Here is a 72089-nt window from a genome sequence, read left to right on the forward strand (position 1 = left end):
GCGTCTATTGGGGCGCTGGGGCGTTGCCCCACTGAAGCTGCCCACGTTCGCAGCTCCCTCGGCGTCTCTGAACTTAAGTAAACTGACTCAGTTTACTTAAGTTCAGAGACGTCGGGGGAAAACTGACAATCATGTCAGTCAGCATGACGTCAGACCGCCCACCACCTTCAGAGTCTGAAGGGGGTGGGCGGTCCGGCGTCAGATTGACTGACATGCATTGTCAGAGTAAAGACCAGGGGCAGGCAGCAGCACAAGTGTGCATGACTGGTGAAGGCTGGAGAATTTTTCTGACCATCCCAGTCATGTGCACTAGTGTCTGCTCTGGCTGGCGGCTGTGCATTAGGAGAGCGAGGGTTGATCAAAGGCGCAACCCTCGGTCTCCTAATGGACAGGCAGGCGGTGAGTAACCCTGCTAAGCCAATCCTGGCGCTGCTGGAGCAGTGCCAGTATTGGCTGAGAGGGGTTGCCACTCCAGTGCTGTTAGTGAAGGCGCCAAGGGCTCAGGAGCAAAGGCGATGCGGACCGGCGGTCAGGTAAGTTTTATTTTATTTTAATTCCCCACTCCCGCGAGTATTACGATGTGAGCCGCGACTGGCAAGGTGGGATAACAGTAATGACTGGAATAAGGACAATTCATGTATAGGTAAAGCAGCTTGTCATATTAACTACAGTAAGACTTCCACTGGTACTTGTTGGTGCAGGAATGGTATTCCTGTGGGTGGCAGAAGTAGGAGTCGCATTTACTTCCAACACTGGATGAGTTAGTTGCATTACTTCATTGAACCGGGATCTCAGGACTTGGATTGTGAGGGTAATAAAACGCTCTTCTGTTTGGGGGCCAAGAAAGTACTAAAATACGCATGTGCAAATAGTGAATTATGCACGTTAAAAGTTCAATGTTTAATCCTAAACAGAATATTTTGTACATTGCATGACGTATGACAAGCTCAAATTGTCAAAGGCTCAAAGAGAAGCAAAGATAGAGATCGCTATGGACAACTACCATTGATAAACTTTAAAATATGCAATAGATTGAGGCTTAACCTCCCAACTGAAACTTCCAGGCGGTGCCGGGCCTGTCGCTTTTATGTTGACAAATGTGCTTGTAAAGCGGGGCCTCGCCTCGCTGTGCTCTATAGGTATGCGGGAGGTGACTGGTAGACACAGAGAGAGAAGGTACCGGAAAGAGAGACAATGGGGGGGGGGGGCTTGAGGATTGGGGGGCAAAGAGAGTACCTTGAATGAGGAGATCAAGGTAAATGGGCACCGAGAGGGGACAAACAGGGCGACATGGAAGGAGGGAGGGGCGAGAGCAAGGTGGAGGGGTGGGAGAAGAGAGGCAAGTGTCATCATGTCAGCAGCGAGGAGTTAAGGAGAGGAGCCGGCTTCAAGAGGGAATGGATGCAACAAGCTCTGAAGACTGGAGGGAAGAAGGGCGGAGGAGAAGAGACGGCAGCAGAGACAGCATGAGCCGAGAGTGGAGATATGAACGTCTGATGTCAGCAGCTAAGAGTTAAGGAGAGAAGCCGGCTTCAAGAGGGAATGGATGCAACAATCTCTGAAGACTGGAGGGAAGAGAGGTAAGAAGGGCGGATAAGAAGAGACTTCAGGGGAGACCGCATGAGCCGAGAGTGGAGGTATGAACGGCTGATGTCAGCAGCGAGGAGTTAAGGAGAGGAGCTGGCTTCAAGAGGGAAGGGATGCAACAATCTCTGAAGACTGGAGGGGAGAGAGGGAAGAAGGGCGGAGGAGAAGAGATTGCAGGAGAGACAGCATGAGCTGAGAGTGCAGGTATGAGCGGCTGATGTCAGCAGCGAGGAGTTAAGGAGAGAAGCCGGCTTCAAGAGAGAATGGATGCAACAATCTCTGAAGACTGGAGGGAAGAGAGGTAAGAAGGGCGGATAAGAAGAGACTTCAGGGGAGACCGCATGAGCCGAGAGTGGAGGTATGAACGGCTGATGTCAGCAGCGAGGAGTTAAGGAGAGGAGCCGGCTTCAAGAGGGAATGGATGCAACAAGCTCTGAAGACTGGATGGAAGAAGGGCGGAGGAGAAGAGACGGCAGCAGAGACAGCATGAGCCGAGAGTGGAGATATGAACGGCTGATGTCAGCAGCGAGGAGTTAAGGAGAGAAGCCAGCTTCAAGAGGGAATGGATGCAACAATCTCTGAAGACTGGAGGGGAGAGAGGGAAGAAGGGCGGAGGAGAAGAGATTGCAGGAGAGACAGCATGAGCCGAGAGTGCAGGTATGAGCGGCTGATGTCAGCAGCGAGGAGTTAAGGAGAGAAGCCAGCTTCAAGAGGGAATGGATGCAACAAGCTCTGAAGACTGGATGGAAGAAGGGCGGAGGAGAAGAGACGGCAGCAGAGACAGCATGAGCCGAGAGTGCAGGTATGAGCGGCTGATGTCAGCAGCGAGGAGTTAAGGAGAGAAGCCAGCTTCAAGAGGGAATGGATGCAACACTCTCTGAAGACTGGAGGGGAGAGAGGGAAGAAGGGCGGAGGAGAAGAGACTTCAGTGGAGACCGCATGAGCCGAGAGTGCAGGTATGAGCGGCTGATGTCAGCAGCGAGGAGTTAAGGAGAGAAGCCAGCTTCAAGAGGGAATGGATGCAACAAGCTCTGAAGACTGGATGGAAGAAGGGCGGAGGAGAAGAGACGGCAGCAGAGACAGCATGAGCCGAGAGTGCAGGTATGAGCGGCTGATGTCAGCAGCGAGGAGTTAAGGAGAGAAGCCAGCTTCAAGAGGGAATGGATGCAACACTCTCTGAAGACTGGAGGGGAGAGAGGGAAGAAGGGCGGATAAGAAGAGACTTCAGGGGAGACCGCATGAGCCGAGAGTGGAGGTATGAACGGCTGATGTCAGCAGCGAGGAGTTAAGGAGAGGAGCCGGCTTCAAGAGGGAATGGATGCAACACTCTCTGAAGACTGGAGGGGAGAGAGGGAAGAAGGGCGGAGGAGAAGAGATTGCAGGAGAGACAGCATGAGCCGAGAGTGCAGGTATGAGCGGCTGATGTCAGCAGCGAGGAGTTAAGGAGAGAAGCCAGCTTCAAGAGGGAATGGATGCAACACTCTCTGAAGACTGGAGGGGAGAGAGGGAAGAAGGGCGGAGGAGAAGAGACTTCAGTGGAGACCGCATGAGCCGAGAGTGCAGGTATGAGCGGCTGATGTCAGCAGCGAGGAGTTAAGGAGAGAAGCCAGCTTCAAGAGGGAATGGATGCAACACTCTCTGAAGACTGGAGGGGAGAGAGGGAAGAAGGGCGGAGGAGAAGAGACTTCAGTGGAGACCGCATGAGCCGAGAGTGCAGGTATGAGCGGCTGATGTCAGCAGCGAGGAGTTAAGGAGAGAAGCCAGCTTCGAGAGGGAATGGATGCAACAATGGTTAAATGTCTCCAGTAAGGGTTTTACTTTGAAGCAAAGTCCTTGCTATAAAGACATGTGTGCTGCTTGTCCTGCTTTCTGCGAGCGCTGTTCTCTGCCTGCTTCTCGATGGGCTGCTGCGCTTGGCTGCGACGATCAATGAATTAGTTGTGCTTTAAACCTGTCTGGGCTTATGTTACCTTTTCTGTTAGTGTCTTCAGCTGTATGTTCAGTTTCCCAAAGTGCACGACCTCCGAGGAACAATGCTGCTGTTGCTGCTTCCTTAGTCTCTGTGCTTCCAGATTAACTGCAAAAAACGTGTCGTTTAATGCGACATGATTCAGACACGTTTTTTCGAGTTTTGTGTAAACTGCAGGCACACTTCAACCAGTTGTGAAGGAGGGATAGATATTAATACTGGCATCAACGTGACTGTAATTTAACTATACTCCGGGCTACTGGAATGATGCAAAACTGGCCCTTTTCTGGATGATTATGGATTCATCACGTAATGCAGCATCTTCTGCACAACTAGAAGACTTCTCCAATAAAAACGGATTAAAGGTTATTAAAGAGCGCAATGGCAGACTCTTTACAAGTGTTAACTGATGTCCTTTCAGCTGGTGGTTGATTGCAGTGTTCAGGTGTTAAACTGGTACTAGTGAGGTGCAATTTTGTCCTGCCCGTATTTCTAGGTGCAGAAATGACAATCTTAACACAAACTGCTGGTCTCCCCCTTTATATTTTTCAAAGTTAATGCTGCATGCAGTGCAAGACACTGGGCAAGCATACATTTTAAAGGGCTAAAGTTGTCATGCAGAACAATTTACATATTACAGTAACTGTTGAACAAATTAATGCAAGAAGATACAGGGCAGTTTTTAATGTGTTTAATATTTCAAGACTATACGTTCCCACTGCGTGATAAGCCTTGCTTTATCGCTGCTTTCATTTGCTTTAAAATACACCATTTGCCAATCTTTTTTAGGTCTCGCCTGAGACAGCGCTTTAGCGCTGCTCTGGCGAGACTTATAGTAAGCGAGTTTTGGAAGTGAAAACGAGTGCTTTCAGGCCTCCAAATACAGTGCATGTGCGTCGGCCGGGCGCGCGCACCATTTGGAGGCCTCAAAGCACTCGTTTGCTTTCACTTTCGCGGGCCGCACGGCCGCTTTGACACAGTGCATGCTGATGGTGCAAGCCACCTTTCATGACGTCAGCGTCCCCCCCACTTCTTTTTTTAGGACTTGTGCCCTGACTGAAGGACAGTTCTCCCTACTTGAGTGCTCTAAGAAAACAGTGCATTTTCTTGCAGTGCGGTACTCAGAACCGTTTCAATGCAGATGGCTTGCGGATGGCACACGGTCCAATGGCATCAGGAAGTGTGTCTGGCAGCGCTGCACTCAGCAATGCCCTGATGCAGATAGCATGCAAGCCGCATACATTTAATGCCAGGGCCTGGTGGGTCCCCGAGTGCCAGCCAGGCTCTATCTACAGTGTGCAGACGGCTCAGCGGCTCCACGCTCTTAAGTGTCATGCCACCTGCGTGTCTTGCAGCGCCACACTCTACATTTTGCCGTGGCGCAAAATGTCTGGTGGTGCGTGAATTACAGTGTCACTGTGTTCAGGGTTATGGAGTGGTAGCATTTGGGTGTTACACTCGACAATGCTCCGGCAAAGTGTGTCTGCGGACGCTGTATCGTTCTGAGCCACAGTGTCTGACAGTACCACCGGCTTCAGTGCTTGGTGTGACTTGCGCTGCCACACACTTCGGCCCCTTGGCGCAGAAGTGCCACATTCGCCTACGTCCAGCCACAGCGTTTCTGGAGGAGACATTCCCCTCAATGCTGTGTATCTGGGGTCTTCGCTCTCTAGAAGCACCCTTCTAACGCATCTAAAGCTCTGGAAAGCACTGGTACAGATGAAGCGGCCTCAGTACCCCTTCCTTAATCTCTCCCCCCTCCCACCGCCCACACTGCGTAGACTTGCTGAGACCTGCATGGAAGCATCCCGCCCCCCCTCACCCACAAAGGGTGTTTGCCCTGCCCTCAGGCCCCAGCTCAATCCACGCCTCCACCCCCCATTAGCCTCCCCCATTCGTCCCCGGAGGGGCGCTCCCTCCCCGCACATCCCAGCCGCCCGTCTCTCATTCTCGGTGCCTCCGGCAATCTCTCTCTGGGGGGCGGCTGGCCCTCCGCCGCCCTCCCTCTCTGCCTTTTATCCATTATCCATGTCATGCCCCATGCGGAGACACCCTCCCACCCCCTAAGATCAAAGCAGCTCCGTCTCTAGGTGTCAAAGTCCCCACACAATGATGACAGTTGGACTGAGAGGGCAGGACTTGCACCTCTGCACAGAACCAACCTCCTTTCATGATCGGGGCACACAGGACTGGGTGTTTCAAGTCGATCATCTGAGTTTTATAATTAAACATGTAAAAGCACTCAATAACAACAGCCATTCAGAGACCACTTGTTTAAAGCTCATAGTTGCCCTAGCAACTGAGCAAGTTCTGTGCGCGGGGCTCGAGGTGATGGCACTGGGGCAGCCCCCGAGCTAATTAAACCCGCTGGCTCTGCCTGGCACAGGATGGCTTCATCCCGATCCAGGCCTGCCTTCTGCGCAGGCCTCTGTGCCTTCGTGGCCTAGGAGCCCTGCCCGTCTCGAAGAAGCCCGACCCTCAAAGTGCAGCGATGCCCGCAGTGCCCCCCCACCTCCCTCCCACCTCCAGCAATGCCCGCAGTGCCCCCCCACCTCCCTCCCACCTCCAGCGATGCCCGCAGTGCCCCCACCTCCCTCCCACCTCCAGCGATGCCCTCCCAGCTCTAGCGATGCCCACAGTGCCCTCCCACCTCCAGCAATGTCTGCAGTGCCCTCCCACCTCCAGCGATGTCTGCAGTGCCCTCCCACCTCCAGCGATGCCCGCAGTGCCCTCCCACCTCCAGCGATGCCCGCAGTGCCATCCCACCTCCAGTGATGCCGGCAGTGCCATCCCACCTCTAGCGATGCCTGCATCGCCATCCCACCTCCAGTGATGCCCGCAGTGCCCTCCCACCTCCAGCGATGCCCACAGTGCCCCCCCACCTCCCTCCCACCTCTAGCGATTCCCTCCCACCTTTAGCAATGCCCACAGTGCCCTCCCACCTCTACCGATGCCCGCAGTGCCCTCCCACCTCCAGCGATGCCCGCAGTGCCGTCCCACCTCACTCCCGCACGGACCCTTTGGCACTCCAAACGCCCACTCACCCACCAAGTGCTCTTTCAGAAAATCGGCAGAGGGCAGGGTCGTGTGCACTAGTGACACGGGAATGAAAAGTCGCACGAGTGCTCAAAAGCGCACAACTACAACGAAAGTTCTATATATAAAAAAAAGAGTGCGTTTCAAAGTAGTTTGCTTAGTGGCTTCAACACTCGTTGCTGACATCTGGTGTGGACGGCTTGAATCGCGTGAGCGCCGAATCTGCCTTTTATCATTCTGAGGTTGATACATTGACATTGTTAGGCTATTACAGCGTGTTGACATCCCAAGGTCTGCAGTATTCTGGAGTTTGTAAAAATATGCCATTAATACTATTACTGTGAAGACGAAAGGTATACAGGTGGAATGATGAACAGTTTAATGAATTTTTGAGCGCCAAGATCTGTACAGGGGTTATATATATAGCCTTGTTGATTATTCTGTGTTTTTTTGGGAAATGCGAAGAACAGATTTGAAATGTGGCTCTGATTTGATACTGCGGGGTCTTTACAAAGTGAGAGCAAAGGCTGAGTTTCAAATTATAATATCAATAACTCGTCTTTTATATAACACTTCATACCACATTCCTAATGTGTCTAAGCGCTGTTACTTAATTAAATGATACGTGTGCACTAGTGACACAGGAATGAAAAGTCACACGAGTGCTCAAAAGCGCACAACTACAACGAAAGTTCTATATATAAAATAAAGAGTGCGTTTCAAAGTAGTTTGCTTAGTCCTGGGAGTGGGAAACAGCAGACAGCTGCCATGATTTGTTTCCTTGTGGGAAACATTCCCTCAAGCAATCCGTTTAACAGTCCGGCAGGAAGGACTTTGATCATTATCTGCGTCACCATCTTTTGTTAATCTAGGAGCAGGAGCCCCAACCTAAGCATTGATTGCTTTTCACCACATGCTAACACACTTACACTTTCTGCATGCCGTGTGCACTTTCACTTTCATTTGATTCGCAAACACCACTCTCGGGACGTTGCCCTTGAGCAACGGCAGCCGCTTTTCGATTTTATTTTCTGTGTGCGTTCACTTATGTTTCACAATGCCCTGCTTTCCTGACACAATGTGACCTGGGCTTTAGGCTTATATTCAATCACATGGGGGGAGGTGCGACATGGGGTAGGATAAAGTGCGTGGGGGTTGAGTGCACAGAGCTGCACAGTGCCGGGGTTGTTTTGCCATAAATACTTGTTCCTACTGACAGCAGTGGGCGTAAAGATAACAAGCATTTGCAATGCAATAGGTCTCTCAGTTACACGAGTTAAAGCTATTGGCATTGTAAATGACAATGCCAATAGGCATTGTTATTTGCAATGTCAATAGCTCAAACTCGCGTAAATGCGAGACCTAATGCATTGCAAATGCTTGTTTAAATTTCTTTCTCAGGAGAGGGACTCTCCCTAGACCCCAGGTTTGTCCATTGAACTTTTTCACTTCGCTAACTAGTGTCATCTATTGGAAAGGGTAGAGCCAAAGCAGTCTTGCTTAGTACCCTAGCCCTCTTCAGAAGTCAGACTTGCTTGGCAACCCAGAATTCTCTGAAATAATGTATGAGTTTTCTTTTATGAATGCCTAGAAGAACTGAATTTTTAATCCATTTATCACAGAAATAGTGCTGAAAATCACACCAAAAAGATGCCAATTTAAAAAACAATTCTTCATGGGGAAGAACTCCCCTTATTGCCGTCGGGCTCACTCGCATACGTTAATTCGTTCTGCGTACGCCTCACCAGTTTGAAATTCCACCAGCCGCCACTGAGAACCACACAGTAGTTATAAGAATATATATTAATTATTAGAATACCTTAAATACCTCCCAGTATCTGCCACACGCAGATAAACACAAAGCACACAATACTGTAGCACAGAAACAATCGTAAGTAGCATTAATACACAGTGGGCACCCAGGGGAGACCAAACCATTTACTAAAATAGTGTTATAAGAACCACAACTTGAATCAAGACAGTGTCTAGAGAGTAGAGAATCGCTGAGACCCCAAGGAACCACCCAAAGTGAGTAAGTAGAGACCCCACGGAGGACGGGTGCACTGTGAGAACACGACCGCGTGCTATGTAAACTTCAATGGGAGAGTCGCAGTTGCAATTTTTAAGTTTAAGGACCCTTCCCAGTGGATTACGAGGAAACCCTGTGGAACGTAGAAGGTTGGAGAGCCACCCCACCCGTGGATACCGAAGTACCAGAGTTACCTATCCCAGAGGAGCCGGGTGCGTAGGGCTGAAGTGGCATCGGAAACTGCGGTCGTTCTCAATGGGAGTCTTCACAGAAATGCTACTGCTGGAAAGAAGAAAAGTGTCCGGTAAAATCCGCAGGTGGATTCTTGATGGAAGGAACCTGAAAGCAGAAGGGGAAGGGGCTCGGTCGACGAATTTCTACCGATGTCAGGTGTTTCAGGTGCGAAGGAGGCCTTGACTCTACAGCTGCAGGGACCAGGAGACGTTGAGCCGGATATGAGCTGTCCCACGAAGAATGTTGAGTGCTGAGGGGTCGGTGTACGGCGGGAGCACCAACAAGACTTGGCAAAGGCCCCCCACGAAGGTCAAGAAAGGTTACGGTCTGTCCCAGCAAGGACCAGAGGACTCACCACAGCAAGGGAAGTCAGGGCAGGCCTGGAGCAACCAGGGGAGCCCAAGAAAATCAGGATTGTCCCTCAAATGGACCCACAGGCCGAAGGCACAGGAGTCGCGAGGGGACCTCTAGCAGTGTCACAAAATAACAGCTTGCAGGGCACGGAGTGCGAGGAGGCCAAAGTCCTTTGTACGAAATGTGCGCAGAGGTTGGGGCTATCGACAGCCCAATGCACGAAGTTGGGGAACACCAACAAGCATATGCACTTACAAATGTACGTGGTGCACAGGGATTCGGGTTATGCGGTCCTCGCGAGGGATACTGGACTCAAACTTGGTGAGAGGGCAGCTCGACCTCAAGGAACATAGGAACCCACCTCCTGTGTTGCTAGAGCCTTCGGAGTCTGCAGGAGCTCAGGATCAGCAGACCGGTCAGTTGCGTTACAGTGCCTGCGAATGCCAGAGAGTGATTCCTTCACCCCAAGGGAGATACTTCAGTTGTCCTTGATGCTCCAGTTGCCCTTGATGCTCCACTGGTCCTACACGGAACCTGTATGGTGCACGGGCACAGACGATGCTTTGGACGGAGCGGGAGAAGAGGGTTGGGCCCAGTCGAAGTCCAGAGTGTCCAGATGGTAGAAGGTCAGTGGTTTCTTGTTCAGAATCTTGTCCATGTCAAATCTAGGGGCCTACAGTCAGGTAAGCGTTTTGTACCCACTGGAGAGGGTTGAACAGGTTCAGGGGACCCTCCAAGGGGAGGGTCAGGACAGTGGGGAGGCTACTCCCATGTCCTTTGTACAGTTTCGCGCTAGAGCAGGAGCCAATGGCCCCCAGAACACGTTTGAGCGGCACTATGCACAGGGACATCAAATGTGCCTCTTGTGCAGACTTTCAGGCACTTTGGAAGTGCACCCACCCAGCTCTAATTCACTAAATCCTGTCCTCCCTGTGACAGGATGCCTATTGTGCTGCCTCCCTCTGCCCGAGCTTGGCTCAGCAGCAGGAGGGCAGAAATATGTCTCTGGTCGGCATCAACCATTTTGTGCTGTCCTGGTCAAGAAGGCTGGTAACGGGAAGACCAGGGACCAACGAAGCTTGCTTCAGAAGGGTGGAATAATTTCTCCCACACCGGTTACCGGTGTGGAGGTATGATTCCAAGGTGTTGGATACCAAACACAACATGTTTTGTTTCAGCCGTTTGCAAGATAGCATTTACTGCGAGGATATAATGCACCTCTGCCTAGATGTCTGGCTCTGTCACAGACAACCCGGGAGAATGGTCTCCGAAGGCTGCAGAGGGGCTCTGCTCATGCAGGGGCACCCTCACACATAAAACCCAGCACCCTGCCTTCAGGATTGTTAAGGCCTGCTATAGGGGTGACTTATAGGTTTTAAGTGTAGTGACCTATATAGTAAACCTATATCTAATGTAAATGGTGCATGCACCATCTTACACAGGCTGCAATGGTAGACCTGTAGTTCCATTTTGCATGGCCTCTCAGGGGTGGAATAATACATGCTTCAGCCCATGGGAGGCCTCTGGGGTACCTATGCCCTGGGTACATGTGTACCATATACTAGGGACTTATAAGGGTACCCCAGTATCCAATGTGGAGTGTACATAAGTACATGTCAATACATTTTAGGGAGAAAGCAGATAGACTGGGGTCCTGATTAGCAGGATCTCAGCCAGACTAGTCAAAAACAGTGTAACATCAAGCAAAAAGTGGGGGTAACCATAAGAAGCAGATCCTACTTTCCTATAGGAGTGTTCTAAACTGGGACTATAGGCCGAGTTTCTTTGCAGGTAACAGGTACCTTCCCCTTGGATGGTTCTGGGCATGATGCAGAGTGCTTTGAAGACACAGGTTTTGGCTGTCAGTAGCTACTTGTAGTAAGCTCTCTCTCTGTATACAGTGAAGTAAAACAAAGTCCACTGTGCAGAGTCCAGTGAGACCCAGACTGGTTTACAGGGGCAAAAGTAGATAATACTAACTCTCTATTTGTGGTAGCATGAGCGAGCAGTTAGGCTTATCAAAGGTTAGTGCTAAGTATTTGTTGTACTCACAGAGGCTATAAATGATGCACACACTCAAGAATAAATCTGAGACAAATTTGCAAAAATAATATTGATTTTTAGATATTTTTTCAGATCAAGAGCTTCGTTCTACACCAAATACTTTGATTTGAATTTTTCCAGTTCACAAAATTAATCACTTTTGTGCGCAGTTACACATCATTAAAGTCAATGGGAGAAAATAGAAAAATGCATATAAAATCATACTGTTGGATTTCGAGGTTCAGCTTTGGGATTTAGGTAAATAGCAAGGCCAGGTCAAATGTTTCCCCAGCTGGTTTTCGGGAGCCTCCAGGATTCACAAATAAGTGCAATGAGAGGGGCCCAACAGACCAAAGGTACAGGGCTCCGTAAAGGACTATCAAGTCAAAAAATAGTTCCCTTTAGGGTCATTGATCATTCATTAACTCTAGGACACTCACAGAGCAACCATTCACCACCCCAATCCTGAATGAGCTACACAATTTACTAAGTATTCATATCACAAAAAGTTTTTAAAGAATGAATCCTTATATCAAAGTTCATTACAACCTATCCAATAAAGGAAGACTGAATACAAACTTCACTTTAAAAATACAGGGGCAAATCATGAAATCAATGTGTTTAAAAAGTGGAGAGAACATGCAAGACAATTACAGCGGTCTAGGCTAGTTTGTAGGAATCATTAAAGACCACACATTATGACAACCAATTCCATTTCTAATGTGTTTATCTGTTCCTCAAACTTGGCACAACAAATGCGTCGACACGTTTTGGTTGATAATATGATTTACAACCACCTTCTTCAAGTCAAAGATGATAAATTCCCTCAGTTAAAATATCAATAGATTAAAAATCCTGTATAAAAGACACATAAAAACATTTGGTTATGCATTAATTATCTAAAAACAAAATAACGTCTAATATACAGAAATCATATGAATGGAAAAAATGTCAATGCACAAATAAATAAATAAATTGCATCTCACTCCACTCCCGACTAGGGTTTTGTTCATCCACACATCACACTCCAGTATCAATCTTCCAATCCATTCTATATTAATTGTTGCATTCCATTTAGAAGGTCCAAGGTGTTTTGGAACCCTACAACTGGAGGTCACTCAACATATAAACTCAACAGTGAGGACAACAGTCTAAGGCCTCTGTTTCAAAACTGGTACAAACTCGCCATCAATCAATATATATCACAGGTTTTAGAATATATCCAAACCTGGAGGTAAGTAAGTAGGAATATATGGTCAATCGATATTCCAGACTCTGAACATATTCACTCAATCCAAGTGTTACTAGATAATCAATATGAGCTACAACCTACCTCTCACTGAGGTGGAGTCAGTAGTGAACTCATATTTAATTAAACATGCCATTTGAGAAGACTGTCTGATTTTGTAGGCTGTACACACTTCAAACCTCCTACTACCTGTAGGGGGAATATATGCCTACGTTACTCGTGTTTAAATGCTGTATAGTACCATTATATAACGGATTCAACATATCACATACCTCAAATGGTCCTAGATTCAGCCAGGAGCCGGGTGCTACAAAAAACGAGGCCACCTGAAAATACACGACACAAGGGGACTTAAAGGAAAGTCTGAGGGGTCCCACTAGAGGGAGCAGGTCACAAGGTCCTTAGTACCATGATAGCACAGCTGGTTCGATGGTACCCAGGGCGGGCGGGCTGGGTGCAGAGCAGATAGGTCGGCTGGGCGGTGTGCGTCGAGATGTCTTCGCGGTCAGGAGCAGGTAGGTTGCAAAGATGATTCCAGGACAGCTGGGCCACTCACAAAGTGGGTCTCAACATCCCTCAACAGGTGCTTGCTTCCTAGGTAGTTGGAGTCCAGAATGGGAGGTCCAGGTGTCTCCAAACTTGGTGGGGAGACAGCTCTGACACTCCGGAGCTAATGTACATCTTTGTGCTTGGATGCTGCATCGGAGTCGCAAGTCAGTAAACTGGACTCTGTTGGTTCAGTGCCTGTGGTCTGCAGGGGAGAAGTTACTTTATCTTAAGGAGGTTCTTTGGCGATTAGAAAAGGGCTGGGGGTGCTCCAGGAGTCCTCACAGCAGCAGGATAAGACACCACACCACGACTGTCGAGCAGGGCCGGACTGGCCGTAGCGGGCACCAGGTGTTTCCCGGGTGGGCCACCAGGGTGAGGGTTGGTTTTGTTACCGGTTTTTGTTATCGGGGGCCTGCAATATCGGACCCCGGTAACAAAATCAGCCAAAACCGGCCCTTGCAAACAGCTCGGCTGCATCCCCTCAGTCCCCCCAGGGGGACCGGCCGAGCAGTTTGCCAGGGCCTGTTTCGGTTCCTAGTCCGGGTCTGCTGTCGAGTCCTGGAAGCAGCAGGCAGGGTTTCACTCCAAAATTCTGGAGCAGGTGGTCTTTGTCTGAATCTTCTTTGTAGCCATCAAATCCATAGTTCAGGGTCCAGGGATGACACCCAAATACTAAATTTAGAGGCGTTAAAGGGGTGACAGGTAGTAGCCAAAGGGCAACCTACTTTAAGGATGTCTACATCCTCTAAGTGATCACTTCCTGTGGGAAGGAGCTCTACCCTGACCCTAATTGACTAATTCCCTCTCAAACCAAGATGGAGGGAAATGAAAAGTGGGCTCCACATCACCTTCCCCACCATCTTAGAGGTGGTGCTGGTTGAATGAGGACCCACCTCTTACTTCAACTTTCCCGCCTGTCCTCCCTCTAAATGTGGAGCAGGACAGGGAGGTTGATATCCCCCACAATCTGGAGATGCCTGGGTCGCATTTCAAAGCCGTCCTCACCTTTGAAGCTTCCTGCCTTGGAAGGCCATCCTGGCCTGGGGAGGTGTGAACCACCTCCACCCAGAGCAGGCTCTGTTCCCGGCCTCTGAGAGTGCTGGCTCTCACTCCATGAGGTCAGAAACGTCTGGTGGAGGCAGGCGGCAAAGACTAGTCAAAGACCACACCAGTGCTTGGTAGGTTTGCAGAGGACCCTCTAAGCTGTCTCCTGTATTTATTTATTTTAAATCCCTCCCTGGCATCAGTGAGGATTTATTAAGATCAGATGTTTGGTACCAAACATCTTAGGGTACAGAAAAGCCATCATGGAGCTAGGAGACTTGTGATGACAAGGATACAGCCCACGCACTCTCTACGGCTTCCCGGTGCACTTACAATATCCAAGAATGGGCTTCGATATTATATGGTCATATCTGCTCATACAGATATGGCCAGACGTCAGATATAGTGCACCCTGCCATTGGACTGTAAAGCCTGCAGTAGGTGTGACTTACTTATACGTCATGTAATGTATTGGGGACATGGCACGTCAACTGCAGTATTCTCTGCACCAAGACATGCAGTCTGCAATGGCAGTTTGCATGGTCTTGGTGAGAGGGCCCTGGGGTGGCACAAGTTGTGCTGCAGCCTCAGTGGACCCTCTTCAGTCCCAATGCTCTTGGTACCAGGGGTACCATTTACTAGGGACTTACAGAGGTTTCTGGCATTGTGCGAATTGTGGTATAGTTTTAGGGAAAGAACACCGGTACTGGGAACCTGGTTAGCAGGGACCCAGGACACCTCAGTCAAAGTTGCATCAAAAAGAGGGGGCAGGGAATACTGCAACAAGAACCCAGTTTCCCACACCAGTGTTATGCTTTGATCACTGGTGTTGGGTTCTCTTGGGTGGAGGTGTACATGCAGCCCTGTTGCAGTGTTTGGTACCCTTCACAATTTTCATAGAAGCATTCTGTAAGGTGTGCCTTATTTATTCGTTAACATGCGCCGTTAGAGAGAGCTTTGAATCCATGATTACTCCAAAGTTCCTTACTTTCCTAGCTGTTGCTGGGGATTCCTCCACATCTTTGGGCTATACTGGCCTGGTGGCTGTTCCACTGCCCACAGGTCAGGATTTCAGAATTTGAAGAGTTGATCTTGAGATGCTTGGTCACCATCTCTTTGTCGGTCGCAAAGAGGAACTCAATGAACCAAGATGTATTATGGTTGTTGCGGGAGAGCGTTCCGGTTTTAGGATAATTTCTGTGTCCTTTGGCTAGTTTAATACTACGTTTTATTGCTTGATTATTTAAAATCTTTACAAAAACAATCCTAAAAATAGTCATATTCATAGATCAGTAAAAACGTGTGTAATATGCAAAGAGCAGCAAGTGAAAAGATTTTTACATCAAAAGACAAGTTAAAACAAGCATTTACAATGCAACGGTCTCGGCATTGTTAAAGTTATAGTTATTGGCATTGCTCATGACATTATTTGTGTTTATGTTTTTGTTTTTAAAACATTTAAAGAAACAGCATTGTTATTTACAAGGTCAATAGCTTAATCACTCTCAAATTAGTATGGACACTCCCTTGAACTAAAAATGTGCATAGAGCCCATTTTGGAACTGCCCAAGACCCGAATGTGTATTTGTCCGAAGACATGTGGTTTGGATTTGGTAGCAAACATCTGATGCCAATATGCAGTCGGAGTTCAAAATGTACAACTGGCAGGCAGTGGCGGGCATTTGTGAAATCACTCGGCTTTTATGCATCGGATTGAGCAGCCATGAATCCGATGACTACATCCGAATGCTTGATAATATGCCCCCTCTTTTTTTGGTAAAACGCGCGATAATTCTCTCTTTGCAGATTTTTCGTGTATACACAAACCTGCATATGCACAGACACGCACCCCAACGGTACGCACACGTATGCATCACGCACACACTGCTCAAGCTCTACGAAACGTTGTGCCCCTCAGATCCCCCTATAAATTACCCCTTCGACCAGTTAGTTACAAATTCCGCTTTTGAACTTTTCCAGGTGAAGGAGAAGAGTGGGATATGGGGAGGTATCTGACTCCAGGTCTCCGTATGTCTCGGAATTAAAACGGGAAAGCGTTATTTGAAATAGAATGACAGGTTCCAGCTATCTATTGAGGAAGAAAATGGCGAATATGTATCCAAGTGGTTAATTTGCTACTTTGCATTAATGAGGATCGGCAAACGCAGTGCTTCCACAATCAAGTGATGTGGGTTACACTGTTTGCCTTCTTCTCGGTATTTCGGATCCCTGACCTTTACCTTTCCAAATCTGCCTCCAACTCCGAAACTTGTGCCGCGGCTCTAACGGGCGCTCTGCCGGTGGCAGGCGAGGGCTTCTTCCTGGCTGCAGACATTGGCCGTCCTGGTGCTTCGTGCCTTGGACAGATTACTGGATGACGCGGAAATCTCCTGGCAGTTTCCGAGAACCGGCGATATGCGACTGGAAAGAGCACTAACTCGAGTCCTCCGATAAAGCGGCGGCCATCTTAAAAAGAGGGCAGCTGATTTAATATGGGGCTGAACTGTGTACGGAATGTTACATATTGAATAAAATCCAGAAGAGAAGATGCAATTTGCAATATGGGTATGCAGTAATTCAGCGCATGTAGTCTACGGTATTTCAAAAATCATATATGTTTCAATATTTGCTGCACGGATAACATGACTGTGAAAACGAGTTACTTATTGTAATACTAAAATCTGATTTCAAGTGTTTTATCTTTTTTGTTCATGTTACTTTTCCGGTCTAAAATGGCCGTGGACATAGCGTAGCTTTGAGAATGAGCTGTCACGGGGGTTCACTCCAGCAATCCAGTTAGTGGTGTAGCAAGAATATACGGAGACACCACCGCCTTTCTCCGAGGTCAAGCAGAAATGCCTCGGAGAAACGCAGTGGCGTTTTCGGATTCGGGGGCGTGTTTTTCTTTCTCTCCTCTTGCCATTGGCTGGAATGTTTACATTCCAGAGGAGAGAAAGAATCGAAAAAACACGCCCCTGAATCCGAAAAAGACGGGGCTTGTTTGGAGAGACAATGCTCTTCTCCAATGGCTGACCAGTATTTCAGAGGCCAGCCAATGGAGAAGAGGTAAAAAAAAAAAGGGGCGGGTTAAAGCCCCACTCCTAAACATTAAATCTCGGAGCGAGACTGTGCAAGCGCAGCCTTTGAGCCAAGACCTAATTAGGATCCAAAAGGTCAAGAGAGGGCAGGGCAGTTTGAAAATACAGTTTTAGTAGTGCTGGGCCCAGAAAAAAGTCTGTTTCCAGGAGGAGGGCTAAGGTCAGTTGGTTGTTGGAGCAATTCAATGTGTTGGGCCCGGGTGTTGTTGTAATGCCATTATGAGGGCCTTCTCTACGCCTTGTATGTACGTGACAGTTCTGGCGATAGAACCCTGGTCTGATGAATTAAAGCAGGTCAAGATGGCTTCCCCACATGTTCCTGCACTGTCTGGAACTCTGCCTGCAGTACAAAAGAGATGTTTCTTAAAGTATCAGGTACAAATATAGGTCACTTTCAACAACCCTACCAGGATGAAGTTTTCTGCTCAGTCTCCGAACTGTACAGATCAAACTGTGATGTATGAATGATGTTGAAGTCTAATATTTCAGAGGGTGGTATCATTGAGAATAAACAATTTCAGGATGAAGATTCAGGTTTTCCAAGAGGGTGACCCCACTCCATTCTATGGAAGCATATTGATCTGTTTTAGAGGGTGCTTATCTTTGAAAAGAGGGTAACCCCCTCCAAAATAGAGTGAGTTCACAGCTATACCCAAACCACAAGATGGCACTGCCACCTATGCTACGGTGGCAACATGTCCTGGTTTTTGTACGACAGTGCCAGCGTCCCAACACTTTTTTAGAAAATGTATTGTTGGCAGTTTCAAAGAGAAGATCAACAGTGAGGTTTGCAACCCTCCTTCCCCCCCCCCTCGCTCGCCACTAATCCTAGTCCTTCGATACCAGAACTGCCATGGCAGCCTTTCCCTGGACACATCTTCACCTGAAGCCATTTTTGCAAAAACACCAGCCTCGTTGGAATCCAGAGTCTGGATTACAGTATCCTAGTTCCGCTGACACTCCAATTCTGTGCGGGATGCGGCATGGTGGTTGGCCCCTGTGCCTCTACAAGTGGCGGTTCCTCCGTTCCCTCCTCTTTCAGACGTCCTGGCCACGGACACCACCCACTGTGGTGGATGATCAGTAGTGACACGCTTGTTGATCAGAAGTTGTGGCTCACCAATGCTTAAACGGCTTAGGTCTTTTAGCCATTCTCCACCTCTTTATGGGTTGCTCTTCATTTGCAGGGCAGGCTTACCTTGTGTGAATGGACAAGGTGAGCAACGTTTAACTGAACAACCAAGTGGGCGCAAGGTGGCAGAATCTCACCCCGGTTGTACCAGGCATCTGTTTCCCAAAAGGCATCCAATGTACTTGGGCAGGGCAGCTCGCCTCAGCAAGGCCTCTCTGTCCTTCATCACATTCCTCCTCGTGGAGTTTCAGGCGCTTTCAGCTGGATGGACCACCACCAGATGGGTTAGTACATCCCATCATTACTAAAGCTTTGTTAGTACATCGCATTTACCTGGTTATAGGAGATACGTAGTAAAAGTAAATGATATGTAGAGTAGTCGTAAATGGGCTATTTCTGTCTGTTTCCAAAGGGAAAGGCAGAGAACATTGTGTACCTGAAGCAGGATAGAGACATGGACGAAACAGTACACCAAACTCAGGATATACTATTTATTTTTATTTTGAAAGTTTTATATAGCGCTGGCTAGACCCAGAGGTATCAGAGCGCTTTACAAGATAAGAATAGTATAAGGCACATAGGGTATAAACGCATATGAAAGTAGCGCAACAAAAATTTGAAATATACAAAGTACAAACAACATGAGCATTATACAAATCAAGATAAATAAACAGGGGCAGGAGCTATACATTTAAGTAATTAGGTAAATGGTGAACAGGAGTACAAGGTATAGATTACTGAACAAATATAATACGATTGATAAGAGATCAGGAGTGATTTAACTGCACAGTGTAATTCACAGGCAGAGGATTCCCTAATGTGCAACAATAAGGTAAGGAAAACAAAAGTTAGAGCCACAGAATTTTCAGGATCAAATTACGCAATCATATCAGAATTATATAAAACAGCAAGCCCAAAAGAAAAGCAAGATGGCAAAACAAGGCTGAAACTTCATAAGCCCTTACAGGGGCTTTGAACGTTAACTTCCAGGGCCTCTTTAAAACATAAAAGAAGAGGAAGAGTTGCAGAAAGGAGATCCAATATTATTACATGTTTTGGTACGGCGCCGCATTCTAAACGCCTGCTGCGTCCAGGCGTTGTAAATGAGACCGTTCTTTCACTTAACCCATAGATAGACTTCAATTCACTGGCCTTGGAAAGATTAAAGGCTAAGTCAGCCAGATCAGAATGCAGATGTGTGGCTTGCAAGTGTGTCACTGTGAGGGTACAGCTTACTGGGGAAACCGGCCAACTGAGTAGTGGGCTGGAAAGAGGAAAGCAGACAAAGATCCAGTATAGTAAGTTGAGTGCGTTGAGTGAGTAAGATGAAGCATTGGTACCTTATGGATATCCTTTGGTATTTGCAGAGAACCTTGATGGGTTTCACCCAGAAGAATAAAGAAAACTAGATACAGTTTTAGAAAACCACAAATTGAGGTGGTTAACACAGCAAGCTTGTTAGGGTCAAAAGAAATACTTTATGCGAACAGGAGAATATTGAGTAAATCAAATCTACAGAATCATTTTCACCAGTCCCAAAAAAAAAAAAGGAAGAAATTACTTTAGAATGTGTGTGGACCACCAAACAATTGATAGTAACACCTTTACAGATAAACTTCTGTCTCAGTAGTGGAAGATCTTAAAAGAGAGTGGAGGTAGGTGATCAGACATTGAATCTATCTGCTGCCCTAGCGTACCCGAACATCAATGTCTTCTCGCCTGCCTTTATGAAGTCAGTGGTTTGAAAAAAATAACGAGCTAATTCGAGTCCTTGTCTTGCCAGATTCAATCTGTCGCAAAATTTGTATTTAAGGTTTCCTCGAAACTTGCAAGATTGTGACTACCTCAAGGATCACCCCTTCCTCCGCTTTTCCGATCACTATCTCCGGCCTGCAGTTCTATTACATCTCTCTTCTGGAGTTTACATTTTCAGCCACATTGGCATCATCAGTTTTATTTTTAGCTCTAAAAATAAAGCGAGGATTGGGAAAGTTGACAAAAATCAATTTTTATTTAAATCTGATAAAACCCAAAACTGCTCGCATGTAAAAGTACTTTTGTAGAGACCCAGAATGTTTATTTCATACTAGGCCCAACATCCTACACCCATCCAAGTGGTCACAAATCTGCAAAGTTAAATCAATTCAAACATAGCATTTTACTAGCAAATCTCAGCTGTATTTACAATTATTTTTTTCCTTTTGAAGCTCAAATAACATATATATATATATATATATTTAAAGTCTGCTGCCCGTACCATCACATTTGAATTATAGCGGTGCAATTTACCTGGCTTTTCTCCGGTACATCATCACACGTTGGTAAAACATTCAGCTTGCTGATACTCTGCTTCGTTTTGTACAGATGTCCAACTTCACCCCTCTAATACCTCCCACTTGCTCTTAGGCTTACCCTCAAAACCTTTGCTATAATTGAGCCAACTGTTTGTGGAAGGGAAGAGACTACCTTACCGGGGCTCATTATTTCACAAAAATGTGCAAACCATAGACATTATCTGGGTGAATGTGGGCATACAATCAAAACAAAATAAACATTTAAAATTTTTGATCCAATTAGCTCGGTTTAGAATCATTCAAATTAGAGCGTAACATTTGGTGTTCTGGGTCCATCTGGTTAGAGTTCTGCCATGTTATAATCCTATTTGATTGTGAATGGAGTTAATTATATCAAAAATATTTTTTTAATGTTTTGTTCAATTATATTCCTGTTGTGTACCACTGTCTTGAGATATACATTATTTTCCGCATTATTTTTGTAATCGTAGTCCAATAGGAAGTAAATGTCACAAAACGCATGGTAACATTTGGGATATTCTTGGTATCCACAAACCACTTATTGTTACTGTGGTCCAAAAAGTACACGAGTATTAGAGACACTTGAAGAAAACCAAACAGACTATTAAAAATACACTCCCTGTATTTCCGAGTTCCACGCTGACATCAAGGTTCACACATGATCCAAAGCTGAATCTTTTTGGTAAACTGGAACCAGCTACTACATTACTGTGACAAGCAGCTTCCACACAGAACACCAACTCTGGTGGACCCACTGCATCATCTAAAGACGATAGGGCAAACATTGCTTGGATCTGTCAGAGGTGTAATCGTCCAGAATCCCCAGTTACTTCCTAACAAACTCCAAATGCGTATGTCATTTGGGGAGCAGCGAAGCAGCCACAATATTTGACATTTCATAGTCATCGTTCTGTTCCACGTCTCTAGTTATGTGTTCTGTAGATCAAAAATGAAATTCACATTCTTAGGAAAATATTTTATTTTTCACAAGTGAATTGGAGAACGATTTGAAAAACTCTGCAATCGAAAGCACATCAAGCATGTGTATGTTACCAGTAAAACGATTACAACAATAAAAATGTACGTTGATTTCGCAGTTTTTGAAGTGGGTGTAGACAGGTAAAATATAAACACTACAAACACATTTCTACAGTGGCTCACAAAGAGTTGCAAATTCTTAAACAGGTTTTTCTCAACAGAAACGGTTATAAAGATAAGACCACTTAACTCGCCCAGATGCAGGCTCTGTCCCAGACTCTTGAATAGGTCTATGACTTTCCAGCCATAGAATCTTTGCAGGAGCAGCAGTGGGGTTCTCGACTCTTTTACCCTTTGTACAGTATCCCACTGGAAATTCTTGGAATGTCATTGTTCCTCATCTAGCAGGGCTTGTTTCAGAGATTGGTCTCTTACAAAAACTTGTCCATGAGCAGGAGGTTCTTAAAGTTGGACCGCCACCCAGAGTAGAACGAGGATGGACTCAAGTGCTAGCAGAACCGGAAGTGCACTCACTGAAGGGGTTGCAAATCCCTATCTGCTACCTTGACAGCTGTGGGCCACAGAGCACTGTTGCCACCAGACTCCATGTTCATGTCCTTCCTTCGGAGTTTCCAACCTATCCTTCCTGGTCTATGAGTCGCTGCCTCGTTTCCATCACAATCTCTTCCGCCACCTCAGGCTTCAATAGATCCTTGATCTACGGAAGGGAGAACAAAGGAATGGTGAGTACAGAGGATTGACTCAGAAGCAAGTAACCCACCAGCCACTGGACACTCATGATGCATCTTGGAGTTTGGTTTCATCAGCCTGGCACCAGTTACAATGGGCAAACTCTGAGCACAGTGAAGGATTAGTACCACAGACAGACGACCATGACCATGCTAGGTTTTGGTAACTGATATTTGTAAACCGCATGGACATCAATTAGGTATTCCAGTTACAATTCAAGTACTTTCACACTGATATATATATTTTCTAGAGTCAGTGATTTTGCATCAAATCAAAAATGTTTTTTTCCCCAACACATGGATAAAATGTGAAGAAAACTACTGCAGCAGAATTTATAAATGTATGAATACAGGAATTCTTGCAACGCCAACACTGTGCGCTTTAATAGACAGACAGGTTACAATAAAGTACTGTGGCACCGCTGCCCTCCAGACTGTTTGCTGCAAGGAATGCTGGCATCACGCCCCATTTTCAGCCCAGGCACATGGCATTGTTACAACTAGCGGATAACCTTTGTGAGCAGGCACTGAAGAAAGACATTATTTGAGCGCAAACATAAAGCTGAGGAGATACTGTGGGAGGTACAGAATTTATCCCCCCCCACTCCCCTATCCTGGGCCTCTTTAAGAAATCATCCCAGCAGCGAGTTGTAGGCACAGCACTGTACAGTTAAGGGTGTTGTGTGCACCAGGCCTTACCTGGTGAGGCATGGAAGCCTCATAGCAGTACAGGATGCTGGTGTCATACAGCATCATTTTCTGAGAGGCCAGAGCCACAATACAGTTCCTCAGACGTGAGATCACTTCCCTGTCAGACAGGGGAATGGGCTGTGAAAAGCAAGACAGTGAAGGTGAGGAAACAGGATGGGGACGCTGAAAACAAGCCTGCACAAGACATTTTTTTCCAAGAGCCAACCTAAACTGAGGTGTTCTGGAAAGAGTAGCACTGACAAGCAAACAGCGGGCTCAGCTTAACCCCAGTTTCGCTTCCGGGGCAGCCAGGACCAATCACAGCTGGGGTAGCAAGTGAAGGGAAGAGTAAAAAAGGTACGAAGTGGACTTGAGAGGACAGAACTCCAATGATGTGATGAACAGATTGGGCCAAGGAAGGAAAAAAAGAAACTATTAAAGTGAGGGAGTCAAGTCAACTAAAGCACAATCACAGAAGCATGGCTCCATCTCACCTCCAGGTTGGTGACAAACCCCCCGGCCTCCTCCTCCGTCTGCTCGGGAGTGGGGTAGATCCAAATGAAGCCGTTGTTGCCCAGGATCACAGATGCGCCGCATGGCAGGTTATGAAAATGAGTCTTGCGCCGTTTCACCAGGGAGGGAGAAACCTGCACCAGCAAACCCTGACCCAGCTGAAATGAGAGCGTTACAGTACTTAGCAGGACATGGGAGCGAAACAGGACTCACAGAACAGAGCCCAAGGAAAGAAGCAGAGGAGAGGGTCAGGGGAGAAAAAAGGACAAGGAAAGATCTAAACATGTCAGAGAGAAGGAAAGATGGATATGAGTGGGACAGACGGAATCAGATAAATAAATAAGGAGGCAAAGTTGGGTGAGGGAATGACAGCACAGTGTGCATCCAGTGACACAAGTGAGCACCGGGCACAAATTATCAAAGCCCAGAACATTTATTAAGTCTATTGTATTCAAATTATTTTTACTACAATTCAAAATAATAAAACACACCAAGTCAACCTGGTCAGTAGGAAACAATACATCTGTAACATCTTTTATCCCAAGTTGCAGACTTCCTCGCCTATCAGTAGGAGGCTTTCACTCTCCTCAGAGCTCGAAAGTCCACCTCACCCTAATGTTTGACCCGGAGGACACAAAGACTCACAGTTGATCAAGTCAACACGACCAAACTAAGCAAGTCCAAGGAATCATCTAATGTAGGAGTTTAGCACTCTGGGTGGGAGTACACCCTGATAGAGTCCAAGAAACGAAATGATGGAGTCTACTGTCGCAGAGCAGGAAACAGGGAGGGAGTACACCGCCCGCGAGTGCAAGGACCAAAGGGATAGAGTCTACTATGGGCGAGTCGACGCGTTTCAAATAAGAATTCAATTCAGGGAAAGCTACACCAAAATCTCATTAAACCAGTTATTCTGCTACCCACAAGGTACACATACTGCTTTCTCACCCCTTAGTCTCAGATCTTCGTGGTTTGGTGCATCCAGTGAAAAGAGCAGATTCCTCAATGCACAGATGTAAATGTTCCATCTACAGCGACTTTAAATATGCTGCCATTGTTTAACAACGACTGTAAGCAGAAGGGAGGAATACATTTGATTATGTCAAAAATTCGCTGAAAAAAACAGCAATGGCCTCAGAGGGGCACACCCTCCACAGTACCTCCTCAACATTCAGAAGTTGGCAGGTGCTTTGCAGTCTAAGAGCAGAACGCGGGCCCGCTCTCCCACAACTGTAGAAAATAGAAATTTGGGGTTCCGACAGATCTGCAACTTCCACAGCTTTTTCTTTCGGAAAGGTTTCATCACAGCGCCTTTTCTGTACACACCTCAGCAGTTTTGGTACACACCCCCCACTGGTACCTGTAGTCCAGCTTGTGCATGGGCCCTACCTTGGAACTTCCTCCTTTTAAAACTCCACCTGTGCCATACAATTGTTTAATCTAGAAGTGAACTACAACACACCTCTGAATGCTGAATACATCGATACCCAGCAAGTGTACAAAAGAGAATACAGGGGCTGCTCCACACCAGTGGACTGCTCAAAGAAGGCCAAAGAGCCATGCAAATAACCCAGACTGTCTCTGTGCTCTCAGACAGGCCCTCTCCTCGCCTTGTGCTGTAGGAAAAGAGAACAGGATTTCTGGGTCATCACAGAATGTCCTCTGCTCCTTCGAACACCCCCAAACCACCTGACAGTGTGATAGAAGGCTTGATGCTTTGGGCTGCAAATCATCGTTCTAGGACAGGAAGGACACCTGGTGACAGAACAACCCTCTTACCTTGCCATATTTCAGACTGCGCGTGTGCATCGAAAGAGCACCATCAGAAAATACGGCCTGAACTTCTGCCTAGTGATAATAGTTAAAGAAATAGTGTAATAATGTGTTACTTCTTTGTACAGCTCCCTAAAACACACTGAACAACACTGCAACACACATTTTCCAATTAATATTGCACCCAATATTAGATCAATTTCTCAAACATTCAATGCAGAACCCATACAGCACTTAGCAACCTGCAGCCAGTATACCCCTACACAGCACCATTCGCTAAGACTAAGTTATAAGAATCCCGCAATGTCGTTTACACAGCTTTCCACACACCACCACCGTGTGGCTTTCAACCCCAAATGTCCCACAACTGTCCAACAAAGCAGCCACTTGTAGCAGGCTAGCTTCAATTTAAAACAGTGGCAAACAATCTACAGCCATTGTACCACAAAGGAACTCGGGTTCACTGATAGCAAGCATCTTGTGCTGCTCCAACACTGTGCCTCTGCTAAAGCAGGCACCACTTCACCTGCTTCACCCCGCGTCAACGGACAAAGGATACACTGATCAAGTCCCCTTCCTGCAGGTAGTCCCTCATGGCCAGCTCGTCCTCTGCGGATCGCCGCCTCTGAAGAGAAGGAAAAGAATCCTCAGAAAGCGATGCTTGGTGTTACAGAGCTCCCAAAGAATATTCTCTGCTGCCTTGAACAGCTTAAATTCTCGTTAAAACATGTAGGAACTTGCTAAGAATGGAAGACTAATTTTACCAACAGAAAAGAAAAAGGAAAAGAAACGAACAGCTGGAAGGCAAAAACACGTACTAAAGAGACACACCAGCATCAAGTTGGCGCTCGACATTCAGTTACTGGCGCGTCCCTGGGGAAAAAGTGTTTGTTAAGATCAGTATAGAGTTTAGTATTCAATTAAGGGCCTCCATCTTTCGGCCTGCTCAATGCATGATGTCTAAAGTAAGGAGGTAGGATGTATTAAGCATGATTCGTGGGCCCCCAAATGACACTCCATACCTCATCCCCAAGTGTACCCTTTAAAACCTTCAAGAGGCCACAAAGCGGTCATCTTAGAAAGTGCCCTTTTCATCCAACTGATGCTACCATCTGTGGCCTCAAACCATTCACCAAGCGAATTCATTAATAAAAATAAAAAAGTCTATCCTCTTCACCAGCAGGGTGCAGCAGTGATCCCGATTGTTCATCTTTAGAACCACAAAAGTAGTACACAGCAGTCAAAGCATTCAGGCAGAAGGAAGAATCAGGCCTGGAGCACATAGATCTCCTTCTGGCACCTCATGTCATAAATTATCCAATCCTAAAGCGGTTTACAGAAGCTTGACCTATCCAGCTGGGGAACTGGCACGACCAACACCCAGAAAAACACCACACCCCATTTAGGATCTACGTTGTCACAGGCGGAAAAGAACCAATTCTGAGAAGATGGCCGGACTCATACTCACCAACTCCCCTCCTGGAAGGTTCACTGCGGACAGCAGCAACACAGAATCCAGCCTGGAGTTGGTCTCTACTTTCCATCTCTTTTGCTGCACCTGTGCAGAGACAGTAAGAAAATGTGGCCAATTCTAACTTGTGTTCACTGACAAAGAAGGCAGACCCAGGAAGTCTCTAACTGTTACCTCTGTGATTCTTCCCACCACAATATCGCCAACTTCGCCATTGTATCTGAAAGAAAAGACCAAAGGAAGACATGGTTCATCAAATTCAATTAGCTTCCCTGTCCGTGATTATTCATCAAATTCAAGATGAATTAAGATGTCTCAAGCTTGAGCTGCTGCTGCTAGAGGGATGCTGCGTGCCTGGATGTCTGAGTCTATGCAAAAGTTTTCTTTATTTCATTTCTTTATCACCAATGTTTTCAAGCGAAGTTGGCGACTTTGAACTGGGGATGTAACAATAATAGGCTATTTGTAGATTTCCACTACTGCGTTCTATGGCTACATTGTTGAGCGCACACAGCTAAATCGCACCTGGTCTTTAAAGCTCGGACGCAAATAAGCTTATTGACTCTCTCCACTGCACCGGCGACTGAAGCAAGCAGCTTCTCATCCTCCATGTAAGTCCCATGGCCTCTACAAAAAGAAAAGATCAGATTATAAAACCAAAAAGAACTTTGTGTGAAGAAGAAAATGACAATGTAGTATCAGAATCAAGGGGTCTCTGGAGCACCAGAGTCAACTAGTTGTGGAATGCAGCACAGTTTGCAATAAACAGGAAGTGAAGCATCTGTGGAGGAATCCCCCCTCTCCCCAGGGTCACCACGGCTGTTAAGCCTTTTGCTAGACCCTATATTTTTACAGGCTGTAGAACTCTCTGCACATTACCAGGGATAAAGAGCCCGTGACGTGCTCCCCACTTTGAACATAGTGAAATTGGCACATCCCCTAACTGGCATATTTCACACACCTATAGGTGCCTAATATACATCGTTCGTTCAAATCACTTTATTCGATTCATTAGAATCATAAAAGTTTACACAATAAAACATCTAAACGCGTTTACAAAATTCGTACATATTCCCTTCCATAGATCTTAATAAACAAGCAAAATTAATCAATTTCAAAATCATCATAGCCATCCCCACCCCCACCTCAATTTGTACACTTGACTAAAAGGAAAATTCTTAGTAAAAAATAATAAAATTGGATTCCTTTTCACACTTCATAACGTTTCCTGATTATAAATGCAGTTCTAATAAAACTAAGTACTGCACTAGAAATTACAGCCGTAGATATTGACCTTATGTAGGCATAGCCCTCTTAATAAGAGCAGGGCCTAATAACCTTCAATATAGGTTTAATAAAACGTGCTCCAGGGTATTTATACAGGGAACAGAACAACATAAAATGCATAGCACTCTGTTTAGCCAAGATTATTACAAGGACAGGGGGCTAGTCTCTCACACCAGCCAGCCTAATATACAGTATTTTGAGTACCAGGACCAGTAAGTTAAATGTCACTAGTGTACTTTAGCACACATGGTGCCACCTAATTCTATGACATTGAAAACAAGACAGCAAGCCTTCCATCTGTAACCTGGGGGTTGCAGTTTTACACTATAAATTCAACCTGTCAAAATAATCCCTTTTCACAGGTCAAAACCTTCCTTTCAAATATTGATAAGTCATCCCTATGTAGGCATTCTTTTCCATAATGCAGGGTATGGGGTATTTAAAAGTAGGACAGGGAGAAATTGAATGTTTAACCGTACAGAGAAAAGGTCCCAAAAGCTATTCCAAAGGTCACAAGGCTGGCTTTTCTATAGGAAAACACTGGATTACATCATTACAGTGAATAAGAACAATTGTTACTTACCTGTAAACAGGTGGTTCTCCAGTATTGGTGTCTTTCATAGATTCACATGCTTGAATATTCCCCGTCGTCGGAGTGGGAGTCCCACGGTAAATAAAATAGCAATATATATATATATATATATATATATATATATAGAAAAATATATACATAAGTAATCATATAATTAGTGCATATAGGTGTAAAACACACAGTGTACCTATAAGAGAAAAACTCCATAGGAATACAATGGAGAGAGACAAAAGACCTTTGTAGTCTATCTCTGTCATTATGTAAGTCCGAACTCCAGCCAATCAGGCGTCAGCCCCTCTCTAGAACCTTCTCCTCAGAGCTTCTCACCTCAGATTTTCGTAGCACAAGAGTGACTGTAAAGTGCATGAGGAGAAGAGAGCCTCTGAAGGGAGGAGGGAGGGTCGCATGTGAATCTATGAAAGACACCAATACTGGAGAACCACCTGTTTACAGGTAAGTAACAATTGTTCTTCTCCAGTATTAGGGTGTCTTTCATAGATTCACATGCTTGAATATAGAATAGCTAGCAGTAACAATCACCATTGTTTCCATGCCAAAATAGATTCAACATAAATAGATAATCAATCTTCTTATGCATAAAAACAGTATTGAACAACTGTAACATTGTAAATGCATAATATATATGGAAACAATATGGAGGCGGGAGGAAGAGGCTCACCTTACTTAAAAAGATTGCGCAGCACTGCCTGTCCCACTGCAGCATCCTCCTCGCTTAAAGTTGCCAAGCAGTAGTGCTTAGTAAACGTGTGTCTGGTCGACCACGTAGCTGCTCTGCAGATGTGTTGCAAAGATACTCCAGCAAATAAGGCAGTAGATGATGATACTGCCCTAGTGGAGTGTGCCCTCACTGGAGACTGCAGAGGTTTATTTGCCCTTTGGTGGCAGAAGACAATAGCTGCCGAGATCCAGCGTGCAATCGTTGGTTTAGTAACCTGACGTCCTTTATGACAGCGTCCATATGCTATAAAAAGTTGATCGGATTTCCTGAAAGAAGCTGTCTTACTGATGTAGAACTTAAGACACCGCTTGACGTCCAAAGAATGTAATCTTTGTTCTGCAGGTGTCTGAGGATTGGCAAAAAAGGTCTTTAATATTACTGGCTCATTAATGTGAAAGTCAGTAGGCACCTTGGGTAGAAATGATGGATTGGTGCGTAACACTGCAGCATCCGGTTTGAACTGCAGGAACGGAGGTTTGATGGTAAAAGCATGGATGTCACTGACACGACGAGAAGACGTTAGTGCCAGAAGTAGAGCTACTTTCCAAGTGAGATATTTTAGGTCGGCCTTGTGAATGGGCTCAAACGGAGGTCTCATCAATTGTGCCAACACAACGTTGAGGTGCCACAACGGAGGAGGACGCCGAACTGGCGGAAATTTCCGGAATAGGCCCTTAAAGAATTGGCGGATTATTCTTGAGGAACAAAGGGAACTTGATCCATCTTGCCGGAAACGGGAAATGGCTGCTAGAAAAACCCTTAGGGTTGCATGCGACAGTCCAGAACTGGCTAGGTGCAAGAAGAATGGTAGCAATTGCTCTGCCGTGGAATGTATCGGATGAACTCCGTTAGCAGCACACCAATGGCAGAATCGTTTCCATTTAAACTTGTACGTCCTGATTGTAGAAGGTGCTCTTGCCTGTGCCAAAATATCCCTACAATCCTGGGGGATGTCTAGGTGGGCGAACTCATGGTGTTCAGGTTCCATGCTGATAAGCTCAGTGAGGAGGGATTTGGATGGCAAATTCTCCCTTCGCTCATTGTGAGCAGATCCGTCCGATGTTGCAGGAGGATTGGCTGGCATTGGGACAGGAGGAGCAGTTCTGAGAACCACGCTTGCCGTGGCCAGCGCGGGGCTATTAGGATCAGGTGGCAAGGTTGTCTTCTCATCTTCCAAAGAACCCGAGGTATGAGGGGTATTGGAGGAAAGGCGTACGCAAATAGATTGCACCAGTTTATCAAAAGGGCATTCCCTTGTGATTCCTTGTGGGGATGCCAGCTTGCGTAATTTCGGCATTTCCGGTTCTCCGGCGTAGCGAAGAGATCGAGTTGCGGACGGCCCCATAGTTGGAATATCCTCTCTAGAGTGGGTTGGTGTAACTCCCACTCGTGGGTCGACGAGGAGGACCTGCTCAGGGAATCCGCTAGGACATTGGATACTCCTGGCAGGTGTACTGCCGTAAGCAAGATCTGATGACTGAGAGACCAGTCCCAAATTATTTGAGCTAACCTGGAGAGACTTGGGGATCTTGTTCCGCCCTGTTTGTTGACATAGTGCATACAGGTTGTGTTGTCTGTCTGTATTAGCACTGACTCTCCTTGGAGCAAAGGCAGAAACGATTTTAGAGCCAGAAAAATCGCCATGAGCTCCAACTTGTTGATGTGCCAAGATCTTTGATGTGTGGACCATCTTCCCTTCACAGAGAGATCCTCCAAATGTGCGCCCCATCCTTCCAATGAGGCGTCTGTTGTGAGTGTTCTGTCCGGTGGCAGCGACAGAAAGGACATGCCTTCCGTCAAGTTGGCTGGAATTGCCCACCATGCGAGTGCTGACTTCATCTGATCTGTGACACATATCATGTCGTGGAAAGATCCCGTTACCTGACGCCACTGAGCATCCAGAGCTTCCTGTATAGGACGTGTCCTCAGCCGGCAATGAGGGATCAAGGCAATGGATGATGACGCCATCCCCAGAAATGATTTTAATAGTCTCACAGAAACTGACTCTCTTGATCTGATCAGAGCCACCAGTCGCAGCATCTTTTTGAGACGCTCCTGGGAGAGGAATGCATTTGCTGACACAGTCTCTAGAGTTGCACCCAGGAAATCTCTTTGTTGGAACGGATGAAGTTGGGATTTTTCCACATTTACGGACAGGCCTAAAGAGCGAAACACGTTCTGGCACAGAAGAGTGTGTTGTCGCAGGTGAGTGCTGGACTGAGATTTCAGGAGAAAATCGTCCAGGTATGGAAATATTTGCACTCCCTGGAGGCGCAAATACGCTATTACTGGAGCCAGTACCTTCGTGAACACTCGAGGGGCCGAGCGCAGGCCAAATGGTAACACTTTGAATTGGTAATCGTGTTGACCCACTCGAAAACGCAGGAACTTTCGATGCCGCTGTAAAATAGGGATATGAAAATAGGCATCCTGGAGATCTATCGTCGCCAGAAAATCTTCCTGCAAGAGTAAGCGCAAGATGTCTACCAGCGTCATCATACGGAAGGATTGGCTCTTTATATATTTGTTTAGTGCTCTTAGATCGAGGATGGGCCTCCACTCTCCGTTTTTCTTTGTGATCAAAAAGAACCGGGAATAAAAACCTTTTCCCTTCTGAGACACTGGTACCAGTTCTATAGCTCCTTTTTGCCTTAAAAGTCGTACTTGATGCAACAGTTCTTTCATGTGAGCTGGTGGCGGTCCGGAGGGTGGAGTGGGAGGAGGGAATTTGGTGAATTCTAAGGCGTGTCCCTTCTTCACAATGTCCAAAACCCAACGGTCCCTTGAGATGGAGGACCATTGGGAATAGAACAGAGAGATTCGACCTCCAACCTTGACCGTCTGGTAAGGGTCACTGTCTCTTTGACGCAGTTCCTCTGTATGAGGATTTTCCTCTATATGACTTGGAGGTTTGCTGCCGGGATGTTTGCTGTTGCTGTCCATAAGAGTAACGGTTGGACCCTTGATTGTAAGGTTTGTATTGTTTATTGTCTCTTCGAAAACTTGAGGAGGTGCCGCGTCCGCATGCACCACGAAAATTACTCCGCTGAAATTGAAGGTTTCCTAGTGATCTAGCTGTTTCAGTATCTTTCTTTATGGACTGTAGAGCTTCATCGACGTGGCTCCCAAATAAAGACTCGCCGTCATATGCCATGTTTAGGATCATGGACTGAACCTCCTGACGAAAGGATGTAGATTTTAACCATCCTTGCCTACGCAGAACAGCCGCTCCGGCAAGCTGACGGAAACCCATGCAGGCGATGTCTACTGCACAATCGATTATTTCCGCCGATGCCCCTTCTCCCTCTTGGAGCAACTTCATTGCCTCCACTTTAGATGGCTCTGGTAACTCCTGAACCACATCCGAGATATCAGCCCAAACTTGTCTGTCATAGCGTCCCAGGATGGCCAAGGCATTAGCTGCTCTAACCACCGTAGAGGCCATAGAAGAGAATTTACGCCCTATGGCATCCATCCGACGTCCGTCACGATCCGGAGGCGAGGTGATAGAAGATGCCGGATTTTTCGCCTTACGTTGCGCTGCCTGCGTAACGACCGACTCAGGTTTAGCCTGACCCGTGAGGCATGCTGGGGTTCCTATTGGTGCCTTATATTTCTTTTCTAATCGAGGCACCTGAGCTGGCAAGGTATTCGGTGTCTGCATTAATTTCTTGCCTTCTTCCCAAATAAACTCAACTATGGGAATTGCATGAGTCTGTTTGTAAGGTTGATTCTTGAAATCATAAAGGAAGCAATCTTCCTCCCTGCGCTCCGTTGTTAACTTAAAACGGTGTGATGCCCTTTCCATCAGTTGGTGAAAGTTGGCTATGTCCACTGGAGGTGAATCCCCTGTTACTATCTGTGAGGGGGATGGTGTTTGTGCCTGGTAATTGTCCCACTCCGCCATATCATCATCATTGTCATCTACATCCCCATCATCATCTGGGATTTCACCCTCTTCTGTGTCCTGAGTGCCTTCCTCTAAAGGCTCATAATGAGGCAACAACCTTTCCGGAACCTGTCGTGGAGGTACAGGCGGCATCTGAGGAGCAGGATTTACAATAGGTACCGGTGGAATAATTACTGGAATCACCGGGGTTGACGGAACCTCTGAACGTTGAGGGGATAGAGGGAACCGTTGGTTGTAGTCGTCCAACATGCGTTGGAGATTAGTAATGAGCGACAGAGGAAGAGTCGCCGTTTTATGCTTCGGAGGGGCTTGGTGTATATATACCGGGTCCTCATCCTCACTACTGACATCCTGGCACTTAATAACCAAGTCGGATGGACTTTGTGCCGTTCCGAAAGACTCCGGTAACCCCTCGGATTCCTGATCCGAATCTGTAGCAAATAATGGTGAGGGAGGCTGTGCAACTCCCAAAGGAATATTATGTTCCTGGCTCTCCGAGCCCACAGTAGGAGGTAATGGTGTCCAAGAAACTCCTTCCCTTCTTGTTTTCTGGGTAGCCGCCACACCGCTTATTCGTACCCTTACGAATGTCTGTGGAGATGTACTCGTCGATGGAGCCGTCGTCGAAGGAATGATGGTCGACGGAATTATCGTCGACGAAGTCTGTGGCAACAAAATTGCCGTCGACGGAGCCGCCGTCGACGGGGCCATCGTCGACGGAGCCACCGTCGACGGAGCCGCTGCCGGCGGAGCCGTCGTCGAGGTCTTCGTAGACAAGGCTTTCGTCGACGGAACCACCGTCGACAGTGTCGTCGTCGGGATCTTCTTTTTCTTCGCCGACGGAGTGGGCGTCGACGCGCTCGACGACGTCTTCGTCGACGACACAGTCTTCGTCGACGGAACCTTTACCTTCTTCGTCGACGTCGAAGTAATGGGCACGACAGAAGTCACCGCCCTTGAAGAACTGATGGTAATCGTCGACGAGGATAACGTCGACATAACGCTCGTCGACGACGAAGCAGCTGACGTCGTCGTCGGGGTCACCGTCGACGAGGTAGAAACAGCAGATCTCGTCGTCGGGAGCATCGTCGACGAGGCTGACAAGTTTTTCCCCGAGGAATGGGAAGTAGACGCCTCAGCAGCCTGAGAACAGTGTCCCTTAGGCGACAAATCAGTAGGTGAAACCACAAGGGTGGCAGTTGTCAGAGGCAAAGCCAGCTTCTTTTTCTTCAGGAAAGGAGATGGTAACTCCTGCACACTACTGCGCTTAGAGGCTGGTTGAGAACGACCAGAAAAGAGACTTTCCACATCAGAGAGTGGGTTATCCTTGTCCTTCAGTCTCTGTAGCCATAATAGCAGTCGGCCTTCTCTGTCCTTTAGAGTTTTTGTAGAAAAGGTTCTACAAAACTTACATTTTGCCACCTCATGGTCAGGATATAAACAGTAAATACACTTACTGTGTGGGTCCTCAGAGAACAAACGCAGTTTCCCACATGAAGAACATGGTCTAAATAAAGATTTCTTACTAGTGTGGTAAATAATTTAATTACCGGGACTTAATTTGATACAGAACATAATAAAAATAGCTCAATAAGTAAGAGGCAGAATCCGTGGTATTTAGAGGTTAAGAACGGGCTTTATTCCAATGGACGATTTCGAAATCGTGGACTCCAAGTTCCATCACCACGGAGGCTCAGGAAGTGAAGTACATACATTATTGATAATTAATAACTTTTATACAATAGGCATTACAGCGAAGCAAATGCAAGAGGCGTAACAATTGATAGCAAAGATAACATTTCACATGCGTAGCTGAAGGAGGCGTAATTTGGAGTAACAAGGAAACGTCATTGGTTGTGATGTTACATATGGGTGGACCTATGAAATAATTTCGCAATGTCAGCAGAAATACTTTGCAGAGATGCGCGCGCAGCAGCATGACGTGTGATTGACGTGCAGCTAGGGGGTGAAGGGGACTTGACATTTAGCTCTACATGTGGCGACAGATGTCTAGAGGGTCAAGTCAACCTAATCCCAAATCATATCTAACATCCTATGTTTAAAGAACTATGTTATCCAAAAGAGAGGCCTTCTTGGAGTAGAATCTTATTCTATACTGACTATACTGACTGTTAGTGCGTGTACAAGCGTCTAAGTGTCTACACTAGATGCGAGGGCAGGAATCTTCCATAGTAACAGGACTACGAATTACTTGTATAAAGACAGAGAAGCCGGGCCTCTGCTCGGTAGTTGGCAGAATGTTTACTTAAGCTACTAGACAGGAATGCATTGGGCAGGGAGCGGAGCAGATAATTTCCGAAGGTGAAATACAGTTCTTGGCAGGCAGCAAGCTGATGTCAGGCATCGTGAGCCGCGCAGGGAATGAGACAAAGTTCATGGTCACAGATGCAGGCTCGGACTGGAGCTTCAGAGACAGAAAGCAAGAAAAGCTTGATGACAGAATCAGGGCCTACTCGTCTGAACTGTAAAATGGCATAAGTGAACCATATAAAGGCGGTGGCCTTTCGTACTTAGGAATGGAATATCCGGCCCATTCATGGCGGATCTGAAAGAGGACATGTTAACGGTGGACGCACATGTATTTGCGTCTTCATAACTGGAACTGGAGGGAACATACATGTACTTGTAACATGTACATAGAACCGTTGGGGTCCAAGATAGGGGACATAACTGACCAGAAAAATCCATATTTCCACATTCCCTCCTTGTCCCCTACTTGCCCGTCAAGAGATATCAATCTTCATTAATCCATTGATCTGTTCATATAGCATCATTTGTTCTTCTTTCTTCTTCCGGGATCTTGAATGAAAATCTTGATGTGGAATGCACGATGTGGCACACAGACCACAAATCGCTGGTCCACATTGCAGGCATAAGCAGCAACTGAATAGTATGAGAAGGCCAATACCTAGGAAGGATAGAACTCTCCATCCCCAGGCTGATAACACGCTCCAAAACCAACCGGACCAAGTCCAGGTGCCTGGATTCTGGTGTATCTGGCTTACAATCTTATGAAGGCGCGTTATAGCTTTATATACAGATGGCGAATTTTCTGGTATGAATATGCAACAGCTTGATCCGATGACCCTACAAGCTCCGCCCCTATCAGCCAGGATGACGTCAAGGACAAGACGATTTTGAAGCACAACAATCCGCATGGCAGACTGCTCTTCTGTTAAATTGCCTAGGGCGGAAATAGTTTCGTTCACTACTGCTTCAAGGGTTCTAGTCAATCTACGTATCAGCTTACTATTAGTAACGGTACCTATATAGGGAAAGAGACCTTTATTGAAATCTGTGTATTTTTCCCATGCTGTTTCAGTGTAGTCGACTATTGGGAGATCTCTCCTTTCTCTATTGTGTACTAAATGAGTATTTCTGTGATAATCAGGAGGAGCTAGAAAAACAGGTGGCAAAAGGAATCCAATGTAGCAGGTACCATCCCAATCTAGAGGCAAACGTACATATGCCGTCTGACCACATATAAAATAGGAATGGCGGGAAGCTCTAAATGTCGACTTGCCTTGATCACTGAATTCTATTACAGTGGTGCATCTACTATGGCCCATATGTATGGAACCATTCTTTCTCACACATAATTCACCTTTTACTGTAAATACTGCCATGGCGGGCAAAATTGGAGTAGCTTCGGATTCGATATTTAGGATCATAAGATTAAGCGTAAAATTACCTAATCCATATACTTCATTTTCTAGATCAGTTCCTGTTCTTTTGGGAAGTCCCTCCTTGTTGGGGTGGCAGACTTTAAGTAAAACTAAGTTCAGATTTCCCCATACCCAGTTGTCTTGATAAACTGCAGAATTTGAATCTAAGGAATTAATTAAGCTAAACCATGCTCCACAGGAGCCGTTGTGTGTGAACGGGTATGGAAAAAGAGGTAGAATTCCTTTATAGTTCTGATAGGGAGGGAGTCGGCCACATATCCAACAATTTGTAGCATTGCTAACCTGATTGGAATGATGTAACATACTAATAAAAGTGTTATTGCGCAGCGCAAATCTGTATGACAATTCATGCGGGGGTAATTCACTAAAAGAATGTTCAGCAGTAATATTATAAACATGTCTAGAAATAGGATAATATATGTGCAACAATATACTTGCAATAATTATAAAAAAACTTAAGAAAAACAAAATTAATAACGTCACTGTGCAATGACTACGCAGTGATTTACAATATGTATGTCGTTTCAACATTTTTCGGGTTTTTTCTCTATTCAGATCTAAGGGATACATGTCGGAGACAAATTCAACCGCTTCACCTTGGAGAGGACTTAAACAATCAAATTTCCCGACTGATTAGATCTGAGTTTTAGTTTATAATGTCCGTGACTACTTGAGTCAACCAAAGGAAGTTTTGAGTCAATGGGTGAAGACACACGAGGTGTAGTTTTTATATCCGATGGTAGTCCATAAAATTTCTTGATATGACTTGAATGTACCCAGCCTTTTCTGCCTTCGATCTTCACGGCTGTCCTTGTGGTGAGCAAGACCAATTGTGGCGACCTCCACCTAGGATCCAGCTGAGTCTTTCGATCAAAGTTCCTCACTAAAACGAGATCCCCCGGAATTACGTCATGGGGTTTCACTTCAGTGTTGTCAGGAAAAGCTGCAGCTACCTGTGAACGACAAGATTGTAGTGCAGACATCAAGGAAGCCAAATAATCTGTCAGCATATTACAGTCAATATCAGTTATTTTACGTGGTATAGGCGTCCCCCACATATTTGGTGGTCTGCCAAAGATCACCTCATACGGGGATAGCCCTGTTCGAGAGTGTGCTACCATTCTCATGTAAAAGAGTGCAACTGGTAATGCTACTACCCAGTCGACACCTTTCTCCCTGCATATTTTGGACAATCTGATTTTCAAAGTTTGATTATGTCGTTCCACGAGACCTGCTGCCTCGGGGTGTCGGACACAATGGAACTTCCACTGATAGCCTAACAAAAGTGAAACGTGTTTCATTAGTTCGGATGAGAACGGCTGGCCGTTATCTGAGTAGACAGCACGTGGTAAACCGTACCGTGGGAAGAATTCTCGAACTAGCTGCTTGGCAGTGGTCGGGGCAGTGTAATCTGATACTGGGTACGCTTCGGTCCAACGGGAAAGAGCACAGACAACTACGAGAACATATTTGAATCCTCGACATCGTTCCATCTGGATATAATCCATCTGGAGGATTTCAAAAGGGTGATCAGGAGGCTGAAATCCACCCTGCTCTACGGGGATGCTTTTTCCTGGGTTAAACTGACAACAGATCATACAGGTACGGACTTTTTGTTTCGCTGCTGCTCGTAAATGCTTGTTGAACCAAATATGTTGAATGCTGTCTAGCATAGCTTTTTCTCCTAGATGTGCTGGACTATGGATAGTGTTAATAATGACTCGGACCATTGAATCAGGAAGGAACCACACAGATTTTTCCTTCGTCATCCATCCTTGATCCGTTTGGATCCCTCCTAATTCAGTCCATTTCCTTATTTCGTCTGGAGTAGCATGTGTCTGTATGTCAATTACATCAAGAGTGGGATCCTTAACCATCATGCAATGTGTTGGTGTCTGGACTATTGTCTTTGTCATGTCGGATGTTTGAGTTTGAGCAGTCTGTTTAGCTGTTCTGTCAGCTAGATCATTGCCTTGAGAAATGATATCAGTAATTTTCGTATGAGCTTTACATTTCATAATCGATATTGCAATGGGTAAATGTATTGCATCTAATAAGGCATGAATGAGGGGTCCGTGCTGAATGTGGGCACCGTGAGAAGTTAAATAACCTCTCTCTCGCCACAGCACGCCGAAGTCATGTACAACTCCGAATGCATAACGTGAATCAGTGTATATGTTGACTTTTTTATTTGTGGCTTGAATACAGGCTTGTGTCAGAGCGACGAGCTCTGCTGCTTGAGCGGACAAGGTATTTATACACTTGGTTTCAATAATTTCAGTGTCTGTTGTGACTGCGTAAGCGGCCACTAACTCTCCTGTACCTGTTCTCATACATGAACCATCTACATACAACGTTAGGTCTGGATCTGACAATGGGACATCTGTCAAGTCTTGTCTGGGTTTCGTCGTTATTGTAATAACATCAATACAATCATGAGCTAGTGGGTCTGTTCCATTTACAGGTAAAAGTGTGGCAGGATTCAATGTGTTACAACGTCTGATTTCTATATGTGGCTGAAACAATGTTAATTCGTAACCTGTAAGTCGCGCTATAGTCAAGTGTTGTGTTTGCGTTCGATTCACAAGAACCTCTACTGCATGTGGTACTTGGACTGTCAATGGATGTCCTAACACTATGGCATCGCTTTGTCTGATTGCTAAAGCTGTCGCTGCCACTGATTTCAGGCACGCAGGCAGAGCCTGAGCTACGGGATCTAATGTACTAGAAAAATAAGCACACGGTTTGTGTGATCCTGCTTGTTCTTGTGTGAGTACTGACAAGGCAGTACCTTCTCGTTCTGTAACAAAGAGTGTAAAATGTTTTCTGTAACATGGTGTTGCTAAAACAGGTGCTTGGCATAGAGCTTTCTTTAAGCTTTCAAAAGCTAGTGTGTGTTCCTGAGTCCAAGGGAGGACAGTCGATGTGGCTGCCTCCTGTGTTGTTAATTGAATGAGTGGTTTTGCTAGAAATGCATACTGAGGGATCCACTGCCTACAATATGAAGTGAGGCCTATGAAAGCCCGCACCTCCTTTTGTGTCTTGGGTATTGGCATATTAGCTATTAACTGAATGCGATCTGGTGTAAGCTGCCTTCCCTCCTTGGACAGCGAGTGACCAAGGTAAATAACTCGCTGGACACAGAATTGCAGCTTAGAAGGGGACACCTTGTGCCCCTTTTCGGCTAGAAATTGTAAAACCGTCAGTGATGCTTTTTCACATTCAGGTTCGCTTCGGGCGGTGATCAGCAGATCATCGACATATTGAAGCAGAGCAGTGTTGACTGGCATGTGGATACTGTCAAGTTCTCGTTTCAGTGCTTGGCTATAGATGCTGGGGCTTTCTGTAAATCCTTGAGGTGCGCGTGTGAATTTAAAGCTACGTCCATTTAAACTAAATCCGAACAAGTATTGGCTTTCCGGATCTATTGGGACGCCGAAAAAGGCATTCTTGAGATCAATTACAGTAAAGAATGTTGCTTCGGAATCAATAGCTGTCAGTAATGAAGAGATGTCTGGAACTACAGGGTATTGTGGTACAATACATTTATTTAATTCGCGCAGATCAATAACCAATCGATATACTGGGGAAGCCTTTGGATCAGTTCGTTTAAGAATCGGAATTATCGGTGAATTACATATATTGGAGTCGGTCTCCACAACCACTCCTTGGCCAATAAGCTCGTCAATGATTTGCAGTAAAGCCATTACAGCATCTGGGGGTAACTTGTATTGTCGCATTCGTGGTAGTACCACTCCTGCCTTTAGTGTGACTCGATATGGTGTAATGTTCATGCAACCAACATCTGTAGGGCCTTGTGCCCATAAATGTGTGGGTAAAGTCTGCAGTCGGGAATCCATGTCTCGAGACACATAGTGACCTTTGAAATCACGTAAAAACAATCTTACTCCTTCCGGAGAACAACATATTATAGCTCCTAGAGCTTTCAGTGTTTTTATACCTAACAAGTTTTCTGGACATGATTTAGTAAGCAATAAATCTGTAGTTCTGGTCAAGGGTCCTATCGTAAGAGGAAGAGGCTGTGATACTTCATTAACAATAGGTTTTCCTGAAAAACCAAGGGATATATTCTGTGAGCCTGAGAGGGGTGCCCCTGGAACTTCACTACGTTTTATAGTTGTTCGACTTGCCCCTGTATCAAGTAAAAATTTTCTATCTTGGCCTAATAATTCACTATGTACATAAGGTCCTTCTTGGTCTACAGGGACCTCGATAAGGGGTAAGTCAACTTCCCTCTCTAGGCTGGTTCATGCATATCGTTGATAATCAGGATAGTCATACTGTGCGGTCTGGTACAGCTGTCGTGTCGTGGTTTGTGTGGCAGCAGCCGGCAGCGCTGGTGCGGCTGGCACAAACTGTATAGACTGTTGTGGAGCTGGCATGGCTTGTGCATGCTGCGGTGCTCCTTGTTCATTCTGATCCTGTCTAAGTGGCCGTGGTCTTTCTTTTGTAATACCTGTGGCGATATTACGCTTCAGGACTGGGCAATCGTGTATGTAATGTCCTGGCTGTTTACAATAGTTGCATGTCCCTTTTATAGGTCCTGCTGAATCACCGGAATGTGTCGTACCCTTTTTATGTCCTTCAGCTGGAACTGTCTGAGAGACTAGCATTTTCATTTTCGTGTCTTTCATGCGTCTTTGTTCATGTTCTTGTTCCTCTCTAATTCTATTGTAATGGTACTGTAACATTTGTAACATTTGTGATGGGGTATTACCTTGCCATGTACTCTCGAATTTTAATACTCTATTCTTCACTTGGGGCAAAGAATTTTCAACTAATTTTGTCACAAACAGATGTGGGTATGACTCGCTACTTGCTTTTATACCACTATTTATACCAAAACATTTTTCGAATCGGGCATAGAAATCACTAGTGTCTTCATCTTGCTTTTGTTTACAGGCTGAGATTGCACCCCAGTCTTCCTTTTTCGTAGTTAATAAACGTGGCAGTACCTGTACTAATAAACCTGGTAATGCTTTAGTTTTGTCCCCAAGCCCCGAACCTGGACCTCGGGCCCTTTCTTCATTTTCTAATGCTGTCCAATCTATCTTTTGGTCTCCTACCTCCCACTCTTTTTCCTTGAGTTTTTCATAAATGCCAGCAGGCATTAATACCTTTAATATTGTCATAATGTCGGGATAGGTATACTCTCCCATGAGTAACATATCTTTAATTTCTCGGTGGAAACCCGCTGGGTCTTTGTCATGACTGGGTACCACTTTCTTCATTTCTAACAATTCTATTTTTGATATGGGCGTATATACATATACACGTTTAAACTGATTGTCCTCGCCCTTTATTGGGTGTACTTCTCGTAAGGGATTCTGTCTGTCTATGTAATACATCGGTCTTTCCTTGATGGGCAATGAAACATGTTCTGGACATACAAAAAGAATGTACTGCCTTCTGGATTCTAGTATTTCCTTAATTAACTTAGTACCTGAACCTTTCCATCTATTCGTGAGTAATTCAGTCAATATATCAGGTAAGGGACCAGGATCTGAATGTTGGCTTTTATATAGTATAAGAAGTTGTTGAATCATATAAATCCCAGCTAAACGCTGTTCATCTGGGGTGAGGTTCAAAAATGTGTGTGCTACTGTATCATCACCATATTTTCCGGGACTGTCAACCCAATGAACGGCTGACCTGGCTAATTCTTGTTCATCCATAGAATCGAGTAAATGATAACCCCTTCGTTCTCGCAGTAATTTGTCAGCGGCTTGGAACGAATGCTCGGGGGACCTTATATTTATTATAGGTGTTTGGAAATTCCTGTTATTATCTGGACATATCGGACGTATCGGATCAGTAAAACATCTGGTACTATTACAAGATCTTCCTCTATCTACATAGGCTATGGTGTCTGACTGTCCTGTGGGCAGTCCTGATCCTTCCTCCTCCTCGTTTTGTTCAAACTGGTCTACCGCTAATCTCTCTTCGTGTAGGCGTTCTATTTCTTTACGGATCTTTCTGCACATGGCTATTATACATTTTTGCCTGTCATGTCTCCCTTCTGATATATTCTGGCTCCATCTGGTAAGAGTTTCCATTGTTTCCGGGTCTACCCCCGGTCGGTCTTGATTTCTGATTACGCAATTTATGAGGAAACGTAACAGTTCCCCTTGTATCTCCACTTTCTGGTATTCCATAGCTCTGTTAATACATTCAGAATCTCGCCCTGTCTGGACAAAATGATATATATTATCTAGATGCATCGTCATTCCTGGTAACTTCCCTAAATACACCGCGGCTCGTCTGATACGTAATGATGCCATGATCATTTCGTCCTCTTTGCCGGGCACAGGGTCATATCTACAATCTACAAGAAGTTCTTTAAGCGTGCGGGAATTTATGAGTTTGGGGGTACGTGGGTGTGCTGACTCTTGAAAGGTAAGTTTATTTACTCTGGGTGGCGTAGAAAAAATATTGGTAGCACCTCCGGTAGCCCCGTCTGGAGTATCGGGCGTGAAAGGATTCGTAGAACGTGATACAGCAACTATAGGTGTGGACACAGCTATAGAAGTAGCTGTAGGAACAGATGTGGGAACGGACGTGCTTGCCGGAACTTGTGTCAGGATTTGTTGTTGTAAAGGTACAGATACAGGATCTTGGCGTTGAACCTCCCCGGCCGACGGTCTGTGTGGGGCGGGGTTAGCATACTCGGGAGCTGCGTCATCTAAATATGAGGAAAGAAAAACATCTTCTGCGGTTCTAGGATGCCCCTTAGGATGTACCTTTATTGGAAATAATGGGGGTGGCAAGTCTTTTGGTATCCCCGCAGTAGCCTTAGGTAATCCCTCGGCCAGAAGGGGATACATACCCTTCATAAGGGCATGTCTTTGTCTGTCTACTTGTTCTGATTTTACTCGTGTACCTTCTTCAATTAATAGATTTTCTTGAACTTTATTTGAATTCTCTTTACTCTTCTCTTCCTGTCTACGTGCTTTTTCTGTGCGTCTATACGATTCTTTACGCCATAATTCAATGGCGTCTTTCTGTGATTGTCTAGCTTTCTTTTTCCATAATTTTTCCTCTACTTTCACGATGCACTCTGCATCCCAGGTCCCAGCTGCGGGCCACCTCTGACTTTCTGGTAATTCCTTAGTGTAGTCTACCCATAGATCAAGAAATAATATAGCGTCTAGGCCGTGTTTATGATACATGAAGTACCCTGGAGTGTCCCTAGGAGGAATGGGAACAGCTTCTTCGAGTACCCCTTTTCTAGTTGTGATCTGTCTTAGTTTTGAAAAGAGCGGCATATTGAAAACTGATCTGATACTTGGTTTTGAACAAACTTAATACAATAAAACACAATAATGAACAGTCATTCATACCACATGCAGGACATATCAATACATTTAACATTTACATGAGCAACGATGATGATGACGATGATCTAAGAAAACTTAATCACTAAACATAATACTCGGCATTTAACTGAATTATTCTGAATTTATATACTTGATATACTAGATATACTGCTAAACAGTACAGATACACTGCTGGAACAGTGCAGACCGGATTTGTGTACCCAAACCCGTCTGGACCGGCACAACTTATGTGCACGCCAGAACGCCTCCCCAGTAATGGTACTCACCGGGTAGCTCGGAACGGAAGGCCTCGGAACGGAACTGAACTGAACTGGACCGGACTGGACTCGACTCGACTCGAAAACTTCGGACACGTCGGGACATCGGAAACCTGGTGGGCCTCTGTATACCTCGGATCTTGCTCTCTCAGCTAGGCTCTGGTCGGGATACTTCGCACTTCTCACCGCCTCGTCTGGGTGTTGATCGCAGCCTCAGTCGCCCCCGCTTGACCGGAGGGAGATACAGGAAATCCTGCTGGTACGCGTTGTTATCCGTCCAGCTGTGGCAGGAGACCGGGCCTGCAACGCACCGCCGGCGCGTGAGATGAGAAAGTGTCCCTATTCGGGCGCCATTTATGTGGTAAATAATTTAATTACCGGGACTTAATTTGATACAGAACATAATAAAAATAGCTCAATAAGTAAGAGGCAGAATCCGTGGTATTTAGAGGTTAAGAACGGGCTTTATTCCAATGGACGATTTCGAAATCGTGGACTCCAAGTTCCATCACCACGGAGGCTCAGGAAGTGAAGTACATACATTATTGATAATTAATAACTTTTATACAATAGGCATTACAGCGAAGCAAATGCAAGAGGCGTAACAATTGATAGCAAAGATAACATTTCACATGCGTAGCTGAAGGAGGCGTAATTTGGAGTAACAAGGAAACGTCATTGGTTGTGATGTTACATATGGGTGGACCTATGAAATAATTTCGCAATGTCAGCAGAAATACTTTGCAGAGATGCGCGCGCAGCAGCATGACGTGTGATTGACGTGCAGCTAGGGGGTGAAGGGGACTTGACATTTAGCTCTACATGTGGCGACAGATGTCTAGAGGGTCAAGTCAACCTAATCCCAAATCATATCTAACATCCTATGTTTAAAGAACTATGTTATCCAAAAGAGAGGCCTTCTTGGAGTAGAATCTTATTCTATACTGACTATACTGACTGTTAGTGCGTGTACAAGCGTCTAAGTGTCTACACTAGATGCGAGGGCAGGAATCTTCCATAGTAACAGGACTACGAATTACTTGTATAAAGACAGAGAAGCCGGGCCTCTGCTCGGTAGTTGGCAGAATGTTTACTTAAGCTACTAGACAGGAATGCATTGGGCAGGGAGCGGAGCAGATAATTTCCGAAGGTGAAATACAGTTCTTGGCAGGCAGCAAGCTGATGTCAGGCATCGTGAGCCGCGCAGGGAATGAGACAAAGTTCATGGTCACAGATGCAGGCTCGGACTGGAGCTTCAGAGACAGAAAGCAAGAAAAGCTTGATGACAGAATCAGGGCCTACTCGTCTGAACTGTAAAATGGCATAAGTGAACCATATAAAGGCGGTGGCCTTTCGTACTTAGGAATGGAATATCCGGCCCATTCATGGCAGATCTGAAAGAGGACATGTTAACGGTGGACGCACATGTATTTGCGTCTTCATAACTGGAACTGGAGGGAACATACATGTACTTGTAACATGTACATAGAACCGTTGGGGTCCAAGATAGGGGACATAACTGACCAGAAAAATCCATATTTCCACACTAGAAGACATCCTCACTGACAAAAACTGAGCAGAGCTCAGGGAGACTCCCTGTCACACGACGTGCGGTAGAAAATCTGAGGTGAGAAGCTCTGAGGAGAAGGTTCTAGAGAGGGGCTGACGCCTGATTGGCTGGAGTTCGGACTTACATAATGACAGAGATAGACTACAAAGGTCTTTTGTCTCTCTCCATTGTATTCCTATGGAGTTTTTCTCTTATAGGCACACTATGTGTGTTTTACACCTATATGCACTAATTATATGATTACTTATGTATATATTTTTATATATATATATATATATATATATATATATATATATATATATATATATATATATATATATATATATATATATATATATATTGCTATTTTATTTACCGTGGGACTCCCACTCCGACGACGGGGAATATTCAAGCATGTGAATCTATGAAAGACACCCTAATACTGGAGAATGCTAACTTCAGTTATAAAACAGTTAGAAAAATAAGCAATACATTTTGATAGTTATTAAAAATCCAATTTATTGGTGAATTCAGATTTTTGATAAATATTAAAGAAAGGTTGCTTTCAAAAAGTTATCTTCTCCCTGCCTAAAACCCCTGAAGCACATTTGCTCTCCCACTTCTGCCAGCCAGTACTTAGCATTTGAAAGTGTGTGAAATGCATCCCGGGAGCAAACAATAGGCTGAGCTGAGTGGGCAGAGATGACCTCTCTGAACCAGACAGACTATGCAGGATGGGGATGTGAGCATTTATAGTTGCAGATCCTACTTGAATGTCAAATCCAGCCAGATGGGTCTCCTAGGGTTTTACAAATAACACTTGAGGCGCACTTCAAGGAGGCTTCCCCTATCATCAGTAAATGTTAGATGACACCTGGGCAGGGCCCTTCCTTTGTCTCTTCCGCCAAAGCAGGCTCCAGTCACAGTGGGCCTCTTCTTGACATTACAGTGTACAATCCTGCTGGAGTAGCAAATCCTAAATGACAGGCCTACTGGGGTTTTACATATAAGATTTAGGGCACACTTCAAGGGTTCTAGAACAGTATGCGAGACAATTTTTGTGTATCCACTGCCTGGTTGCAGGTATACACTGCTTTGTTAGGTCTCGCTAGGCAGCGCAGCTGCTCTGGCGAGACATTTAGTTAGTGGATTTTCAAAGTGCTACCCAGGCTTTTGCTGGCCACAAGCTTGAGTGCACGTGCGTGTGCACGCGCGCAGCCGCCATCTGCCTTTTCTTTGTCATGGGTAATTAAGCGCCTCTCTCCGGGCACCCTTTCAGGTCTTCGCTCGTTACCTCTTCTGCCCTCCCCGGCCCTTGACTGAGCTTCACTCTTTATATTTCTATCACTTCATGTACCGCAGTCTTCGCCTATCTCTGCCTGCTCTCCCAGCCCTTACTTTCCTCCCAGTGTGATGTAAAGTATGTCTCTACATACCACACTCTGAATAGCTGTCACTTCTTTATACCACCCAATACATTTCTCTCTCTGTCGCACCTTTCTGTCCGATGTCTCATTCCTTTACCGAAATACCCCCTTTTTACCTGTCTATTTATACATGGCTACGTACCTACCACACTATTGCTCTACCTTTAAACTCTCTCTGTACATCAAGCCTCTCCTTCAATAAACCTCAGTGCCCCACAGCACTTACCGTTCATGACCTCAACTTGCCACCTCTCTCCGATCCTACCTCTAGCTCTCGGTCACCTCTATGCCCCTCTCTTCTCCTCAAGTGTGTGTGTGTCTCTCTCTCTCTACTTTCTCTTCTTTCTGCATCTTGCTGCTCTGTTTGCATGTCATCCCCCTTCATTTCTCTTCCATTTACTCCACCTCCCTCTTAATTTCATCTCTCTTTATCTTACCCTTTCTATCATTTTTGCCATCTATACCTTAACTTTCTCTACCTCTCGCATGCCTCTTTCTACCTCGCCATTCTCTTTCATTTCTCTCTCTGCCTCACAACTCACTGCCTCATCTCTCTTCCCCACCTCTCTTACACTGTCTAGCCTCCCAATTTACCTCACCTATTGGCCTTCTATGTCTCTCTTTTTATTGATGTCCTCTTTCCCTCACCTTTCCCATTATTTTATTTCTTTCTCTCTACAATGCTCTCTCTACCTCTTCCACTCCATCTATCACTCCCTTTGCTTTCATCTCTTTCTATCTCCTTCACGGTTTCCGTTCACTCTCTCTGCTTCCAATGTCTCGCTCGTTTAATACATCTGTCTTACCTCTGTCTCTCTCTCCCTATTTCACCATTCTCTACTTCTCCCTTGCCCTTCCTCTGTATTATCCTCATCTGCACCTCTTTACTCTCTACTTCTCATATCTTTCTATATTTCATCCCACCGGCTCTACCTGCCTCTCTGCTTTGTTTACCTGACCTGTCATTCTGTGCTTCACCTTTTTATTTGTGCCATCTCATTATAACTCACCTCTCCTTCTATCTTATTTCTCGCTAGACCTTGCACCTCGGGTTGGCACCTTTCTTAACAGCCTACATTTAAAACTGCATGCCAGACCTCTAAAAACAAGCATTGGCATAGCCAATAGGTCTCACCTTTGGGACCTTATAAGTTTTTAGCCATGCAACAGTTGATGTTATTGCACTAAGCATATTGTGCTGCATAACTAAATACTTATAAGTTCCCAAAAGCGAGACCTATTGGCTATGCCAATGCTTGTTCTACTATACTTATGTCTCTGGCTTTAAAGGAAGGGGGGGGGGGTGACAGTGACTGTCCAAACTGTTTATTAGTGTTAGATGTGAGAGGAAACTAGGAATGCCATGGTACAACTCCCCCCCCCGCAACACCCCAAAAACACAGCCCATAGTTTAGTGTGGCCAAAGTCTTAAGTCATCTTGAATATGGCTAAAGTGGGTAGGGTTAGCCCCAGGAATTTTTACCCTATTGGTTAATGTGTGCCCAGGAGTCATTCCCACCCACTAGCTCATGCCAGGCATAAATATAGCAACAGACACACAATTGATGGACGGAATGCAGACCAAATCAAAACATTCTCCCCCAGTCAAGAGATCTGGGTTAAATCCATCATTCTTTTGCTCACCATGCCACCCCAGTTTAGACCTAGCCATATGCAAATCAGTCTTGACCCTGTGCCTCATGGGAACAGTCTTTTTGCATAAATATGGCAACTCCAGACACCCACTTCAGAACACTCCTGGATCTAAGGAAGATCAGAAGAGGGCTGAACCTGCGGTCTGTGATGGGAAAAGATCCCTGGAGGACTCAACATGCCCTCTCTTAAACCCAAGACAAACGTGGACTCCAAGGTTCATATGGCTGACCACCTGTTAAACTGCATTTAGGTTCCAGTCTACGCGACCATTGGCTACAAGTGGCACTTTATGTTTCTTGGCACTATTCCTACATAAAAATATTAAAATGTACGAATCTGGTTTTCATTATTGGATTTGTCAATATGTTTATTTAATGTTACTCTTTTTTCTGATTTGGTTTGGTATTTGTATTGTTTTACATTTTGGCTTTATTACTGTCTTGGTACGGCAGACATACTTTACACATTATCCAAACAAAAGGTGGGGACCTAGGAGCTGATTATGGTCCAGTGTTCACGCTCCTCATGCCTAGCAATTACCACAAAAGAACACTGTTCCTATGGTCGGGTGCAAATAGTCACCCAGGCCTATCAAATGAAAGATACAGGGAAAGGCAAAACCCCAGGTATTGTGCGTGAACCCACTAGTGAAGTGGGAAGAACATGTCCTTTTACTTGTTGCCCTCACACACCCCGGAGGATGTCATACTTCATCATCGGGCAGGTGCTCCTCGTTGGGCCGGCGCTGCAATTCCCAACGGGTCCCCCGAAGGGTCACTTTATCGGAGATCTTTTTAGGACTGCCGGATGGTGCATGTGGGTGTGCGGGGAAAGTGGGTGCTCTATACAAGGTGCATAGTAACGTGCAAGATAATTAAAAGCTTGCTAGGGGGTGTCGTCATACAGCATGTGTAGAAATGATGGAGCCCTAGGCAGCATAAAAAGGAATATTGTCCGAAAGGGCATAGTATGTCCTAATGTAAAAGGTCTAATAGGTCGACATGTTTCACGCCTTTATTGCCATAAAGGTTATTGGCTCTTCTTCAGGACCAAAACAACAATTAGAGTGAAGTGCACGTGATATCCAAATTTAAAATATAGGTACCCTCTCAAAATTTCAGGGCTAACAAGTAGGACTGTATGATGACTACAACCCATTGGTTGTAAGCGCTCCCGATGTTAACCGTGCTCATAAAGTCCAAACGCGGTGTATATTATATACCGCGCCACCAAACTCAGGAGGCCGGGGGGGGGGGGGGGGGGGAGCACGCCGTAGGTACTGGTCGGGGACCGGCTCCCATCTTTAAAACCCGTCCATCCATCCGCCAATGGTGCACTACTCCTAGCGGGAATGCGGGCTATACCTGGGGTCTTGCCTTTCCCTGTATCTTTCTTTCATTTGATAGGTCTGGGTGACTATTTGCACCCGACCATAGGAACAGTGTTCTTTAGTTGTAATATACTTTACACATTGCCTGGGAATAACAGGGCTACATGTTGAACAGGGCATGCTGAATTTCAAGATAGTCAACTCCATTATGAAGCACAGGTACATTACAAAACAGCCATAAAAGTTGATCCACTGAATAAGAAGCACACAAATGAGTGACAAAGCCAAAAAATGATAAGCAGTGGTGTCATGGGAGATGCTACTGCCAGGAGCCATTCTTATCCTGTGTCAATGATTACGCCTGCATTGATGGGTCACATAAGCCGTTCTGAGCAGACTTCAGCCATGGGAATGACACACAAGCATGCTGAAACCGTGGCAGCCCCGGTGCACCCTGGAAGTTTCTGCCCCTTCGGAATCTCTTTCATCTGTGCTTCACCCATCTGCCCCCTTTTTAAAGTGCCCCTCTCACGGGAATCCTTTGCAGTGCGTGGGGTGCCTCTATCCTCCCATTGTACTTTATGCTGCTGGGTCTCTGATGCCATCGCCCCATCCCTCTTATCCCTAATCTGCCCCCGTGCTCCACTCATCCCTACTCCCTGAGCTGCCCCTCACTGCGTGCTTCCCTCATCTCACTCCGAGCTGCCCCAAACCGTGCTCCCCATATCCATTGCCCCCCACCTGTGCTCCCCTCATCCCTTGCCCCTACTCCCTAAGCTGCCTCCCTGTGCTCCCCTCATCCCTCGCCTCTACCTCGAGCTGCCTGTGCTCCCCTCCTCCCAGAGCTGCCCCTTCTTACCTCATACCTCCCCCTGAGCTGCCCCCATGCTCCCCCTCATCCCCTCCCTGAGCAGCCCGCTGTGATCCGCTCTTCCCTCGCCCCTACTCCCTGAGCTTCCCCCCTGTGCTCCTCTCATCTCTCCTCCCTGATATGCCCTCATGCACCCCTCACCCAATCCCTATTCTCCCTGAGCAGAGCCCCTACTCCCCGAGCAGCCCCCTGTTGTCCCCTCACGCCCCCTGAGTTGCCCAGTACTCTCCTCATTCCTACTTCCTGACCTTCCTACGTGCTCCCCTCATCCCTACTCCCTAAACAGCCCCCTGTGGTCCCCTCATCCGTCTGGACTACTCCCTGAGCTGCTCCCACATCTCTACTCACTGAGCTGCGCCCTATGCTCCCCTCATTCCCTGAGCTGCCCCCGTGCACCCCTCATCCTTGAGCTGCCTCCCGTGCTCCTCGCATCCCTCGACCCCACTCCATCAGCTCACCTCATCCCTCCTCCCCGGGCTGCCTATCTGTGCTCCCCGCACCGCCCTGTCCTACTCCATGAGCTGCCCCCGTGCTCTCAACCCCCCTCCCTGACTTCCCCCCGTGCTCCCCTCAACCCTACTCCCTGAGTTGCCCCCGTGCTCCCCTCAACCCTACTCCCCTCGCCGGCCACCCTGCTTCCCTCTCCCAGCCCTCCGGCCGCACCTCATGAAGCCGCTGTCCGTGGTGATGGTGTCCCCGGGCGCCACCAGGTGCCGGCCGCTGTCCAGGGCCTCGGGCAGTCTCCGCCGGGCCGTGGGGAGCCGCACCTCCACCGCCATGATTCACAGGGGACCCAGTGCTCAGGGGTCTAGCCACGCGCGAGGTAGCCTGACTTCCGGCAAGCAACAAGCAGCGCCAGGCATCCGCGTCACTTCCGTCGGCGGCGCCCGGTCCTCGGAGCAGGGTTCCATCCGTCGGGGTGAGGCGCGTGCGTCCCGCCACTGGTGCTCCCGAATGCGTTTCCGCCTCCACCTCCGTGTTCAGAGGGTGCAGTGACACCGCCCGTTCGAATCTCCCTTTATTCATCATGCTATAAACAAATGTCGCGCCACGCTTCTCAGAGCAGCCGCCGTCAGTGTGGGACATCTATTTTTTTTGTTGCATATTTATATAGCGGGAACTCGACACGAAGGTATTGGAGCGGTTTACATGGCACCGTATTTACATTACACATTCAGGCACGGGGAGATTAAGGGGCATATGTATCAAAAACCGTATTAGTGATTCTCAAATAGCGATTTTTTTGAGAATCGCTATTTGAGAATTGCAAAACGGGATGTATTTAAAAATTCGCACATATTTTGTGAATTCTTAATTTTCCTTAATTGCGATTAGCAAATTGCGAAATCGCAATTAAGGAATACCTTCCCATTCATTCTTATGGGCCAGGAGGCCCATAGGATTGAAAGGGAAGTGATTCTCAAATTGCACAATTCGCAATTTGCTAATCGCAAATTGAGAATAATTTCAAAGGTGCAAGGGTGTCATGATGACACCCTGATGCACCCCTGAAATGAGCATGTGTGCGCATATGGCACACATATATGCCCTAAGGGCATGTATGTGCGCCACATGGCACTTTGAAAAATGCCAAAAAGTGCATTTTTCAAAGAAATCGCAAATTACCACCAACTTGAAGTTGGTGGTAATTTGCGATTTCTTAAGGAGAAATCGCACAACTTGGGTGCGTGTTACATAGCATTTAAGGAATCGCAATTTGCGATTCCTTAAATGCTTACGCAAAATTAAGGAATCGCAAAATTAGCGACTCCTTAATAATGCGATGCGAAAATGGCACATACATCGCGTTTTGCAATTTTGTATTCGCAAACACTGTTTTTTTGCGATTCGCAGCGTTTGCGAATACAAAATTGTTTGATACATATGCCCCTAAGTGATTTGCCCAGAATCACAGGATGTGGACGCGACCTCGAGGCTCAAACCCTGGTTTTCTGCACCAGAGGCTGCAGCGCAGCCAACGGACCACATCCTCTCCCCAATCCATGCGGGGCACACAGCCCTCCAGCCTGTCTGTGCTCAGTTCGCTGGAGCCTGCTTCGTAAACTTGTACTTCTGAACTTAAGAGAGGCAAAGGCCTGGGCTGGATTCATGCATGTACCTGGGAGATGAGATCTCTGTGATAGTCATGGCTGACAAGTTTCCCAGGTCTGTCCCTGTCTGGTTTTCCCCTTAAAATGCTGAGGCTTTTACTCTCAGCCCTGCCAAGTACCACGCATCAGGCGTTAGACTTATGCATTTCAGTGGATTGGTCCGCATCACCACACTGAAATGCGAAGTCACACATTATAGCGCCTCCTTAACTCCACCGGCGCTGACCCAGAGCAGACCGAGACAAGCGGGACGGAAAGCGCTGCTCAAGCAGTCGTGAGCAAACCGCTTCTGTACACACTCACTGTGCATAGTAAATTTGTATGAGTGCCAGGCCAGAAGTGTGGGTCGCGCTAGCTGCAGGATTTATTAGCACAACTGCTGCTGAGAGTCAGCCCGGGCCGGATGCAGCGGCGTCCCGTGACTGCAGGAATCTGTTTAGTGTGTGTCTAATTGCCGAAACTGAAACTGTCTCTCTGAGCGCCCACCTCGGATTAATATTGGTGCGTGCCTCATCCTGCGAGCGCGACAGCATTCTTCATTATACAAAACCGGGATCTGACTGCCTCTTTGGTCCCTGCTGCGAAACTCGCCGTGGCTCAGGTCTGTGTGAATCGTGACTTTCATCGTATCTTTCATTTTCAGAATATTTCATTTACAACATGAGCCTGTAGCCCACTAGGCTGGTGCGTCTGCAGGCTGGGCTCAGCTGAATCAAAGTGTCTGTGCAGTTACAATGAATTAGCAGATGAGAGGTCCGCACTGCCTGCTACCACAGTCTGGTCGGTCGGGTCCATGGTCAGAGGCTGCCTGGACAGACTGTCTCAATCATTAATTACCATGCATGGTTCAGAAGGAGCCAAGGACAAAGTCCGGTCGGCGCAGGCTAAGGCCGAAAGTTTCAATTTTCTGCCGGAACTCGCCCCAGGAATTGTTTCTGCCACCCAGCAACACGACCTACAGAGGCTGTGTTTCAATTAGCTGTTTGATTTTGTGTCTAAGATTTCCTAATGCCAAAACTGCTTGCTCACGCAGCAGGCAGTTTGAGCCACAGTGACAAAGTCACGTTTCTGCCCTTCCTCAGCTTGAAAGCAAAAAACACACAATTGATGGACGGAATGCAGAACAAATCAAAACATTCTCCCCCAGTCAAGAGATCTGGATTAAAACCATCATTCTTTTGCTCACATTGCCACCCTAGTTTAGACCTGGCTATATGCAGATCAGTCTTGAGCCTGTGCCTCATGGGAACAGTCCAGCCTGAACTGTCAAGCCAGGTCCTCCCTGGACCCGACACAAGCATCCTCGGACCGGTTTCGGGGTTTCACCCCTCTTCAGCCAGAATAGCTTGAATCCAGTGGCACAGTGAGCCCGGGACCTACGTCTAGGCATACCCGGTGCACTTAGGGCGAGAAAGCAACAGACACACAATTGATGGACGGAATGCAGAACAAATCAAAACATTCTCCCCCAGTCAAGAGATTTGGGTTAAATCCATCATTCTTTTGCTCACCATGCCACCTCAGTTCAGACATGGCCATATGCAAATCAGTCTGACCCTGTGCCTCATGGGAACAGTCCAGCCCGAACTGCCAAGCCATGTCTTCCATGACAAACAGGGTCAAACTGGTTTGCAAATGGCTGGGTCTGAACTGGGCTGGCAAAGTGAGCTAAAGAACGATGATCGATTCAACCCAGATCTGTGACTGGGGGTGAGTGCCTGAAAAGTTTCAGCACTCGGTCCATCATCTCCTTGTGTTTGCTTTGTTCGCCCTAAGTTGGCAGTGTATGCCCAGACGTGGGTCATTATCTCCTTGTGTTTGCTCTTGTACTTAATAGCAAGCAAATAGGAGATTCAGTCAAATAAAATATTTGTCTATGATCATGCAATTTGGTCTAGTGGAAAGCCAGGGTTTCATATCGTGGAATTCAGCTACTAGTAGGTCATCTTGTTCTATCTAGTTTTTTACAACAGAGGTCACTGCATTCTTTTAATTCTTTAAGTATGAGGTTAGAGCATTGGTGGCAGGCAGAATCCACATGAAAGTCTGTCTTGTTTTGGGCTTGAGGGTCCACAAGAACCTCAATCTGAGCCGGAACCAGGCATCTGGCTTAAGCTTTCAGTGGGTGACTGTAGGAAGGTGGATATCTGACTATGGTTACCCCCAACTTTTTGCCTAGTGCCTAGCTGGTTTTTCGACTTAGTTGGCCTGAGATCCTGCCATTCAGGGTCTCAGGCTGTCTGCTCTCTCTGTAAAATGGACTCCATGTACCCTAGGTACATAATCAATGGGTAAGGATCACCTTATTGGACCCTGTATAGTGTACCCTAGGTACCCAGGGCATAGGTGTACCCTAGGCCTCCCAGGGGCTGCAGCATGTATTATGCCACCCCTGGTCTGGCCTTCCAATCAGACACAACTGGCTGATCACTCAGCTGGGGCAAGGTCGTGTAATCACCCCTTGCTTAGATATAGTATGCCTATATCTGCCCTTATATATAGACACATGTGTACCTATCAGTCACTCCTATGGCAGGCCTTAACAATCCTGGAGGCAGAGTGCTTGGTAACATGTGAGATGGTGCTCTAGCATGAGCTGAGCCTGTCTGCAGCTTTCGGAACCATGTCCTTATAGCTGTTCTATGATATAGCCTACCATATACTCTTAAAGTACCTTATAATCTTAAACGGTTATGGTAACTATGGTTTGGCTTTATCAAAACATGTCGTGTAAGGTGTCTAACACTTTGGAATAATACCCCCATACCATTTCTGGTGATGAGGATATTATTCCTCCCTTCTAGAGGGAGAGACATGTTAAAATCCTACTTTGCTGTTTATCTCTAACCAAAGCCTCAGCATCACAAAATGGATGCTGCTGCCACAGACACAAGTCTGACCTCCTGCTGCTGGGAGTGATCCCAGCCAGGGAGGCCTGGACAATAGGTTTCCTGCTTGGGGAGGTGCTAGCACCTCCCCAGACAGCCTTTAGTGTATTGGGGCAGGGTGGGCTGAAAGGAATGAGACATGCCTGGGGCACACAAGGTGTTCCTTGCATAGTCCAGTTCAAACCGGCGCTGGGGCACTCCAGCCCCAGCTCTGGCGCGAAACTGGACAAAGGGAAGTGGGTGTAACCACCCCCTCCCAGGTCCCACCCATAAGGCGTGACCTAGCAGGTATCCCAGCCCCCCAGATTAGTATAAGAGTGGGAGTTGGGCCTCAAGACTTTAGATTATCCTGAACCTGCAAAACTGAACAGAAACTCTGGACCTTCGACATTCGACGAAAGAAGAAGACTGAAGAATCTCCCTTGTAGCCAAGGAGTGGCTACCCTGTGCAAACAGGCACCATCAAGTGACTACCCTTTGCTTTGTGAAACGTTCGACGAGGAACCGACTGCAGAGCCCGACCAGAGCCTTGATTTCCAGACTTCTCCGACCCTCATCCACATCTGCAGCAGAGCTGAGATCCGTGGAGGCGACGAGCGACGTGGGACCGGCTACCTGGGAAAAGTGGCTAGTAACTTACAGCGCAGCTTCTGAGGTACCCTCGAAGTTGTGCACCGGGGATTGAGAAGCCCCAACCCCAAGCACCATCTGCACCGAAGACCAGCCCCCCACACTCCACGAGTCCTGCGTGGGGCCCTTCAGCATTTTCCTGCTTGCCGCGTCTGTCCGGTTGCTTGCCCGCTGGCTAGTGGCCTTTGTGACGACGCTCCCTAAAATCTTCTGCGCTGGTTTGGCTCCTCCAGACTGGCTCCCGCTTCTCTGCAAAGAAGAAGCACCCCAGACCTTCCTGGTCTGCACCAGAAGCAAGTCCCTTGTTCTTCGTGGGTTCCGCTTGCCAAGGCTTGGTGAGTCCTAGTCCAACTTCGACGCCGCCGACAGCAAGAGCCTTCGTGGGACAGCTCGCCTCCTGGTCCTGGTCGTCCTCGACGCTTCCTGGTCCTCCTGGCTCCAGCGACAAGCTTCACCTTCACCTGCAACTCTTCACGACATCGCCTGGTTCCTTCCTGGTTCCACGTGGTCACTGGCTAGTGACCTTGACTCTGTCCCTTCTGCTTGCAGGTTTCTTCTCTTCGTGATCCCAGCCTTGGGATCCACCGGACACTCTCCCCTGACTGCCTGTCAGCATCTTTCTTCAGGCATCCATAGGAGTCGACGACGAAAACGACGCATCTTCACCCCTATGCACCCGCAGCCTGTGGGCTAGGTAACTTGGGTACTCCGGTGCTCATCAGGATAGTGACTATCCTAGTGTCTAGTTTTCAAGTCTCAACTTCCTAGCTACTCCGGAAGTGTCCTAAATCTATCTATTTCTAAACTGTAACATTGCTATTGACTTTTACGCATTACGCGTGAGTGTTTCCACTCTGCACACGAATCCCGTGGGCCTCCCACTCCCTAACTAACGCTAGTGTAGTGTAGCCCCAGCGATTCCCTAGGCCTAGGCCTATTCTATTTCCGTGACAGTGGTTCTTATACCACTTATTTAGTATATGGTTTGCGTGGCCCCTAGGGCCTAACTGTATTACTTACCTGTGTGACTTACTGTATGCATTAATAAGACTGTGTTGTACTTACCTCTAAACTCATAAAGAGTGCTGAGGGTTTGCTTAGAATAAATACACTTTATTTTATATATATATCTGTTGTGGTGTCCTTTCATTTGGTATTCAAGGGATTATATATGGTATCACAGCTGGCTTCACATGCCATTCAGAGTTTAGCCTAAGACTGCTCTTGTCCATGCTACCACTAGGATAGCTGGTCTATAAGGTTGACTTTACAACCAATCACCATAAGGGTATTTGGACTGATATAAGGTGTACACTATAACTAGTGACATCATACATCAGGCCAACTTCTCACATTGGTGAGCAGCGGTTGGGATCTGAGCTTGCTGTTGTAATACCATTGTAATCTTGAGATACTAAATTGAAAGATCACACAGATATTGTCTAGGTACATATAACATAGATTATTATACTTAAGTCCTACTGGACTTTGTAGTTGTAGGTTGAAGGGAATAACACACCCTGACTACAACTACTAGAAAGGTTTAGTGGATACAACTAGTGTAGGTAGGTGCACACACCACACCCTCACTAGATCATGCCTCTGGGAGGAGATCAAGTAGATGCTCTCCCAGGAGGGTCAGGTCTGCAGAAGACCCCCTCTAGGTATGATACCTTAACATTCCAGGAGATGAGACAATTGTGTACCTCCAGAGGAATAAAACAGGGTGCAAACCCTACCCTCCTTCAGTTAAGACAACTCCTAGAGGAGTATGATGCTCAGAGGGCATCTCAGGCAGGTGCCCTAGGCACAGAGGAGGGTCTACCCACCACAGATGAGTCAGATGGGACTTCAGAGGAAGAGGTAGACAGCCAGGGCCAAGTAGGAAGACTTAGCCAGGCTAACCTAAGTTTACATGGGAGTTTGCATGGGGTCCCCCCATACAGACCCCCAAGTAGGCTTTCACAGAGAAGCAGGAGGGACAGATCCCCTTCAAGGGAATCCATCCACTCCCATGTTTCTAGCATCTCTAATGCTTCCTCTCACAGGGGAATGACTTCACCTGAGAGAAAGGAGCATAAAGCCAGAATGAGGGAAGCTAATCTGAGGATTCAGAGGGAAGAAATTGCCCTTGCCAAAGAGAAGCTTGCTCTGGCTAGAGAGCAAAAATTGTGTGGGTCAGAACCCACTGGTGGCAGCAACATTCCTAGAGATAGGGATAGGTCTTATGACCATAGAAACCTAAGCAAGATAGTCCCCCCATATCAGAATGGGGATGACATCCACAAATGGATGACTGCTTTGGAGAGGGCCTGCAAAGTACAGCAGGTACCCCAAAGTCAGTGGGCAGCTATCTTGTGGCTCTCCTTTTCTGACAAAGGTAGAGACAAGCTCCTCACAGTCAGTGATGAGGATGCAAACAATTACAAAGTCCTGAAGAGTGCTCTGATAGATGGGTTTGGCTTAACCACTGAGCAATATAGGTTGTTGTTCAGAGACACCCAGAAGACACAGACACAGGACTGGTCTGATTTTGTGGATTGTGCCACTAAGGCTTTGGAAGGTTGGTTAACTGGCAGCAAGGTGCAGGACTATACAGGATTGTACAACTTGATTATGAGGGAGCAGATCCTTAGTAATTGTCAGAACCAGCTTCTCCATCAACACCTGGTAGACTCAGATTTGACCTCTCCCCAAGAATTGGGAAAGAGGGCAGATAAATGGGTCAGGACCAGGATTAGGCCTAAAAATCAGGGTGGTGACCAAAAGAAAGATACCACCAAGCCTCAAGAGAAGGGTGGGGATAAAGCAAAAGAGAAATCTTCCTCAGGGCCCCAAAACTCCACACAGGGTGGTGGGTCCCAAGCTCCCTCCTCTACCACAGTTAAAAAGCCTTACTGCCATGTGTGTAAAACACCTGGGCATTGGAAAACTGACAGCAGTTGTCCACAGGCTAAAAACAAAACTGTTCCTCCAACTACTCCTGTCACACCACCTATTACTGTCAGCAGTAATCCCCCAGGTGGTGGGAGTGCCCCCAAAAATTTGGTTGGGTTTTCTTGGGGAACACAGGGGGATCCTGGCTTAGCCAATTCCCCTACAGCAGCTACTCTTGTCTGTGATGGTGGCATGGGGTTTGCCAACTTCACTGCCTGTCCCAACACTTTGGGTAGGTACAGACAGGAACCCTACATCAATGGTAGAAAAGCTGAGGCCTACAGAGACACTGGAGCTAGCATCACTATGGTGGCCCATAGGCTAGTTCCCTCTGAGCAGCTTTTGCCTGGTTTCTCATACCAGGTAACTAACATTGATGGCAAACAGAACAGTCATCCCATGGCAGAGGTATGTCTCAGCTGGGGAGGTGTCACTGGCCCTAAAAGGGTGGCAGTGTCTCCAACCTTGCCTGTGGACTGCTTGCTGGGGAATGACTTAGAACTCTCAGCTTGGGCTGGAGTTGAACAAGACACCCATTCTAAAATGGTAGGCCTTTCCAAAAAGGGTAGTGGGGTTGTGCCAGTCACAACCCCTGTCCAAGTAGCTTTCCTCCCTGAAAAGGTTGGAAGGGCAGTGGTAGCCACAGCCCAGGCACAGACAGACTTCCCTGTAGAAATTGGCAGAGCTGTGACAGTCACAGCTCAAACACAAACTGAGTGCCTTCCTGAAAAGGTTGGCAAGGCTGTAATGGTCTCAGCCCATACTCAGACTGATATAGGTGTAGTGAAGCCTGAAACTATGGATCACTCCACACAAACAGAGAGTAGTGGGGAGGAAGAAAAGTCTCCCTCCCCCCAGACATTAGGAAAAGGTCAGCCTCCTCAGGGATCTGACCTCACCCCTTGTGAAGGAACTGCCCCAGAGGTAGTCAGGCCTGGCCTGGCAGAGCCTCTGATGTCAGTGGCCCCTTCCAAGGTGGGACCCAGTCTGGTGCAGGTAGCCTGCCTCTCTCTACCCTGCCTCAGTCAGCCCAGGGCTGCAGAGGTCAGGGAGGCCAGTGGACCCCAAGAGGGCCCCTGTCCACAAGAACCCCCCCATCAAAAGAATGAGGATTGCCTGGCTAGTAGCCCTAGCCAGGTGATGGGTAAAAACATTCCTGAGGGATCCCCTTCACAGGTAGTTAGGGACCTCCCCCAGAGGGATTCTGTTGGGCACAGGCAAACATGGGACCTTAGGGCCCCAAACCTGACCTGTCCCTCCAGTAAGCCCACAAAAGGGACCCAGCCTCCAGCTTTAGGTAGCCAGAGGCTGACCCTGAGAGCACAGTGCAACTCAGTTAGAGAAAGAAAGGCATCCATGGTGGAGGATGATTGGAGGAAGCTGAGGCCTCACTTTGAGGACACTCACTTCAGTACTCCCTCTCAACACCAGCCTTTTACTTTGCAAAGACACACCAAAGGTAGAGATTCCCTATGGTGGAGACCCTATCATATCTTTAGGATGAGGGATTGCTTAGTGGACCATGAGACAGGGGGTAACCATGCCAGTGCTGGTTCTTCCTTATATGGCCACTCAGGCAATAGAGGCTTACCTTGTCAAGGCCAGCCTTATCTCCTTTCGTTTGGGGGGGGGTTGTGTAGGAAGGTGGATATCTGACTATGGTTACCCCCAACTTTTTGCCTAGTGCCTAGCTGGTTTTTCGACTTAGTTGGCCTGAGATCCTGCCATTCAGGGTCTCAGGCTGTCTGCTCTCTCTGTAAAATGGACTCCATGTACCCTAGGTACATAATCAATGGGTAAGGATCACCTTATTGGACCCTGTATAGTGTACCCTAGGTACCCAGGGCATAGGTGTACCCTAGGCCTCCCAGGGGCTGCAGCATGTATTATGCCACCCCTGGTCTGGCCTTCCAATCAGACACAACTGGCTGATCACTCAGCTGGGGCAAGGTCGTGTAATCACCCCTTGCTTAGATATAGTATGCCTATATCTGCCCTTATATATAGACACATGTGTACCTATCAGTCACTCCTATGGCAGGCCTTAACAATCCTGGAGGCAGAGTGCTTGGTAACATGTGAGATGGTGCTCTAGCATGAGCTGAGCCTGTCTGCAGCTTTCGGAACCATGTCCTTATAGCTGTTCTATGATATAGCCTACCATATACTCTTAAAGTACCTTATAATCTTAAACGGTTATGGTAACTATGGTTTGGCTTTATCAAAACATGTCGTGTAAGGTGTCTAACACTTTGGAATAATACCCCCATACCATTTCTGGTGATGAGGATATTATTCCTCCCTTCTAGAGGGAGAGACATGTTAAAATCCTACTTTGCTGTTTATCTCTAACCAAAGCCTCAGCATCACAAAATGGATGCTGCTGCCACAGACACAAGTCTGACCTCCTGCTGCTGGGAGTGATCCCAGCCAGGGAGGCCTGGACAATAGGTTTCCTGCTTGGGGAGGTGCTAGCACCTCCCCAGACAGCCTTTAGTGTATTGGGGCAGGGTGGGCTGAAAGGAATGAGACATGCCTGGGGCACACAAGGTGTTCCTTGCATAGTCCAGTTCAAACCGGCGCTGGGGCACTCCAGCCCCAGCTCTGGCGCGAAACTGGACAAAGGGAAGTGGGTGTAACCACCCCCTCCCAGGTCCCACCCATAAGGCGTGACCTAGCAGGTATCCCAGCCCCCCAGATTAGTATAAGAGTGGGAGTTGGGCCTCAAGACTTTAGATTATCCTGAACCTGCAAAACTGAACAGAAACTCTGGACCTTCGACATTCGACGAAAGAAGAAGACTGAAGAATCTCCCTTGTAGCCAAGGAGTGGCTACCCTGTGCAAACAGGCACCATCAAGTGACTACCCTTTGCTTTGTGAAACGTTCGACGAGGAACCGACTGCAGAGCCCGACCAGAGCCTTGATTTCCAGACTTCTCCGACCCTCATCCACATCTGCAGCAGAGCTGAGATCCGTGGAGGCGACGAGCGACGTGGGACCGGCTACCTGGGAAAAGTGGCTAGTAACTTACAGCGCAGCTTCTGAGGTACCCTCGAAGTTGTGCACCGGGGATTGAGAAGCCCCAACCCCAAGCACCATCTGCACCGAAGACCAGCCCCCCACACTCCACGAGTCCTGCGTGGGGCCCTTCAGCATTTTCCTGCTTGCCGCGTCTGTCCGGTTGCTTGCCCGCTGGCTAGTGGCCTTTGTGACGACGCTCCCTAAAATCTTCTGCGCTGGTTTGGCTCCTCCAGACTGGCTCCCGCTTCTCTGCAAAGAAGAAGCACCCCAGACCTTCCTGGTCTGCACCAGAAGCAAGTCCCTTGTTCTTCGTGGGTTCCGCTTGCCAAGGCTTGGTGAGTCCTAGTCCAACTTCGACGCCGCCGACAGCAAGAGCCTTCGTGGGACAGCTCGCCTCCTGGTCCTGGTCGTCCTCGACGCTTCCTGGTCCTCCTGGCTCCAGCGACAAGCTTCACCTTCACCTGCAACTCTTCACGACATCGCCTGGTTCCTTCCTGGTTCCACGTGGTCACTGGCTAGTGACCTTGACTCTGTCCCTTCTGCTTGCAGGTTTCTTCTCTTCGTGATCCCAGCCTTGGGATCCACCGGACACTCTCCCCTGACTGCCTGTCAGCATCTTTCTTCAGGCATCCATAGGAGTCGACGACGAAAACGACGCATCTTCACCCCTATGCACCCGCAGCCTGTGGGCTAGGTAACTTGGGTACTCCGGTGCTCATCAGGATAGTGACTATCCTAGTGTCTAGTTTTCAAGTCTCAACTTCCTAGCTACTCCGGAAGTGTCCTAAATCTATCTATTTCTAAACTGTAACATTGCTATTGACTTTTACGCATTACGCGTGAGTGTTTCCACTCTGCACACGAATCCCGTGGGCCTCCCACTCCCTAACTAACGCTAGTGTAGTGTAGCCCCAGCGATTCCCTAGGCCTAGGCCTATTCTATTTCCGTGACAGTGGTTCTTATACCACTTATTTAGTATATGGTTTGCGTGGCCCCTAGGGCCTAACTGTATTACTTACCTGTGTGACTTACTGTATGCATTAATAAGACTGTGTTGTACTTACCTCTAAACTCATAAAGAGTGCTGAGGGTTTGCTTAGAATAAATACACTTTATTTTATATATATATCTGTTGTGGTGTCCTTTCATTTGGTATTCAAGGGATTATATATGGTATCACAGCTGGCTTCACATGCCATTCAGAGTTTAGCCTAAGACTGCTCTTGTCCATGCTACCACTAGGATAGCTGGTCTATAAGGTTGACTTTACAACCAATCACCATAAGGGTATTTGGACTGATATAAGGTGTACACTATAACTAGTGACATCATACATCAGGCCAACTTCTCACAGTGACGACCTTTACCTTAAAGGTTCTACATCTACTACTAAATTGCTTTTTGGTGAATATACCATGAGGCTTGGCACTTCTCCAATACCCCTGGTGATACCCAGTCCATTTTCTTTAACCACACATTGAACTGTAGCTTTTACATTGGCTCTAAATCTTACCAAAATCAGAGCAAAAGAGTAAGTTCTAAAAGTGATTTTCCAAGAGCACACCGTTTGGCCCAGTAGGATGCTGGGATTAAAAATGGTCTCTCCTTGTTCCACGTGTCTAACTAGTTCAACAGACCCCAGCTGGGGCGGCAGTGATTCAAAAGATGAGGTCAAGGAGCTCCACCTCTCACGAAATGTCACTGTATTGTGGGCCATGCCCAGCTTTAAAATACAGTGTCTATTTCCATATTTCGATGAAGTGCCACAACTGAGATTAAATGTCAAGTATCCCAGTTCTATGGCTAAACATATTTTCCGGATCAGGCTCTGTGGCAGTATCTGGTTACTTAGCAGTTTGCTTGGTAGATGCTATGTACCACCGGTGGTTCAAAGCTTAAGACTGTTTCATTCCGTTTAGATACCAGAGTTGTTCTAAACTTGTCTCTCAAAAGAAGCAATAGCGAGCAGTCTAGGTCTAATCCAGCAAGTAGTAAACGGATTAGAACACAACTACAGTAATAATAGTAATCATTCAGTCGTCGTAGGAGTTATATTTTTAAGATGGTCTGATTTAGAAGAGGGGGATTTAAAATGAAACCCATAAAAAGTGTTGTGTGACTCATAGGCAACCCTCCCCCACTGGCCCTAACACATTTCTACTGCTGTCTCCGCGGGGACAAAATGTCTCCATGTGCAAAGTGTCTTGCAAAGTGATAATGGAGAGTTGGCCAGCCTAATATATGCTAACAACAGGCACACTCACATTTAGGGGCAGTATCACCTCTGTGTAGCAGAAAAGGCTTCTGGGTCCGGAGACCTCAACTCTTCGCAAATGAGATTCTGTCATTTTGAGGCTGGAAGTTCTCACAGCTGGAGCCTGTAATTTTAGATGTGTAACTCATAAACACAATTTTTGCACTTCGTGACTTGTAGCCCTGCTTATCCCATTGTTCACTTAGAACTACAAGTCCCAGCAGGCAAAGCAGAAAACCAGGACAGTACAAGGGTCTCACGCATGGACCTGGGAACATTAGTGCTGTTTTAGAACAGTCTTAATGCCACATTTGGGGAGAGCAGCTACAACCTGAACTCCTAACAAAGCTGAACGCTGTGCTAAATACCTACCTGCCGTGAGGGGAACGGCCTGCTGTGGGGTCGCTGGGCTGCATTTTGGCGGACCTTCATTGCCGTGAGGGGAACGGCCTACGAACACTACAAATCCCGGCATTCCTGTACCGGCGCTTGCCGATGACGACGCTACCCAGCGCCGGACCTCCTTAAAATCGAACAGGCGCTCACGCAGCGCGGGACGCTCCTAACAAAGCTGAACGCTGTGCTAAATACCTACCTGCCGTGAGGGGAACGGCCTGCTGTGGGGTCGCTGGGCTGCATTTTGGCGGACCTTCATTGCCGTGAGGGGAACGGCCTACGAACACTACAAATCCCGGCATTCCTGTACCGGCGCTTGCCGATGACGACGCTACCCAGCGCCGGACCTCCTTAAAATCGAACAGGCGCTCACGCAGCGCGGGACGCTCCTAACAAAGCTGAACGCTGTGCTAAATACCTACCTGCCGTGAGGGGAACGGCCTGCTGTGGGGTCGCTGGGCTGCATTTTGGCGGACCTTCATTGCCGTGAGGGGAACGGCCTACGAACACTACAAATCCCGGCATTCCTGTACCGGCGCTTGCCGATGACGACGCTACCCAGCGCCGGACCTCCTTAAAATCGAACAGGCGCTCACGCAGCGCGGGACGCTCCTAACAAAGCTGAACGCTGTGCTAAATACCTACCTGCCGTGAGGGGAACGGCCTGCTGTGGGGTCGCTGGGCTGCATTTTGGCGGACCTTCATTGCCGTGAGGGGAACGGCCTACGAACACTACAAATCCCGGCATTCCTGTACCGGCGCTTGCCGATGACGACGCTACCCAGCGCCGGACCTCCCTAAAATCGAACAGGCGCTCACGCAGCGCGGGACGCTCCTAACAAAGCTGAACGCTGTGCTAAATACCTACCTGCCGTGAGGGGAACGGCCTGCTGTGGGGTCGCTGGGCTGCATTTTGGCGGACCTTCATTGCCGTGAGGGGAACGGCCTACGAACACTACAAATCCCGGCATTCCTGTACCGGCGCTTGCCGATGACGACGCTACCCAGCGCCGGACCTCCTTAAAATCGAACAGGCGCTCACGCAGCGCGGGACGCGCGCGGGCAGCGCCCGGGCGAAGCCCGGGCCAAGGGCGGGCCCGTCCTTGCCCGTCTCTGACCGATCCTGACTGGACTGGGCAACATCTCTAACGCTGCTGTGACACTATATCCAAGGTAGAAGGGCGTACTCATCCTTGTTCGGTTTCGAAAGTGATTGTTGCATCCCCTTGTTTAGCTTCATAGTCGCCCATTTTGTACAGCGAGTATTGTGTTCTAGTGGAGTTGTATCTTACTCTCTTGTAATTGTTCCTTTTAGGCTAACGAGCACATTGGCCCTAGTATTGTATGCTTAGTACAAATGGCGTCCAAAGGTAAACGTACATGCGGGGGTGGGTCTGTGACCGGTACACTCGACCATTTTATTACAAGAGCTGTATCATGTCTTGAGCACGAACTGGCTATTACTGAGCGTCGCTTGTCTGTTGAGTTAGCGCAAGCTAGACGCTCTTCCTTGGGAATTTTGGCTGGGGCCAAATCTCCTTTGAAGTTAGCGGTCCAGAATGGGGGCGAATTAGTTCTGCAGGAGAATGTTGGGACAAGTCCTTCCACATCGCAGCCCTGCAGTGTCGTGTGTGATGCCCCTGGGGACTCTGGTGACTCTGCGATAATAGCTCGCAACCCCCCTATCTCTAATAAATTAGTTATAACCCACCCACAGACTAGGGCTAGCAAAAGAATTGTAAATCCCCCTAATGCCAAGAGGAAACGAGTAGGGGGGTCCCAGGGAGGGAGGAAGGCCAAACACCCTAATGTTACGGAAAAATCTCCAATGGGGGTTACACAGGGCGAAGTTCCCTCATCTCCTAGTGGGAATATTACTTGTCATACAGACCAGCCTCAATCGAGTAATATGGTCCTCGAAATAGAAATTTTTTTCCGTTCTCTGATTCTCCCCGTGCTGGAAAGGGTTAAGCAAGTTAGTGAGAAGGTAGATAGATTAGAACAAACTGTTCTGGATAATTTTTGCTCACTGAAAAATGTTATTAAATTAGCTACCAAGGCAAGGGACAATCCTGTAGGGGTGTCCTCTACCCTTCCTACTCCCCCGCTGGCATCCTCTGCTAATGAAGTAGTGCATGGGGCTTTACCCGAGGTCGCTCTCCCCAAGGTACAGGTCATTGATAATTCTAACTTTACTAGTCAATGTATTGATAATTTGGGAGACAATCTTGCGAGTGTGCCCAGTATTAATGCTGGAAAAAAGTCTATGAACCAAAAAAGGTCCTGGGAACCTGGGGTCAAAAACAGTATATCGCCTAGGGCCCATATTCATCTGCCCCCTGCCTGTACACCCTATGTTGCTGTTCTAACTGGAGTCCCTGAACTACAGGAAGGGGTTTCGGAATCGTACCAGCAACTAAAGAACAAAGTTACGTTTTGGCTAAATAGGAACAGACCGCTTCCTAATCACCTAGATGGAAAGATCCTCTTCACTAGAAGGGTTAGCTGGGTAGGTCCAAGACCCAAAGATGTCCCAGGGGACTCCATTTTAGTCAACTTTGGAGATCGTTACAACAAACAAATGATGGACGGAATGCTGACAATGCATACATTCTCCCCCAGTCAAGAGATCTGGGTTAAATCCATCGTTCTTTTGCCCACTACACCACCCCAGTTTAGACATAGCCATATGCAAATCAGTCTTGACCCTGTGCCTCATGGCTATCAGCCGTCATCAGCCAGGATAGCTTGACTCCAGTGGCGTAGTGAGCAAGGGTCCCACGTCTGGGAATACCCATCCCACTTAGGGCGAAAAGCGTTACAACAAACAAATGATGGACGGAATGCTGACAATGCATACATTCTCCCCCAGTCAAGAGATATGGGTTAAATCCATTGTTCTTTTGCCCACTACACCACCCCAGTTTAGACATAGCCGAACTGCCAAGCCATGTCTTCCCTGGACCGGAACCAAGCATCCTAGGACCGGTTTCTGGCTATCAGCCGTCATCAGCCAGGATAGCTTGACTCCAGTGGCGTAGTGAGCAAGGGTCCCACGTCTGGGAATACCCATCCCACTTAGGGCGAAAAGCGTTACAACAAACAAATGATGGACGGAATGCTGACAATGCATACATTCTCCCCCAGTCAAGAGATCTGGGTTAAATCCATCGTTCTTTTGCCCACTACACCACCCCAGTTTAGACATAGCCATATGCAAATCAGTCTTGACCCTGTGCCTCATGGCTATCAGCCGTCATCAGCCAGGATAGCTTGACTCCAGTGGCGTAGTGAGCAAGGGTCCCACGTCTGGGAATACCCATCCCACTTAGGGCGAAAAGCGTTACAACAAACAAATGATGGACGGAATGCTGACAATGCATACATTCTCCCCCAGTCAAGAGATATGGGTTAAATCCATTGTTCTTTTGCCCACTACACCACCCCAGTTTAGACATAGCCATATGCAAATCAGTCTTGACCCTGTGCCTCATGGGAACAGTCCAGCCCGAACTGCCAAGCCATGTCTTCCCTGGACCGGAACCAAGCATCCTAGGACCGGTTTCTGGCTATCAGCCGTCATCAGCCAGGATAGCTTGACTCCAGTGGCGTAGTGAGCAAGGGTCCCACGTCTGGGAATACCCATCCCACTTAGGGCGAAAAGCGTTACAACAAACAAATGATGGACGGAATGCTGACAATGCATACATTCTCCCCCAGTCAAGAGATCTGGGTTAAATCCATCGTTCTTTTGCCCACTACACCACCCCAGTTTAGACATAGCCATATGCAAATCAGTCTTGACCCTGTGCCTCATGGGAACAGTCCAGCCCGAACTGCCAAGCCATGTCTTCCCTGGACCGGAACCAAGCATCCTAGGACCGGTTTCTGGCTATCAGCCGTCATCAGCCAGGATAGCTTGACTCCAGTGGCGTAGTGAGCAAGGGTCCCACGTCTGGGAATACCCATCCCACTTAGGGCGAAAAGCGTTACAACAAACAAATGATGGACGGAATGCTGACAATGCATACATTCTCCCCCAGTCAAGAGATCTGGGTTAAATCCATCGTTCTTTTGCCCACTACACCACCCCAGTTTAGACATAGCCATATGCAAATCAGTCTTGACCCTGTGCCTCATGGGAACAGTCCAGCCCGAACTGCCAAGCCATGTCTTCCCTGGACCGGAACCAAGCATCCTAGGACCGGTTTCTGGCTATCAGCCGTCATCAGCCAGGATAGCTTGACTCCAGTGGCGTAGTGAGCAAGGGTCCCACGTCTGGGAATACCCATCCCACTTAGGGCGAAAAGCGTTACAACAAACAAATGATGGACGGAATGCTGACAATGCATACATTCTCCCCCAGTCAAGAGATCTGGGTTAAATCCATCGTTCTTTTGCCCACTACACCACCCCAGTTTAGACATAGCCATATGCAAATCAGTCTTGACCCTGTGCCTCATGGGAACAGTCCAGCCCGAACTGCCAAGCCATGTCTTCCCTGGACCGGAACCAAGCATCCTAGGACCGGTTTCTGGCTATCAGCCGTCATCAGCCAGGATAGCTTGACTCCAGTGGCGTAGTGAGCAAGGGTCCCACGTCTGGGAATACCCATCCCACTTAGGGCGAAAAGCGTTACAACAAACAAATGATGGACGGAATGCTGACAATGCATACATTCTCCCCCAGTCAAGAGATCTGGGTTAAATCCATCGTTCTTTTGCCCACTATTTGCATATGGCTATGTCTAAACTGGGGTGGTGTAGTGGGCAAAAGAACGATGGATTTAACCCAGATCTCTTGACTGGGGGAGAATGTATGCATTGTCAGCATTCCGTCCATCATTTGTTTGTTGTAACGCTTTTCGCCCTAAGTGGGATGGGTATTCCCAGACGTGGGACCCTTGCTCACTACGCCACTGGAGTCAAGCTATCCTGGCTGATGACGGCTGATAGCCAGAAACCGGTCCTAGGATGCTTGGTTCCGGTCCAGGGAAGACATGGCTTGGCAGTTCGGGCTGGACTGTTCCCATGAGGCACAGGGTCAAGACTGATTTGCATATGGCTATGTCTAAACTGGGGTGGTGTAGTGGGCAAAAGAACGATGGATTTAACCCAGATCTCTTGACTGGGGGAGAATGTATGCATTGTCAGCATTCCGTCCATCATTTGTTTGTTGTAACGCTTTTCGCCCTAAGTGGGATGGGTATTCCCAGACGTGGGACCCTTGCTCACTACGCCACTGGAGTCAAGCTATCCTGGCTGATGACGGCTGATAGCCAGAAACCGGTCCTAGGATGCTTGGTTCCGGTCCAGGGAAGACATGGCTTGGCAGTTCGGGCTGGACTGTTCCCATGAGGCACAGGGTCAAGACTGATTTGCATATGGCTATGTCTAAACTGGGGTGGTGTAGTGGGCAAAAGAACGATGGATTTAACCCAGATCTCTTGACTGGGGGAGAATGTATGCATTGTCAGCATTCCGTCCATCATTTGTTTGTTGTAAAACTTTGGAGATAGTCGTACAGTGCATTATATTTGTGGCTCCCGACTGGCTTGCGACCAGTCAAAAATTAGGGTACACGATCTAGGGTTTTTTTATAACTCTTACCCTGTAGGACTTAGTCCACCTCTGGAAAATTGGGAAGCAAATGATTTGTGCTCCCCAGTAGCTTTTGCCTGACCGACACCTGGGCCGCAGTTATTTACTATACCTCTCAATCCAAGTACTCCTGTTGGAGGGCCTAAGTTCAACAAACCTCTACGTTACTCCCCTGTTACCGGGGTGGACAAGATAATAGATGTAGTTGTAGCAACCCCTGATCTGTCTATGGGACCAGAATGTGGACTCGTGCAGCTGTGTGCGAACTCTGCCCATGTTCAAGGCCAAGGAAGGGAGGGGGGGTCTATGGTCTCTTGGAATATTGCAGGCTTAAAATCAAAAATGGATTCACCGGATTGGCTAGGCTATATAGGCAACTTTGATGTCTGCCTTTTCCAGGAAACCTGGACCTGTGAGCCTCAGTTTCTACAGGGATTTTTGAACTTCTATGTCCCCGCAATCCAGGGTATAAGGGGACGTCCAAAGGGAGGACTGACAATCTGGGTCCGACAGGACATATTTTCAAAGGCTTCTGCAATACCTACTGGGTCCGAAGATATTCAATTAGTGAGGGTGTCACTTGGAACCCTTGGTGATTTGGACATCTACAATTTGTATTTGAGGGACCCTAATAGGACAGGCTCCCAGGTTTTGGCTCTCTTGGTCTCCATTATCGACCAGCACTCAGGTGGGAGGCGAATAGTGGTAGCTGGGGATTTTAATATCACCTTTGAACCGCTCCTAGACCCTGAT

The 72089-nt window shown here is 47.1% G+C and overlaps 1 protein-coding gene across 2 annotated transcripts; it reads right to left on the reverse strand.

Moving 5' to 3' along the window:
* Positions 1 to 21600: 21600 nt before the first annotated feature.
* On the reverse strand, positions 21601 to 52490 carry EXOSC2 (exosome component 2). Of its 2 annotated transcripts, XM_085613964.1 has the most exons (9): positions 52160 to 52490; positions 27339 to 27440; positions 26988 to 27033; positions 26811 to 26900; positions 25902 to 25967; positions 25349 to 25417; positions 23551 to 23727; positions 23066 to 23194; positions 21601 to 22335 (listed from the first exon to the last, which is right to left on the reverse strand). In XM_085613964.1, exons 1-9 carry the CDS (start codon positions 52273 to 52275, stop codon positions 22255 to 22257), a joined length of 876 nt encoding a protein of 291 aa, XP_085470090.1. In that variant the 5' UTR covers positions 52276 to 52490; the 3' UTR covers positions 21601 to 22254. The 2 variants fall into 2 exon arrangements, with proteins under 2 accessions (XP_085470090.1, XP_085470091.1); XM_085613965.1 differs by lacking the exons at positions 25349 to 25417; positions 25902 to 25967 and having other exon boundaries at positions 52160 to 52400.
* Between the last annotated feature and the right edge of the window lie 19599 nt (positions 52491 to 72089).

The sequence above is a fragment of the Triturus cristatus genome, chromosome 1_2, assembly GCF_964204655.1.
Source record: "Triturus cristatus chromosome 1_2, aTriCri1.1, whole genome shotgun sequence".
NCBI classification, from domain to species: Eukaryota; Metazoa; Chordata; class Amphibia; order Caudata; family Salamandridae; genus Triturus; species Triturus cristatus.

Excerpts from the sequence above, each read along its gene's own strand:
- EXOSC2 (XM_085613964.1), bottom strand. The coding sequence starts at position 52,275 with ATGGCGGTGGAGGTGCGGCTCCCCACGGCCCGGCGGAGACTGCCCGAG. Across the intron at positions 26,901-26,987 it reads TGGTGGGAAGAATCACAGAG|GTGCAGCAAAAGAGATGGAA; the intron begins GTAACAGTTAGA and ends GTCTCTGCACAG. Across the intron at positions 25,968-26,810 it reads ACCTTCCAGGAGGGGAGTTG|AGGCGGCGATCCGCAGAGGA; the intron begins GTGAGTATGAGT and ends CCTTCTCTTCAG.